Source organism: Bufo bufo, chromosome 5 (assembly GCF_905171765.1).
Source record: "Bufo bufo chromosome 5, aBufBuf1.1, whole genome shotgun sequence".
Taxonomy (NCBI): domain Eukaryota; kingdom Metazoa; phylum Chordata; class Amphibia; order Anura; family Bufonidae; genus Bufo; species Bufo bufo.
The window spans coordinates 64737604-64809692 of NC_053393.1; the positions used below are offsets into that span (position 1 = coordinate 64737604).

Sequence of the window (72089 nt, forward strand, 5' to 3'; positions counted from 1 at the left end):
TTGTCTCGCAACAATGTGGTGTATTCTATACCTATTTTAAAAAGACATAGTAAAAGTTATGTTTTAAGATACCCAGTTCACCAAATTTTCTGACAACATAGAAACATAGAATGTGTCGGCAGATAAGAACCATTTGGCCCATCTAGTCTGCCCAATATACTGAATACTATGGATAGCCCCCGGCCCTATCTTATATGAAGGATGGCCTTATGCCTATCCCATGCATGCTTAAACCCCTTCACTGTATTTGCAGCTACCACTTCTGCAGGAAGGCTATTCCATGCATCCACTACTCTCTCAGTAAAGTAATACTTCCTTATATTACTTTTAAACCTTTGCCCCTCTAATTTAAAACTGTGTCCTCTTGTGGTAGTTTTTCTTCTTTTAAATATGCTCTCTTCCTTTACCGAGTTGATTCCCTTTATGTATTTAAAAGTTTCTATCATATCCCCTCTGTCTCTTCTTTCTTCCAAGCTATACATATTAAGGTCCTTTAACCTTTCCTGGTAAGTTTTATCCTGCAATCCATGTACTAGTTTAGTAGCTCTTCTCTGAACTCTCTCTAGAGTATCTATATCCTTCTGGAGATATGGCCTCCAGTACTGCGCACAATACTCCAAGTGAGGTCTCACCAGTGTTCTGTACAGCGGCATAAGCACTTCACTCTTTCTACTGCTTATACCTCTCCCTATACATCCAAGCATTCTGCTGGCATTTCGTGCTGCTCTATTACATTGTCTTCCCACCTTTAAGTCTTCTGAAATAATTACTCCTAAATCCCTTTCCTCAGATACTGAGGTCAGGACTGTGTCAAATATTCTATATTCTGCCCTTGGGTTTTTACGCCCCAGGTGCATTATCTTGCACTTATCCACATTAAATTTGACAGGCATAGGCACCCAATGTAACGGTATCTGGAGGGGGCCCGGCCTGGCCTGATTTGTACTAGAAAAGACTCTGCTCCTGGGCCCCTTCTCAACTCGGCCACCAAAGCAGCCGCTTCCCCTGTATACGCCACTGGTGACAACTACACCATTCTGATTTCACAGGAGCTTATGAGAGAACTACACTATTGAGATCTTCAAGTAGCTTATCAGAGAACACCACTGAAGACAGGAACTCTCCACTCACTGATGGCACAAAAAAGACAGCATGCTGCACCGGAGGACTTCAGGGTAAGTAAAGCATGAGCAATCTACATCTTTTGGTGGCGGTCTGTCAACTTCATCAGGCTTTCATGATACATTGCAGTGCCGCTATATAAAGCATATCTATACCAGAAGTAATTAACAAGGGTACAATGCTAATCAGAATGAAAATTAACCTTAAAGGGGTTCTTCCATCTCAGACAATGGGGGCATATCGCTAGCTACCTCTGGGCCCCAAACCTACACAGAGAACAGAGCCGTGAAAATAGTGGAGCGCGCACTGCAAATGCGCAGTCACCCTCCATTTATTGCTATTAGGTCGCTGAAAAAAATTGAGCCCTGGCTCGGCTATTTCCGTCGGGCCCATAGAAGTGAATAGGAGTGGTGGCCGGGCAAGCGCGGTGCGCTACTATTCTATTCTATGGGGAGAGCGCTTGGTGGTGGCCGGACCGGAGTCCTCCAGCAACCACTTTTCCCACTCTATTCTCGATATAGGTGCGAGTTCCAGCAGTGGGACCGGCACCTATCAGACAGTGGGGACATATCTTAGCGATAGGCCCTCATTGTCTCAGATGGAAATACCCCTTTAAGTACATCAAAAATACATCATAAATAATAAATACTGTAGGAAATGGATATATACCAAAGTGTAATCATAACCTGGGGAGGTGGAAGAAATATTATGGGAATCGCAAAGTGCCAAGGATGAGAATAGGAAGTAATCAAAGGTTGCTAGGAGGCGTCCAAAACATTGAGCGTGCCTTGGAGGCTTTAAGAGGCGGAGGCTGAGAGACATAAGAAGATGTTACTAAGCAAAACCATACAGAAAGAGTAACGTGGGCAGTGGCGTACCAAATCAGTTCCCCCACGCAGGACAGAAGGGTTTCTGACTAAACCCTATTCAATGACCCTTGGCCCATTTTTTCCACTGCCTCATTTGCTAAAAGTTGTTCCTTTAGAGGGTAGAGTCCCAACCAAGTTTTCACCCCTAGAAGAAGAGGGGATGATCCCAACTGAGCCCCCTGTTGCCCTGGGCCCCATAGCAGTCGCATGGTCTGCCACTATGGTAGTTACGCCCCTGAGCGTGAGTGATTAGGACTTAGTAATAGAGTAGAAGCCCACATAAACAAAACAATGCTAAATTATATGAAGTAATATACCGCGTGCAGGGTGAGACCACAAGTCACGTGGATCCAAAGAGTGCAGTTGTGAAAAGACCATGTAACAATACAGCATATACAATCTAGAATTGAATAAGGGACATATCAATAAATAGCAAATCTATTAAAAAAAACCATGAGAACTTATGCCAACACCCATTGCTCATCATTTGACTGTTTCAATCATTTAAACCATCTGGAAATAAAGTATTTACTGTAATTGAAAAATCCAAAAAGATTCCCTGTTCACTAACAGGTTAAACCTTGAAGGACGCGTGACAGGAAAGTGATCAATCACCATTAATCTTAAATCACTACAACTCCTGTCTTGCACCAGGGCGAAGTGTCTAGATACACTATGGAAAAGAAGACCCTTCCTGATGTTATAGCGATCTTTGCTGAGTCTGATGCAAATAGTCTCACGTATTGAAGTTTACATCTACAAGGAAGTAGATAAATGACAAAGCTACTGGTGCATGACAGGTGACACCTAATCGTGAAAGATTCTCCCGAAGAAAGGGAAAAATATGAAGTGGTGCCATGACAGATGGTCTCACAGCAGGCACATTGGGGGCCAGTACATCTGAAGAACCCAAGAGATTGACTAGAAGGACTGGGGGCAGTATTATGACAGGATCTGAGAGCACTTGGTGCCAATAGGCCCTTTAGATTTTGTGCCCTTCTAAAGGTTACTCTGGAAAGGACGGCAGTAATTTTTTGAGGATTGGGTCCCCTATTAGTATATGCCAAAACTTCTGCAATATACCTTGGTGAGAAATCGATAGTTAAACTCTCTCGTAGCGGCGGATTGAGCGGCTGGTGTAAGACATTCTAATTGAGAAAAAGTATCCGTTTTTTGCAAAGCTGAATCGACAATATTTGTACAGTAACCCTTGGCAATGAATCGTTTTTTTATTAGATTGGATTTTATTAGTTTAAAGCAGGGGTGCACAACCTTTTTTGGTCTGGGGGCCGCATTGTCACATCGCTCTATTTCAAGGGGCCGCAAAAAAAAAATGTTGATCGGCGCTCATCTGCCTATTACACAAGCCAGTGCAAACTGACTGGGAGGAGTGATCGCTGCCACAGTCGTTCCATCTTCATTTAGATTACACAGGGAGATGTGCTGCAGATAATCGGACATCTTTCATCCTGATAAAATATGCAAATCAGCTGACGAATGAGCAATTCCTTGTTTATCGACTGATCAGCTGGACGATTATACTGGCCAGATATAAGATATGAGCGCTCCTATGAACACTTGTTCCCAGTAATTGTCCCAAATATTGTGCTGCAGCATAGCCCCTGAAACCGAAGAGTTATACTTATCTGCTCCCCGCCGCTCCGGTCCTTCAAACTGCCCCCGCTGTTTACACCTGGCAGTGCATGGACATGGTCATACACCACTCCAGCCAATGACTGGCTTACGCGGTGATGTGGCCACAAGCAACGTGTCACAACATTTCATTGTATTGTACATTGTATTACATTGTATTGTACAGTAACAATAAAGGCATCTTATCTATCTTATCTATCTTATATACTGCTGAAGCCAGTCATTGACTGGAGCCGTGCAAGTGACCATGGCCATGCACTGCCAGGTGTAAACAGAGCAGGAATCGGAAGATGGAGGCAGCGGGGGCAGCGCAGAGGACTGGAGTGGAGCAGGTAATTATGAATCTTCTATTTCAGAGGCCATGCTGCAGGAACTTGTTAAAAATCATTTTTATCAGAAAAGTGGCGACATTTCCTTCCATCCTGCCTCCTATTTATAAATCATCGTTTTCCTTCACTACAGAGGACGGAGCTCACTGGTTATTACCATTTCCTGCCAATACCAAACATTACCTTGCTGATAATTTTTGCAACAATTTTTATTTGGGGGAAACTGTACAAAACGTTTTTAAAAAGTATATTTTTTTTAAACTATAGCTCCTTATTCTTTAAATATGCAAATTGACACCAAAATAAATCATTATAATTAGTTCCCTATTTCGTGTAGGCCGTTTTGCTATATAATATGAAAAGTTTCACGTTAATGGCCGGTAATGGTGACGGTTTTGATTGGTGTGGGTGTTTTTTCTTTTATGTATTTTTTTTTTACTTAATATATTTCTGCTACATAATATGTCCCCCAAGGGGTCATATAAAGACCTTGGGGGACACTGTCACTTTTTTAAATTTTGCACTTTTTCCTTTTTATTTTTTACTTCTATTTGAAATTTATTAATATTTTATTGTATTATTTTTTATTATTTTATAATAAAAATTTTTTTTTTTAATTTTCTATAATTTTTTTAAAATATATTTTTGCCACATAATACCCCAGGGGGTCATAAAAAGACTGTTGTGGGACAGTGAACACTCTTTTATTAAGCACTTTTTCCTTTCTATTGTATTTTTTTTTTTTTTTAATTCATTTCCAATTTTTTTGTGCCACATAATATTTTATTTCTCTTTTCTTTTATTTATATTTTATTATATTTTTTATTTAGTTTTCAATTTTTTTTAAATCATTTTGTAACTTTTTTTTAAATATATTTTTACCACAATTTGTCCCAAGAGGTCACTGAAAGACCTTTGGGAGACAATAAGTGACTTTTTTTTGTAATATTTCTACTGTAATTGGAGCATCCAAAGGAGCCCCAGTTACAGGGAAACCAGCCTGCTGCGGAGGCTTTGTACCAGGGCAGCGCTCCTCTGTTCCCGAGACACCCAGCGATCACGTGATCCCCGGGTCCACACTGAGAGCGCTCATAGAGGAGAAGGCAGAAGCGCTAATAAAGCGCTTCTGTCTTCTCCTCGGCTTCCCCGCTCTCACTAATAGCCGGGGACCCTTTTCGCTCCTGCTACAGTGCAGGAGCAAAAACTGTGATCCATCTGCTGTGCGGTGCTCTGTGCAGAAACACAGCTGATTGCAGGATCAGCTATGTTTCTGCCCAGCAGGGCGGGGGCCGCAAACTATGGCTCTGGGGGCCGCATGCGGCCCGCGGGCCGCAGGTTGTGCACCCCTGGTTTAAAGGGACTGCACATGTGAAGACACTCTAAACAACAGCTTACCTGAGAACTAAACCATTGTGATGTCACGGCAGCTTACCCAAAGAATGACATCCTTATGATGTCACAATAGCTCACTTGAGAGCTATACCAATGTGATGTCACAGTAACTTACCTGAAAGTTATTTTAGCAGCTTACCTGAGAACTACACGATTGTGATGTCACAGAGGCTTATCTGTAAAAAAGAAGCAAGAGGGGACACTCCCTGGTGTAATATCTTCTAGACCACTCGTATAATTCCCGTAGGGATGGACTCCTTACCAGAGAGTGTTGTGCAAAGCCACAACAATAGTGAAAGGCGAAGTTCCTCTCAAACTGGAGGAAAACCAGGCAGCTGTGCTTGCCTGCAGGGAGCATCACAGGGGAGGCCGGAAAGAGAATCAAGGCAGGAGCGCTCAAGGAGAGAACGGGAAAAACAGTGCACTGCACCAGAGACTTTGATTCAAAGTTTATTAAAATAATAAAAATGAAAAAACATAGAATAGGCTATGCATTTTTTTATTTGTTTTTATTATTTTAATAAACATTTGTACCGAAGTCAGTCTCAGGTGCAGCTCGCTGTTTTTCCCGTTCTCTCCTTGAGCGCTCCCGTCTTGACAGCAGCTTACCTAAGTACTGCACTATTGGGATGTCAAAATTGTTATGTTACAACAGAATTACACTATTGTGATGTCATAGTAGCTAATCAGATAACTACATCATTATGAACTGACAGCAGTTTACATGAAAGCTATACCATTGTGATGTCACAGCAGCTTACCTGAGAACTAAAAGATTGTGATGTCACAGCAGCTTACCTGAGAACTACATCATTCTACCATGACAAAACTTATATAAGAATTATACACTGCTCAAAAAAATAAAGGGAACACAAAAATAACACATCCTAGATCTGAGTTAATTAAATATTCTTCTGAAATACTTTGTTCTTTACATAGTTGAATGTGCTGACAACAAAATCACACAAAAATTAAAAAATGGAAATCAAATTTTTCAACCCATGGAGGTCTGGATTTGGAGTCACAAATGACCTCCCTACAATGCCTGTGCATGCTCCTGATGAGGTGGCGGACGGTCTCCTGAGGGATCTCCTCCCAGACCTGGGCTAAAGCATCTGCCAACTCCTGGACAGTCTGTGGTGCAACGTGACGTTGGTGGATAGAGCGAGACATGATGTCCCAGATGTGCTCAATTGGATTTAGGTCTGGGGAACGGGCGGGCCAGTCCATAGCATCAATGCCTTCGTCTTGCAGGAACTGCTGACACACTCCAACCACATGAGGTCTAGCATTGTCTTGCATTAGGAGGAGCCCAGGGCCAACCGCATCAGCATATGGTCTCACAAGGGGTCTGAGGATCTCATCTCGGTACCTAATGGCAGTCAGGCTACCTCTGGCGAGCACATGGAGGGCTGTGCGGCCCTCCAAAGAAATGCCACCCCACACCATTACTGACCCAATGCCAAACCGGTCATGCTGGAGGATGTTGCAGGCAGCAGAACGTTCTCCACGGCGTCTCCAGACTCTGTCACGTCTGTCACATGTGCTCAGTGTGAACCTGCTTTCATCTGTGAAGAGCACAGGGCGCCAGTGGCGAATTTGCCAATCTTGGTGTTCTCTGGCAAATGCCAAACGTCCTGCACGGTGTTGGGCTGTAAGCACAACCGCCACCTGTGGACGTCGGGCCCTCATATCACCCTCATAGAGTCTGTTTCTGACCGTTTGAGCAGACACATGCACATTTGTGGCCTACTGGAGGTCATTTTGCAGGGCTCTGGCAGTGCTCCTCCTGTTCCTCCTTGCACAAAGGCGGAGGTAGCGGTCCTGCTGCTGGGTTGTTGCCCTCCTACGGCCTCCTCCACATCTCCTGATGTACTGGCCTGTCTCCTGGTAGCGCCTCCATGCTCTGGACACTACGCTGACAGACACAGCAAACCTTCTTGCCACAGCGCGCATTGATGTGCCATCCTGGATAAGCTGCACTACCTGAGCCACTTGTGTGGGTTGTAGTCTCCGTCTCATGCTACCACTAGAGTGAAAGCACCGCCAGCATTCAAAAGTGACCAAAACATCAGCCAGGAAGCATAGGAACTGAGAAGTGGCCTGTGGTCACCACCTGCAGAACCACTCCTTTATTGGGGGTGTCTTGCTAATTGCCTATAATTTCCACCTGTTGTCTATCCCATTTGCACAACAGCATGTGAAATTGATTGTCACTTAGTGTTGCTTCCTAAGTGGACAGTTTGATTTCACAGAAGTGTGATTGACTTGGAGTTACATTGTGTTGTTTAAGTGTTCCCTTTATTTTTTTGAGCAGTGTACCTTTGTGATTTCATAGCAGCAAACCTGAGAACTGCACCATTGTGATGTCACAACATCTTACCTAAAGGCCCGATGTAGCAGGCGATTGTCAGTGTTACTTTCTGACAATCGCTAGTTCATCAGTGGAGGTAAAAGCTGCATTTACATACAGCGATCTCTTCCCCATAATCATTATTTACCGGCAGCATAGAAATGGCAATCTGATGACTGCATGTTGTTAGGCCCTAAAAAGTAATGAAGAAAGATTTTAAAAAAGTTTAAAAAATAAAAAAATTCAAATCAACTGCCTTTTTTTAAATTTAAAATAAAAATATACTGTACAATAAAAAAAATAAATAAACATCATAGGCATTGCCATGTCTCAAAACGCCCATACTATTAAAATATCAAAATATTTATCTCATATGGTGAACGGTGTATCGGGAAAAAAATCAAAATGGCCAGTTCTAAGTTTTTTTCATTGCTTCACCAAAAATTGAGTAAAAAGTGATCAAAAAGTTATACACACTCTAAAATGTGCCTTCACAAAGCTCCTTTGCTATAACTATAAAAAAGTTATGGGGGTCAGAATATGGCAATACAAATAAAAAAAGTTTTAAAGTTTGTATTTTTTTCAAGTACTAAAACACAAAAAATAACTATATAAATATGGTATTGTTGTAATTGTACTGACCTGGAGAACAAAGGTAACTGGTTGGTTTTACTACATACTGTAGGGAAGAGTGGAAAAACAAAAGCCATAAAACTATGGTGGAAGTCATTATTTTTTCAATTTAATCCTGTTTGGATTTTTTTTTTTCAGCTTCCCACTACATTGTATGCAATATTAAATTGTGCCATTACAAAGTACAACTTCTCCTGCAAAAAATAAACCCTTATGCAGCTATGTAAACAGAAAAATAAAAGTTATGGCTCAGGAAAGGCAGGGAGTGAAAAATGAAAATCCAAAAAAAGGAATATTGCCCAGTAATGAATTGGTTAACTACTTTATTGTGATACTAAAATATATAAAACTCAAGGCACTCCATAGTACAAACCTTCCCAGAATTAAAATGCAGTATATGTATGCTTTGCAGAAATTCACTCACCAGATGGAGTTGTGAAAGCACCACACTGTACTGCTGCTGCTCTCAATTAAAACCGAGAATTTTTCCAGGCTTGTTCAGAACAAGCCTCTTTTTCTTCTGACAATGAACAATTGTATGTGTATAAATACAGGCAGGCATTATGCCCCTGTTAATACAACATTTTTGGATACCTGTGCAAAGCCACAGTTTTTTCTGATATTAACATATGGGTGTAATAAGGCATAATTTTTGGACGCTTGGTCCCAACAAGGCACTGTTTTTTACAATAACACTGTGTGTGTTTAAACACCATCTTCCCTCGATAGGGGACAATCTTTGGAAGCTTTCTAATATAATAAGAAAAAGCATAACACATATGATACCGCAGTGTGTTTTTTCATACATGCTGTTTGTTAACACTGTCAACCGTGCGTTTCTACCTATGTATGTCAGTGTCAATCCAACATTCTTTGCTATTGCTGTCATTGCGTTCAAGAGCTTAATGGAACGGGGAGAGCAAAAATTCATAAAAACAGAAAGAGATATGTTTTCATACAAAATCTGAGTTGATTTGGGTCAGATTCAAATCCTTTAAAAAATTTGCCAAATCAGACACAAAACTTTGCTCATTTCTAATTCTGATGTCACACCAACTCACCTGAAAACTACACAACTGTGATTTCACAGAAACTTACCTAAGATCTACATTGTAATGTCACAGCAGCTTACCTGAAAATTACACCATTGTGATTTCCAGGTGGCGTACCAGAGAAATAAAACATTGTTGTGCCACCCCAGCTTTGCTAAGATTTACATAATTATGATGTCACAGTAGTTTATCAGAGAACTGCACCATTGTGATGTCACAGCAGCTTATTACCTGAGGGTTGTATCATTGTGATATCATAGCTGCTTACCTGAAACTTATACTATGATGTCACAATATCTTAATTGAAAGTTAGGCCATTGTGAAATCACAGCAGCTTGTTCAAGAGCTACACCATTGTGATGTCACAGCAGCTTACCTAAGAACTACACCAGTGTGATGTCACAATACACTTTATTAAAGGGAATCTGTCACCTGGTTTGGGCATATTAAGGTGTTACTACTGCCATGTACAATAAAATACCTTATTTCTTGTTGTAGTCTTCATTTTTTTGTTTAATGGTTTCATTAGCGATAAAATACACTTTTTATGTTATGCAAATGAGTGTCCAAGGTGCCCAGAGGGGCGTTATTATCCTTCTCTGGAGCCCAGTAACTCCCTCGTACAGTGCCCAGCCCGCCTTACTTTAGAGCCCAAGCACGCCTCTTCCAGCATAAGTAACTGCCCACACCTGAACTCTTTGCCGCCACCCCCCTCCGCTATGTGAAATCTCACGCAGGCGCAGTACCGCGGACTGCCTGCGCCTGCACGATATAGAAGCTCCTGAGGGCAATAGCTTTACATTTGTCACTGGGCTCAGCGCATGTCCAGTGACACATTTGCAGCTGTTGCCCTCAGGAGCTTCAACATCGTGCAGGCAGTCCACGGTACTGCGCCTGTGTGAGATTTCACATGGGGGCGGCGGCAAAGAGTTCGCACAGCAGCACGTCATTTCTCCCGTAAGAGAGTAACTCTACTCTTCTCTAGTGTTGTGCCTAGCCTGCACAACACAATTTGGTAAGGGGCATACAGTTGTGTTCCAAATTATTCAACCCCCAATGCTGTAAAGGGTTTTAGGGAATTTAGTGTACATTTGTAATTGTGTTCAGAATGAAATCTTACAAGGACTTTTTAAAGAACCAAATGCAACTAAAATGACATCAATTGTTTTTGTAATACAGTATTAAATGTTTTTTTTTGTGATTTCTTCATTGACAATTATTCAACCCCTTAAAGACTACCACTCTTAAGAACAGAGGTTCATTCAAGTGTTTTCGATCAGGTATTGAAAACACCTGTGGATGTCAAGGAGCAGCAATCAAGCATAATAAGCACCAATTAGGCAGATTTAAAAGGACTGTGATACTCAGCTCCTTCTAGACATTTACTGGTGTGTTTACAAACATGGTGAAGTCAAGAGAATGGTCCAGGAAGACAAGAGAAGAGGTGATTTCTCTTCACAGGAAGGGCAATGGCTATAAGAAGATTGCAAAGATGTTAAACATACCAAGAGACACCATAGGAAGCATCATTCGCAAATTCAAGGCAAAGGGCACTGTTGAAACGCTACCTGGTCGTGGCAGAAAGAAGATGCTGACTTCGACTGCTGTGCGCTACCTGAAGCGCAAAGTGGAGAAAAGTCCCCGTGTGACTGCTGAGGAACTGAAAAAAGATTTGTCAGATGTGGGTACTGAAGTTTCAGCTCAGACAATAAGGCGCACACTGCGTAATGAAGGCCTCCATGCCAGAACTCCCAGGCGCACCCCCTTGCTGTCTCCAAAGAATAAGAAGAGTCGACTGCAGTATGCCAAAAGTCATGTGGACAAACCACAAAAGTTTTGGGATAGTGTTCTGTGGACTGATGAAAGAAAATTAGAACTGTTTGGGCCCATGGATCAACGCTATGTTTGGAGGAGGAAGAACAAGGCCTATGAAGAAAAGAACACCTTGCCTACTGTGAAGCATGGCGGGGGGTCAATCATGCTTTGGGGCTGTTTTGCTTCTACTGGTACAGGGAAGCTTCAGCGTGTGCAAGGTACCAAGAATTCTCTTCAGTACCAGGAGATATTGGATGAAAATGTGATGCAGTCCGTCACAAACCTGAGGCTTGGGAGACGTTGGACCTTTCAACAGGACAATGATCCCAAGCATACCTCCAAGTCCACTAGAGCATGGTTGCAGATTAAAGGCTGGAACATTTTGAAGTGGCTATCGCAGTCACCAGACTTAAATCCGATTGAGAACCTCTGGTGGGACTTAAAGAAAGCAGTTGCAGCACGCAAGCCTAAGAATGTGACTGAACTGGAGGCTTTTGCCCATGAAGAATGGGCGAAGATACCCGTAGATCGCTGCAAGACACTTGTGTCAAGCTAAGCTTCACGTTTAAAAGCTGTTATAACTGCAAAAGGATGTTGTACTAAGTAGTGTTGATCACGAATATTCGAATTGCGAATTTTAATCGCGAATATCGGCACTTCGAGAATTCGCGAATATTTAGTATATCACTAAATATATTCGTAATTGCGAATATTCGATTTTTCAGTTCATGCTAATTTTTGATGCGCATATTTTATGCGAATTTTATGCGAATTTTCGCAATCAAGAAAATAATGCCTGGAGATCATGAATTCGCGAATTCTCGAATATATGGCGAATATTCGCCCAAATATTCGCGAAATATCGCGAATTCGAATATTGCCCATGCCGCTCATCACTGGGGGTTGAATAAAACTGATAATGATGTGAGCACAGAAAAGACATTTGTGGTTATTTCATTATAAATGTTATGTTATATTTGTCTGACTTACAAGTGCCTCTTTGATTTAATTGTAAACAAGATGACTGAAATGATCAAAATCAATGTCAAACTGGCCAAAACACTCAATTTCAGTGGGGGTTGAATAATTTTGAAAACAACTGTACATCTCCGTTTCTGAGGATATCAAACCACCTCCTTTTCTTTTTCCCCTTATATATGTATGTCCTGGAAATGCAGAGAATCATGTGCAAAGAAATATTTAAAAAGTGTAGCTGTCATGGGTGTAACTATAGGAATCCCTCCTGTATGGGAGTAATTTAGTCTTAATCTAGAGTTGTGCCTATGATGCAAAACACTATCCGGTAAGGTGCTATTACCCTTATCCTCCGTATTAAGGTATTACACCAGGGAGCTCCCCTTTTATTTCTCTTCTACACCATTGTAATGTCACAGCGGCTTACTTGGAAATGAAACCATTCTGATTTCACAGGAACTTGTCTGAAAACGAATCCATTTGTGATGCCACGGCAGCTTTAATGACATTTACATCACTGTGATGTCACAGCAACTTACCTGAAAACGACATCATTATTAAGCTTACTTGAGATCTACACCATTGTGATGTCACAGCAACTTTTCTGAGAACTACTTCATTATGATTTCCCAGGAGTTTACCTGGGAGCTATACCATTGTGATGCCACAGCAGCTTATCTGAGAATTACATCATGATGATGTCACAGCAGCTTACTTAAGAACCAGACTTTTGTGATGTCACAACAACTTATCCAAGAACAACCCAATTGTTATGTCACAGTACAATACCCCAGAAAGGGTATTTGCAATTGTTATGTTTTATATGTATTGTTGTATATTTTGGTGTGTTGGCCATACATTCCAACTAGAGGGAGTTATGGTTGGCAAAGGATAGCTGGAACAGGGCTAATAACCCTGTTCTTCTCTTGATAAGAGTAGGCTGGTCCTGCTTCCTGCCAGAAGGGATTTTCAGTCTGGCTAGGAAGGAGGAGAGGGAGTTCCTGTTGAGATAGTGGTGGATTGAGGAAGCACATGTCAGGAGGAGTAGGAGCTCCTACTCCCAGGAACCATATCTAATTCCCCTGTGAGCCCAACACTGCAGAGTGATCTTCAGGAACCAGATCCAGTTTTTGGTGGACAATGAACGCTGTGTCAAATTTTGCTTTACTTGGTCATGCCTCTAGGTAAACCATCTATGCAAAAAAAGAAAGTAAAAGTGCAACAGTATCACATACCATGACAAGAATATCTCTGCAAAAGCGCCAAATAAATGCCACCATGCAGCACAAAATATGTCCCAGCATCATTCCCCCCTTGACCACCTTTCCCCCTGGCAGCAGAATTGTCCTCAGTTTACCCCTTCCTGGCTCAGTGATGTCTAATGTTTCCTTTTTTTTTCCTTTCACTCCCGGCCTTTCAGGAGCCATAACGTTTACATTTTTCCATTCACATAGCCGTATGGGGGGGTTGTTTTTTTGTGGGAAAAATTATAATTTCTAATGGCACTAATGAATATTGCACACAATGTAGTACAAATGATAGGACATAAAAAATCAAATGGAGAGGATTCGGGGGGAAAAACACAATTTCATTATAGTTTCAGAGTGACAGTTTAGGAACACTGAGGCTGGATGGAGATTCTTCTCCTGCAGTTCTCCTCCATACTGGTGAAGAACCTGTTATGATGTCATCACAGTCAGGTCCTGCACCATTCTAACCTTGTAACTACACCCTTAGGGGTCATGCACACAACTGTGATCAGCCTGGGAAACACAATCATTGTGTCTACGGTTACAGAGAACCCTTTCACTGGTCACTATAACTATAATGGGAACTGGCGGAGATCCAGCAGCAACCTGGCAAACATGCCGAGATTTGGGTGGATGAAAACTACTGTAGGCAGCAGTTTTCATATGAGCCATGGATGCGAGATTGATGACTGGACACATTTAAAAATTTGTGTGTTGACAGCTCCTTGTTGGTGTGCAGGGGTGTAACTACCATGGCGGCAGACCATGCGACTTAGTTGGGATTATCTTCTATTCTACTGGAGGTGAAAAATTGGTCAGGACTCTACCCTCTAAAGGAACAACTTTTAGCAAATGAGGCAGTGGAAAAATGGGGCCCTTACTTCTCTATGTACGCCACTGTTGGTGCGCATTTCATTTTCAGGTGCACCGACTTCCCAATGTTGCGCCAAAATTACAAAAAAGACGTATGAGTCCCTTAATTGGGCAGACTAGATGGGCCAAATGGTTCTTATCTGCCGACACATTCTATGTTTCTATGTTTAATAATTTTGGTATGTTGTTCGTCAGCTTATTTTATTTCTTTTTCATTAAGACTGGCGTAACATATTTCAGTTTTAATACATTTCCCCAACTGACTCTCCAGAGATCTTCGGTCTGAGGCTGACTCATAATTCTGGGCCCTGACAGACCAGCTCCTTGTTCTGGTTCTTCTGTCTGGGCACTGCAGAGAGTGCTTGTGGCCAATTCACACTACCATATGCTGCAAACTATGGATCTCTCTTCTGCTCTGTGTACATCTGACCCTCTCAGGGACACACAGTCCACATAGGTCTGTACAGGAACAGCTCTTTTCTCTTGCTGTGACTTGAGGACCCGTTCATGTCACCATGGGTCATTAAGCAGCCCTGCTTACATCTTTTGGTTACAGGCCAACCAGACACATAAAATCGCTATACACTAATGATCCTTCAGAAAGCAGCTATTTTTCCAGATTCACCCATTAACAAATACACTAGAACTGGCTGAGCATGCAATTGATAAGGAGAGGGAGACATTTTTGCTAGAAGTCAGAGTCCCAACGATATGATGTGGATCAACCACCCTAAGCAAAGGTCATCGATAGGTAAGTCCTAGGAAACTCCTTTAACATATAAAACGGGAGCTATTCTTGATATAAAAGTGATAAATTATAGGATTGTGTGAATTGAGCCTAAAGGTGGATTCAGACGAGCAGATAATTGTTATGATTTGAACACAAGTGATGGAAGATGAACAAGCAGGGGCGTAGCTTAGTTCAATAATTTGGCATGGTAGGGTAGTTTACATTTTTAGCTCAGGCAGCACAAAGACTATATGGTTCCCTGCCCCTGACCACAGAGCACTGAGGGAAGGGGAGCCCAAGCTGAACTCTTGCACCAGGGCCCATGAGCCTTTAGCTACGCCCCTGTGAACAAGAATTGTGGCGTGTAAATGTTTCTAATGATTGAGCGATATGACCAAAATTGCTTGTTCAACTTCTGTGAAATTTTTGATGCGAACAAGTCAATAATCATTTATGGTAAAATAGTAACATAGTACATAAGGCCGAAAAAAGACATTTGTCCATCCAGTTCGGCCTGTCATCCTGCAAGTTGATCCAGAGGAAGGCAAAAAAAAAACTGAGGTAGAAGCCAATTTTCCCCACTTTAGGGAAATAAAAAATTCCTTCCCGACTCCAATCAGGCAATCAGAATAACTCCCTGGATCAACGACCCCTCTCTAGTAGCTATAGCCTGTAATATTATTACACTCCAGAAATACATCCAGGCCCCTCTTGAATTCCTTTATTGTACTCACCATCACCACCTCCTCAGGCAGAGAGCTCCATAGTCTCACTGCTCTTACCGTAAAGAATCCTCTTCTATGTTTGTGTACAAACCTTCTTTCCTCCAGACGCAGAGGATGTCCCCTCGTCACAGTCACAGTCCTGGGGATAAATAGATGATGGGAGAGATCTCTGTACTGACCCCTGATATATTTATACATATTAATTAGATCTCCCCTCAGTCGTCTTTTTTCTAAAGTGAATAACCCTAATTTTGATAATCTTTCAGGGTACTGTAGTCCACCCATTCCAGTTATTACTTTAGTTGCCCTCCTCTGGACCCTCTCCAGCTCTGCTATGTCTGCCTTGTTCACAGGAGCCCAGAACTGTACACAGTACTCCATGTGTGATCTGACTAGCGAATAAATTGAGTTGAGTTATGTAAATGGACATTGTATACATGGTCTACACTCTGGACGATGGACAGCCCTGTGTAGGCAGGCGTGATGTATTTAAATCGCTGCTTACGTGTAGTCTTTTCTATGATTTTCAAATAAAAACGCTACAGACGTGGGGGTTGTGAAAGGACGTGTACATTTCATTTTTTATTTTGTTACAGACCATTACCACATGTGGGGGTTGGCAAAGGGTACGTACTATGAAACTTTTTTTTAGGAACATCCCATTGCCACACCTCTACAACCAATTATCTCTCTTTGGTAGTCCTGTGTGAACACTGTGAACGATAATCGCATCGAGTAGACAACCCAAAAAATATTCATTTTACACGATAATCGTTTCTTTTAAAAATGCTAGTTGTCTGCTACAACTTTCGGATGTTAAGTTGCTTGCATCGGAGATCACTTCAACGATTATCTGCTCGTATAAATTCTCCTTAAGACTCTCTCTATGTATAGTCGATATAGGGAGCTAAGTCTCTGCCAGGCATATCTCCCAGAAGAACAAAGGAACAATCAAGTTGAAATTCAACATATCAGATGCTCATCCCCCATCAAACCTGCTATTGGGGAACATTCAGGAAACCACCATACCCATTAAGCTGAAGATCAGTCCCTTTGGGATTGTGACAGCGTCATTTTGTTTTCCATTTTTGCTCTTTTCTTCTCATCTACAATTCCACTATAGCAAGTGCAAGAAGAATAAATAAGATTTAAGGTGGAAATCTCCTTCAGAGCTGTAAATGTTAATGCAGACAGATGTCAGTTGTCCTTAGCTTCATGTAGGGCGTTCTGGATTGCTGAGCAGAGATAACTTATTTGTACTTATTATCCGCAGCTTCTACCCTGCTGTTCCCTCTGCAACAACTGTACCTACCGCAGAGCCGCAGCCTGTCACCTTTTTATAGGTTGAAAACCAGTTCCTCAAAGAGAACTTCAAAAGCAGCAGATTGAGCATGACATACACAAAGCATTTGACTGCAATCTGAAAATATATGATGAAATGCCACCCTACATGATTGCCATGCTACTGAAATGTGAATGCCTCTGATTAGAAGTTGGGCTCATTATCTGCTTCATCCCCGCTCTCCGCCTCGCACGGTATGTTATTTTTCTGTTTCTTCTTCTACCGAAACTTTGCACTTGTATGAAATCACAGAAATATCATGGTTGTCAGCTGCTGCAGCACTTCGTTTTGAAAGCTGGATGAAATCGATACTCAGAGGGTGCTCTGTCCGGACCATGCGTGTTGCCTACCCTGGGGAAAGATTAAAGAAGTGTCCAGGAAAAACATGGCTTTCTTCCAAAAACTTCACCATACCTGTCCATGGGTAGTTTTAAACATCCTCTCCCCCCTCTTTCCCGAGCTTTGCAGTGGAGATAAATCAGCTTTTCCAATGCAGAATTACACAGAGCTGTCTCTGGTGATTTGCCTTCTCGAAAGCTTGGTCTTTATACCAGACACAGTACATAATTGACTACCCCACTAGTAGCACATCTAAGCAATAAGGGGTGAGAATATAATAGCAATCAGCAGAATTGTGATTGCAGCTCTAGAGCAAAATCCAGACTAGATTAGTCATGCAATTACAGTCACTCGACTTTTTGATTATGGCGATCATCAAAGTAAACAACTATTGTGCAAAAGTGGCTTTTGCTCTGGCCACGTCCATGTTTTAAATGGGTTGTCCAGGCTTTTGCTATTGATGACCTATACTCAGGATAGGTCATCAATATCAGATCGGCGGGGGGGGGGGGGCTGGGTCTTTGCCATAGACAGGAAAAGAGAAAGGACACGGCACTCGCACACTATGTGCACCGTCTCCGCATACAGCTGATCGGACCACCATCGATCTGATATTGATGACCTATCCTAAGGATAGGTCATCAATAGCAAAAGCCTGAAGAACCCCTTTAAAAGGTTGGTCATTTACTTGAATGCATACTAAGTAATTCTATATTTCCTTTCAGTGGACAATACAAGGGACATGTGTGGTCACTCGAAGCTTTTCCATTTCCAAACGAAAACTTATCCCGCGGTATTATTAAATCAAATATGTGAAGAAAATAATTCATACAATATTACTAGTGATGTAAGACCCATATTAAAATCACAAGAAACTTGTAAGGTGTCAATGGGCCATAACACATCACTGAGGCTAAGAGGAGCAGCTTTCAATTTTAATGGGGAAGAGATTGACCTTTCCTAAGGCAATACAAGAAAAGACTTTGAAGTTAGATTTTATAGTTTTTCTCCTCTATGTGTTTCCAATTATAACTAGAGTACAGGGCAAAGGGAAGACAAAGGCTGAGGAACTAAAGCATGATCAAGGAGGCCACCATGACTGCAAAAATAATCTTTTCTCAGAATCATTCATAGCTTTCTCTTTTCGGTATAAGTTAAAGGGAACCTGTCACCAGTTCTGGGGCCACTAAACCACCAGCACGGCATTAAGCAGCTGGGGTTAAAGGTTCACAAACCCACCCGCTCCTTAAAAGAATAGTAAATGTAAATCGATATTGATCGAAAATTGGACTCATTTCCAGTGTCGGGCACCATCCTCAGCACATGGACATGATACTCCTGCAGATGAATGCTGGACTCATCTACTGGTAGGTTTGGTTTTAAACTACCATTCTTTGTGGAGACGGATGAAGGGTTGGGATCTGGATCATTCTTTTCTCTTCTCCTGAACTGGTTGTTAAAACAGCAACCGGTTCGGGGAACCATGGAGAAGCGAGATGCCATCCCAGATCCCAAACTTCCGTTAAAAAGTTCTAAGAGCCCAGCACCACTTTCAGTTGTCTCAGAGTTTCGGGATGCTGATGCAGTTGATATCTATGAGCTGGGAGCCGTAGACTCTTTGTGCTGGCATTCTTTAGGCTGCTTTAGGCCTGGAGTCTAAACCACTGCAGAATATTGCACAGGACACCAGCATCCTGGTACAGGCAGTGCAGAGTAGGGTTGGGCGATATCAAAAATATTCAGACGATAACGATATTAAGAAATTTATCGCGATAACGATATATATTGCGATAAATAGCAGTTTAAAAGAAAAGAAAACACAAGGAGACGTTATACTGTATGGGGGCAGCCACAAGGAGACGTTATACTGTATGGGGGCAGCCACAAGGAGACCTTATACTGTATGGGGGCAGCCACAAGGAGACGTTATACTGTATGGGGGCAGCCACAAGGAGACGTTATACTGTATGGGGGCAGCCACAAGGAGACGTTATACTGTATGGAGGCCACAAGGAGACATTATACTGTATGGGGGCAGCCACAAGGAGACGTTATACTGTATGGGGGCAGCCACAAGGAGACGTTATACTGTATGGAGGCCACAAGGAGACATTATACTGTATGGGGGCAGCCACAAGGAGACGTTATACTGTATGGAGGCCACAAGGAGACATTATACTGTATGGGGGCCACAAGGAGACATTACACTGTATGGGGGCCACAAGGAGATGTTATACTGTATGGAGGCCACAAGGAGACATTATACTGTATGGCGGCCACAAGGAGACGTTATACTGTATGGGGGCCACAAGGAGACGTTATACTGTATGGAGGCCACAAGGAGACATTATACTGTATGGGGGCCACAAGGAGATGTTATACTGTATGGAGGCCACAAGGAGACATTATACTGTATGGGGGCCACAAGGAGACGTTATACTGTATGGGGGCCACAAGGAGACGTTATACTGTATGGGGGCCACAAGGAGATATTATACTGTATTGGGGCCACAAGGAGGTGTTATACTGTATGGTGGCAGCCACAACGAGACGTTATACTGTATGGGGGCCACAAGGAGGTGTTATACTGTATGGGGGGCAGCCACAAGGAGACGTTATACTGTATGGGGGCCTCAAGGAGATGTTATACTGTATGGGGGCCACAAGGAGATATTATACTGTATTGGGGCCACAAGGAGACGTTATACTGTATGGAGGCCACAAGGAGACGTTATACGGTATGGGGGCCACAAGGAGACATTATACTGTATGGGGACCACAAGGAGACATTATACTGTATGGCAGCCACAAGGAGACATTATACTGTATGGGGGCCACAAGGAGATGTTATACTGTATGGGGGCCACAAGGAGATATTATACTGTATGGGGGCCACAAGGAGGTGTTATACTGTATGGTGGCTGCCACAAGGAGACGTTATACGGTATGGGGCCACAAGGAGACATTATACTGTATGGGGACCACAAGGAGACATTATACTGTATGGGGGCCACAAGGAGATGTTATACTGTATGGGGGCAGCCACAAGGAGACATTATACTGTATGGGGGGCAGCCACAAGGAGACGTTATACTGTATGGGGGCAGCCACAAGGAGACATTATACTGTATGGGGGCCACAAGGAGATGTTATACTGTATGGGGGCCACAAGGAGACATTATACTGTATGGGGACCACAAGGAGACCTTATACTGTATGGGGACCACAAGGAGACATTATACTGTATGGCAGCCACAAGGAGACATTATACTGTATGGGGGCCACAAGGAGATGTTATACTGTATGGGGGCCACAAGGAGACATTATACTGTATGGGGACCACAAGGAGACATTATACTGTCCTATATACCCTTAGGCCCCTTTCACACGGGCGAGATTTCTGCGCGGGTGCAATGCTTGAGGTGAACGCATTGCACCCGCACTAAATCCGGACCCATTCACTTCTATGGGGCTGTACACATGAGCGGTGATTTTCACGCATCACTTGTGTGTTGCGTGAAAATTGCAGCATGCTCTATGTTGTGCGTTTTTCACGCAACGCAGGCCCCATAGAAGTTAATGGGGCTGCGTGAAAATCGCAAGCATCCGCAAGCAAGTGCGGATGCGGTGCGATTTTCACGCATGGTTGCTAGGATGAAAGTCTATTCACTGTGTTATTTTCCCTTATAACATGGTTATAAGGGAAAATAATAGCATTCTTTAATACAGAATGCTTAGTAGAAGGTCAATTGAGGGTTAAAAAAAATTATAATAATGAACTCACCTCCTCCAATTGATCGCGTAGCTGCCGGTCTCCTGTTCTTTCTTCAGGACCTGTCAAAGGACCTGTGGTGACATCACTGTGCTCATCACATGATACATCACATGATCCCTCACCATGGTAATGGACCATGTGATGAGCTCAGTGACATCGCCACAAGGAGGTGTTATACTGTATGGTGGCAGCCACAACGAGACGTTATACTGTATGGGGGCCACAAGGAGGTGTTATACTGTATGGGGGGCAGCCACAAGGAGACGTTATACTGTATGGGGGCCTCAAGGAGATGTTATACTGTATGGGGGCCACAAGGAGATATTATACTGTATTGGGGCCACAAGGAGACGTTATACTGTATGGAGGCCACAAGGAGACGTTATACGGTATGGGGGCCACAAGGAGACATTATACTGTATGGCAGCCACAAGGAGACATTATACTGTATGGGGGCCACAAGGAGATGTTATACTGTATGGGGGCCACAAGGAGATATTATACTGTATGGGGGCCACAAGGAGGTGTTATACTGTATGGTGGCTGCCACAAGGAGACGTTATACGGTATGGGGCCACAAGGAGACATTATACTGTATGGGGACCACAAGGAGACATTATACTGTATGGGGGCCACAAGGAGATGTTATACTGTATGGGGGCAGCCACAAGGAGACATTATACTGTATGGGGGGCAGCCACAAGGAGACGTTATACTGTATGGGGGCAGCCACAAGGAGACATTATACTGTATGGGGGCCACAAGGAGATGTTATACTGTATGGGGGCCACAAGGAGACATTATACTGTATGGGGACCACAAGGAGACCTTATACTGTATGGGGACCACAAGGAGACATTATACTGTATGGCAGCCACAAGGAGACATTATACTGTATGGGGGCCACAAGGAGATGTTATACTGTATGGGGGCCACAAGGAGACATTATACTGTATGGGGACCACAAGGAGACATTATACTGTCCTATATACCCTTAGGCCCCTTTCACACGGGCGAGATTTCTGCGCGGGTGCAATGCTTGAGGTGAACGCATTGCACCCGCACTAAATCCGGACCCATTCACTTCTATGGGGCTGTACACATGAGCGGTGATTTTCACGCATCACTTGTGTGTTGCGTGAAAATTGCAGCATGCTCTATGTTGTGCGTTTTTCACGCAACGCAGGCCCCATAGAAGTTAATGGGGCTGCGTGAAAATCGCAAGCATCCGCAAGCAAGTGCGGATGCGGTGCGATTTTCACGCATGGTTGCTAGGATGAAAGTCTATTCACTGTGTTATTTTCCCTTATAACATGGTTATAAGGGAAAATAATAGCATTCTTTAATACAGAATGCTTAGTAGAAGGTCAATTGAGGGTTAAAAAAAATTATAATAATGAACTCACCTCCTCCAATTGATCGCGTAGCTGCCGGTCTCCTGTTCTTTCTTCAGGACCTGTCAAAGGACCTGTGGTGACATCACTGTGCTCATCACATGATACATCACATGATCCCTCACCATGGTAATGGACCATGTGATGAGCTCAGTGACGTCACCACAGGTTCTTTGACAGGTCCTGAAGAAAGAACAGGAGACCGACAGCTACGCGATCAATTGGAGGAGGTGAGTTAAAAATTATTTTATTTTTTAACCCTCGTTGGCACTGCGCCACCAATGTTTATTATACTGGGGTGTTGGGGGGGGGGGGGGAGCGCACTGCGCCACCAATGTTTATTATACTGGGGTGTTGGGGGGGCGCACTGCGCCACCAATGTGTATATGTTTATTATACTGGGGAGGGGGGGCGCACTGCGCCATCAATGTGTATATGTTTATTATACTGGGGAGGGGGGGCGCACTGCGCCATCAATGAAGATAGCTGACCTGTTAATACAAATACAGGAGGCGGGTGCCGGAATCAAATAGCCAGCACCCGACCTCTATGACAGGGAGCTGCGATCCGCTGCAGTTAACCCCTTAGGTGCCGCTCCCTGTCATAGAGGTTGGGTGCCGGCTATTTGATTCCAGCACCCGCCTCCTGTATTTGTATTAACAGGTCAGTTATCTTCATTGGTGGCGCAGTGGCCACAGCCTCTCCCCTCCTCCTCCTGTCTCACTCCTTATTGGCGGCGGCAGCAGCACAGGGGGGAGGGAGAGACTCCTTCTCCTCTGCACTGCTGAGAAGAACATCGGCGGCGGGGCAGAGAACTATCAGCTCCTGTGCCCGCCGCTGTATTCAACTGCAGAACTGCGGCGGCAGGTCTAGTCGCACTTTTTAGTCTTGTCGCCATTTGTAAATTCTAAGTCGCATTGGCGACCATTTTGGTCGCCATCTGGAGCCCTGTCTATTAAGAAAAACCTTCTTAAACTAACGTATTGCTAATTGCTTTATAAAAACACTATTTTTATTTCTTACAGACTGTGGTATAGCAAATCATCAGCCCCATGCCATTGCCATCATCATCCATGTCCCTCAGCCACCGCCATCAGCCCCATGCCATTGCCATCATCATCCATGTCCCTCAGCCACCGCCATCAGCCCCATGCCATCATCATCCATGTCCCCCAGCCAGTGCCATCAGCCACATGCCATCATCGATGTCCCCCAGCCAGCGCCATCAGCCCCATGCCATCATCCATGTCCCCCAGCCAGCGCCATCAGTCCCATGCCATTTCCATCATCATTCATGTCACCCAGACAGCGTCATCAGCCCCATGCCATTGCCCATCATCCAAGTCCCCCAGCCAGCGCCTTCAGCCCTATGCCATCATTAATGTCCCCAAGGCAGCACCATCAGCCCCATGCCATTGCCATCATCTATGTCCCCCAGCCAGCACCATCAGTCCCATGCCATTGCCATCATCATCCATGTCCCCCAGCCAGCGCCATCAGCCCCATGCCATTGCTATTTGCAATCATCCATGTCCCCCAGCCAGCGCCATCAGCCCCATGCCATAGCCATCCTCCATCCCAACCGCTGCCCCCCCCCCCAACCCCTCTTCCCAGGTAGATTCGGGCCCCTGCTAATATACTTACCTTTCCTGCAGGGTGCGCGACTGGCTGATGGAGTCTGCAGGAGACGGACCGCGTCTCCTTCCCAGCATGCACTGGGAGGGACCTGACGTCACGCAGTGTCAGCCAGCGCGCTAACGATGTGTGCACCCCAGGCCCTGGCCAGTGCAGCGCAGTGCAGAGTCAGGAGGCCATGGAGCGGTCATCTATCGCGATAGGGCGATATAGTTAAAAACTATATCGTTGCCCAAATTTATTTTGTTTATATCGCCCACTCCTAATTCCCGGGGCTTTGTCATTAGGCATTCGTTTTACAGCAACCTTAAGTTCCTAAGCACTAATAGGTTTCTCTAATTAGGACCTACTGTCCTCAGACAAAGCAGGCAGGGAAACATTAGTGAAGTACTTCCCTATTTCCTCAGGAGTGACTCCCAATTTGGACGTCTACAGTTTTTCATTGTATGTTTGAAGTGTGACTAATGTATCTGATGACTCAGTGACCTCAACACAGTCCTCTCAGATTAACCGGGCAATATGGTTAGAGCCTTGTTAGGCCTGTACTACTTTCACTAATAGTCGACCAGCCCCCTCTCCTTCCTCAAAATACCTTTGTTGTAAAAAAGAATCTCTTATGTTCCGCTAAGTCTAACCAATGGTTCTTAAGGGAAAGTGGCATCTCCTTCCACAAGTTAAGGTTCAGTTCAGACGGTTCAGCAACATAATTTGCCTCAGCTATCTCTTGCCGAAGTTTAGGTGACTGGCCCTTCTCCCTACTTTTGGACTTGATTTTGGAAATCTCTTTAATGATAACACTATGGGATGTCATGAAATCCTTTCTACACGGGGTTAAGTCATGAAATTACCACTTATTAGTGGCAAAAAGTTCCTGCAAAGTAACAGTTTATTATTTTCTAATGGGGGGACTATAAAAGAAGAGAGGGCAGTATTAAAGGTGAGTAGCATTATGAACCAAGAGGGGCACTCTAAAAGGTGAGGTGCACTATTAAAGGGGTTTTCCGACTCTATAGGTCATCATTATCTGGACGGTGGAAGTCCAATTCCCGGAACCTCAGCTGTTTGAGAAGGCACTGGTACTCCTGTGAGCACTGCAGCCTTCTCTCAGCTCAGCAAGCACAGTGCCATACAATTGTATAGCGGCTGTGCTTGGTATCACGCTCAGCCCCATTCACTTCTTTGGGGCTGAGCAGCTCCTAGGCCTCATGACTGATGAACGTGCCATCACTTGGTCAAGGGAAAGCTGAGAGAAGACCGCGGTGCTATTTCGAGCACCGCTGCCTTCTCAAACAGCTGATCAGAGGGGGTCCAAGGTGTCAGAACCCCACCAATCAGATACCGATGTCCTATCCAGAGGAACCTACCCTCTGGTTCCTCGAGCACCCTCTGGTTCCTCGAGCCACGAGCAGCCGTCATCTTTAAAGTGACAAATTCTGCCATACATATACGGCAGAGGTCATCAAAGTGTTAAACCTGCCTGGGATAAACACATGTCTATCCTAACATAATACAAGAGCAGAATAGATGGACCATGTGGTCTTTCTCTGCCGTCAATGTTCTATGTTTCTAGTCACTGCTATGGGACTCCTGGAAATAGCTGAGCCAGTGCTGGAGATGAATGGAGGGTGGCAGAGCATGTGAAGCAGTTTGGCGGCCCTGTTATAGTCATAGGAGTGGGTCCCAGTTGTGGTACCTGCACCTATTTGACACTGATGGCGTATCCTGTCGACATGCCATTAATATCCCAAATGAGAATATGCTGTGACTTGTGGTACCTCATCCTCAGTCTGTGTCAGACTACAGCAATTACCTCACTTATAGCATGGCTGATACAGATAATACATTACCAGCTGAGATCTACTACTACAAGAATCTTTTCACTAATCTTCGGCAATTATCATGGTAAGGTTAAAATAAAAGTTAATAATAAATAATTAAAGATCATTAAAACCAGAGAATTTTTGGAAATCTATCGCGATAGGGCGATATAGATAAAATCTATATCGTTGCCCACATTTATTTTGTTTATATAGCCCACTCCTAATTCCCGGGGCTTTGTCATTAGGCATTCGTTTTACAGCAACCTTAAGTTCCTTAGCACTAATAGGTTTCTCTAATTAGGACCTACTGTCCTCAGACAAAGCAGGCAGGGAAACATTAGTGAAGTACTTCCCTATTTCCTCAGGAGTGACTCCCAATTTGGACGTCTACAGTTTTTCATATATACACACTTCCACCTCTAGTATCCTCTTATATACACACTTCCGCCTCCAGTATCCTCTTATATACACACTTCTGCCTCTAGCATCCTCTTATATACACACTTCCGCCTCCAGTATCCTCTTATATACACACTTCTGCCTCTAGCATCCTCTTATATACACACTTCCGCCTCCAGTATCCTCTTATATACACACTTCTGCCTCCAGCATCCTCTTACACACACACTTCCGCCTCCAGCATCCTCTTACACACACACTTCCGCCTCCAGCATCCTCTTACACACACACTTCCGCCTCCAGCATCCTCTTACACACACACTTCCGCCTCCAGTATCCTCTTACACACACACTTCCGCCTCCAGCATCCTCTTACACACACACTTCCGCCTCCAGTATCCTCTCATACACACACTTCCGCCTCCAGGCGGCATGTTGAGGCTGGAAGATGTGTTGAAAGCGCCATCTTGTGACTGTCAAAACGTAAGGGTCTACAGCCGCCATCTTGGGGAGGGCAAAACAATAATGAGTCGGAGGAAGGCGCCATGTTAGGAAGGTCACGGAGCAGTGCCGTAGCTGCGTTGTATCCGGTTACCGGCACTTCGGGCTGATTACTGCTGGTATTTTCCTGCCACCATGTCCACGCCGCCGTTATCAGGGGCCGGCATGCCCGGAGCCGCTGCAGCCCCCGGTGGGTTCCCCGGTCCTCCTGCAGCAGCCGCCGCCGCCGCCGCCGCCACCCGGGAGGTGAACACGGCGACGCTGTGCCGGATCGGGCAGGAGACTGTGCAGGACATCGTGTTCAGGACCATGGAGATCTTCCAGCTGCTGCGGAACATGCAGGTGTGTGCCTACTGGCCCCTGTAGTGTCAGTGTGCAGGGGCCCCAATTGTTAGTGCCCCCCCCCCCTCCTCTTAAAGGGGACCGCACTCTTTATACAGTTCTGCCCATCACTGGTGTTTCTACAAGGGTTTTACCAAAGATTTGGCTGGACCTTCCAATATGTAGTCAACATCCTTTAATCCAGCATCTGATAGTCCAGAATGCCTTCCCACAGTGAGCGTCTGATCGTCCAGCGCCAGTTGGACTTTTCCTGTACTCACCGTTGGTCGTGTAGACCTCCATAGCTGTGATACGTTGATAATCCCCGCTCCTCTCTTACAGCTCCCTAATGGTGTTACCTACCATATGGGAACCTACCAGGACCGGCTGGGGAAGCTCCAGGAACACCTGCGGCAGCTCTCCGTCCTCTTCCGGAAACTGAGGTTGGTGTATGACAAGTGCAATGAGAACTGTGCTGGACTGGAGCCCATGTCAGTGGAGGTAGGTGCTCGGCGTCTTCTCACATGAACTGAAAATGGTGGCCATAGAGATTAGATTAAAGGGGTTGTCTCATCTGAGACAATGGGGGCATATTACTAGGATATACCCCCATTGTCTGATAGGTACTGGACCCGTACCTATCTCCTAAATGGAGCCCTGAAAGCGATGGCCCGGTTATTTCCGTCAGGCCCATAGAAGTGAATGGGAGCGGCGGCGGGTAATGCGCGGTTCGCTCCCATTAACTTCTATGGGGAGAGTGCTTGGTGGTGGCCGGAACCGGAGTCCTCCAGCCACCACTTTGGCCCACTCCGTTCTCAGTGTAGGTGAGGGTCCCAGAGGTGGGACCCTCACCTATCAGACAATCGGGTATATCCTAGCGATATGCCCCCATTGTCTCAGATGAGAATAACCCTTTAATGTCAGCCAAACCCACCAGTTTCAACGGGACTCCCAAACATCTGATGTGTAAGAGATCCTCCAGACGCTTCCGCAAAGAAAGATGTAGATCATTTTGATCCTTTTATGCATTTTTTTTTTTTGTCTCTATGAAAAAACGCCATTGTTAGATCATGCTGTGGTTGTAAAAAATGTCACAAAAACAAAGCAGTGTAATAAAAAAAAAAAAGACTGTGTCCTGCTTCTCAAAATTCCCATAGACGGCTAACATTTGTAAATAAAAGTGGGGAACCAGCCTTAAAGGGGTTTTCCAATTATTATTATTTTTTTTTTTTACTGATTACCTAGTATTCATCAGTATTTGATTGGTGGCGGTCTGACACTTCCTGTTTGAGAAGGAAGTGATGTCACGTTCATTGGTCACATGGCCTAGGAGCGGCTCAGCCCTATAGAAGTGAATGGGGCTGAGCGTGATACCAGGCACAGCCGCTATACAATGTAGGGCGCTGTGCTTGGTAAGCTGAGAGAAGGCGCTGCCATCTCAAACAGCAGATCAGCGGGGGTCCCTGGTGTCAGACCCCCACCAATCGGATACTGATGACCTGTCCAGCATCAGTAAAATAAAACTCTTGGCAAACCCTTTTAAGAACCCATTCACGAGCTTCATCTGTGAGAGTATCTCTCCTTCTGGATAACAACCCACCAATATAAATACTTTTTGATGGAGGATGGCAAAAAAATAATAATCTAAAAAACTGCTGGTATGATTACGGCAGAACCGAATATATATATATTTTTTATGATACAGTTTTAAAATAAAAATAAAAATTTTTATTGAAAAAGAAAAATGTTTAAACATTTTTTTTTTTTATAATTATTTTATTATTATTATTATTATTATTTTTTAAGGGGTTTTCCCATCTGGGACATTGATATTCCATCAGTGTCAGATAGATGTGGGTTCCACCTCAGTGACCCGCTCCTATCCAGAGGACAGGGCCCCCGAAGTGAAGGAGAGCACGCCACCACTCTCTATTCATTGTTATTGGAGTTCTGAAAAGAGCCGAGACAGCGCTCCTGGCTGGTTTTGGGAGTCGCACAGCAGAGACTCGAGATCGCATTGTGCAAGCACGGTCCATTCATTGCTGTGGGCCAGCGCTGTGAACGGAGGGTGACCGCACATGGGGGTCCTATTCTGGAGATAGGTGCAGGTCCCAGACGTCAGTGTCCCAGACCGACTTGGATTACTTGATCTCATGCTTTGGATCATGTAGCATCCCTTTCCAGCGGCGTTTGTCTGGATGTGCCGCCCCCTCCCTGCTTTGTACTGTGTGTATAGCGTTAAGGCTGTATTACACTAGTCGTCTTCTTCAGGCAATTGTCAGGAAGGCGTTCCCTCCCAGCAATGGCCTGCTCGCTAGTGGAGGACACCGCTGCTATTACATGCACCGAGCTTCTCCACAGCATGATGAGGAGCGATCGCTATGCCATCGCTCGTCCCCATACTAACTAGTTATTTGCCACCAGCAAATCGTGATCTTCCAGCATGCTGAAAGATCACGGCTGCCCGATGAACAAGCATTTGGGTAATCAGTGGCAGTATTAGACTGCCGGTGTAATACAAGCATTAGACCCCATTATGTATTGTGTACAGGGTGTTAGACCCCATTATGTATTGTGTACAGGGTGTTAGACCCCATTATGTATTGTGTACAGGGTGTTAGACCCCATTATGTATAGTGTACAGGGTGTTGGACCCCATTATGTATAGTGTACAGGGTGTTAGACCCCATTATGTATAGTGTACAGGGTGTTGGACCCCATTATGTATTGTGTACATACATGGTGTTGGACCCCATTATGTATTGTGTACAGGGTGTTAGACCCCATTATGTATTGTGTACAGGGTGTTGGACCCCATTATGTATTGTGTACAGGGTGTTAGACCCCATTATGTATAGTGTACATGGTGTTGGACCCCGTTATGTATTGTGTACAGGGTGTTGGACCCCATTATGTATTGTGTACAGGGTGTTGGACCCCATTATGTATTGTGTACATGGTGTTGGACCCCGTTATGTATTGTGTACAGGGTGTTGGACCCCATTATGTATTGTGTACAGGGTGTTAGACCCCATTATGTATTGTGTACAGGGTGTTAGACCCCATTATGTATTGTGTACACTGGGTGTTAGACCCCATTATGTATTGTGTACAGGGTGTTGGACCCCGTTATTTATTGTGTACAGGGTGTTGGACCCCGTTATTTATTGTATACAGGGTGTTGGACCCCATTATGTATTGTGTACACTGGGTGTTAGACCCCTATTATGTATTGTGTACACTGGATGTTAGACCCCATTATGTATTGTGTACTGGGTGTTAGACCCCATTATGTATTGTGTACTGGGTGTTAGACCCCATTATGTATTGTGTACTGGGTGTTAGACCCCATTATGTATTGTGTACTGGGTGTTAGACCCCATTATGTATTGTGTACAGGGTGTTGGACCCCGTTATTTATTGTGTACAGGGTGTTGGACCCCATTATGTATTGTGTACACTGGGTGTTAGACCCCTATTATGTATTGTGTACACTGGATGTTAGACCCCCATTATGTATTGTGTACACTGGATGTTAGACCCCCATTATGTATTGTGTACACTGGGTGTTAGACCCCCATTATGTATTGTGTACACTGGGTGTTAGACCCCATTATTTATTGTGTACTGGGTGTTAGACCCCATTATGTATTGTGTACACTGGGTGTTAGACCCCATTATGTATTGTGTACTGGGTGTTAGACCCCATTATGTATTGTGTACATTACTTTAGACCTCATGCTCCATTTTATATCCTTTCTTTGTAGCAACTAATCCCCTACATAGAAGACGACTACTGGAAGAATGAGGACCGTGGCCCGGCCAGTCAGCTGCGGTATGCGAGCGAAGAAAGGAGGGAAATTTTGGAAGTCAATAAGGTAACATACAGAAGTGAGGGGAAAGAACATGTAACACGTTTATGAAAGTGACCGGTCTTGTTATTCCCTGAAAGATAAAAGGCTTCCCGTCAAAATCCATCTGCCTAAAAACAGGGATCCGGATTAACATATTTCAGATGGCGACGCTCATGGCATTTGCCCACGTGACCTTTTTCTCCGGTGCGTCAGCTTATGTGCGGCAGCAAACAGTGGCTGAATGCACCAAGTGCCTACAAATAAGAGGATGCAGATGAGAAAGCGAAGTGACCAACCCCTTTAAGAGCAGGGTATTTCTTTGCAGTCTCTGCTGCGATTACATCCCTGACTACCCCACGTGATTGGCTGTAGTGATCATGTAGGGTAGTGAAGGGTTGCTGGAACAGAGGAGGAGTGGCCGTCTTTTGGTATTCTATAACAATCCCTGCCATTTTCTTAAATTTTGGAGGCCTCCAAAACCCTTTGCTACTTTTTCTCAATTAAAAACACTTTAATTAAAAAATAATTTTTATTCCTTAATTTTCTAAACACTTTGGGGGTCATTTATTAAATAGAAATACGCCCATATTAGAAAATGGTCTAAATGTAAGACAGCTAGGAAGGCTTCGGCAGATCCACTGTCAGCGATGGGCCTTATTAAGACCGGCGCCTAAAACGCCCATCTTCAAAAATGTGCCCCTTTATTTAGGCTCTCGCACATGACAGCACTACAAGATCACCACAGAGGTGCACAAGTGGGCTTGGAGTGGCAGCAACCGCTATCTGTAAAAGCACTTGGGTGCCGCAGTCAGTGTGGACAGCAGCATATGGTGGGTTTATACAGTTGTATGTTACAGCTGTCAGCACAGTTCATGAGTCCACAAGATAGTTTGTCGGGTGTATGAATGGTTAACAGTTTGTTTCAATACAATAAATCATAGAAGTCCACTAAAGCATACATCCAGTATCCATGGAAAACATGTAAATGTAATTTTCTAATATAAAATGTAAAAAAAATTATTGATTTACATTGTCTTTTAGCTGTACTTTCCTTTAACTTCAGTATGGGGCAGAATAGGAGTAGACTTGAATTACTGCAGCCCTTTACTTTCTCCTTGCTTAGAAGCAGCTAGATAGAAAGTAAGAGAATATAGCACGTTATTATAGCATAACGTACATTATAGCATAGTTGCACAACATAAAAATAGTACCTTTATTGTGTCTGGCCCATGTCCAGAAGCTGAAAAAAAAACAAACACTTTCTAAAGCTATGCAAATTAGGTCCCGCAAGTGCCCAGGCCTCTCTCCGATGTGCCCACATAACCGCTCCCCTTGCAGTGCTGTGGCCCGCCCTCCTCTCCTACTTCGTCCTCCTCTGGCTTGGAGATCTCGCGCGAGTGTCGGGCCCGCGTATGTGCATTGCTCCTCCCCTATGGGCAGAGGCACCGATCTAAACAGTGCGCATGCACGGGCCCGGAAGTGACCTGCGCTCGTGTGAGATCTCCAAGCCAGAGGAGGAGGACTAAGTAGGAGAGAAGGGCGGGCCAGAGGGCTGCAAGGGGAGCGGTTATGTGGGCACATTGGAGACGGGCCTGGGTACTTGCGGCCAGAACGCTGCCCATGGTCACTTGCGGGACCTAATTTGCATATCTTTATAAAGTGTTGTGTGTTTTTTTTTTTGTTTTGTTTTTAGCTTCTGGACGTGGTTCTATTTTTATGTTGGCCAACTATGCTATAATGAGATGTGAGCGGTCTAAAACGCTCAAAGTAGGTGATAGACACCCTTTAAAAGGTGTCTATAGAGGGAACTGATAGCCACTGAAGTCCTGTGATTATAGCAGCCTCTGCACTGATTTAAGCAGTCTATTAGTGATTTGGAAGGAAGTAGAGCAGACACAGAAAGGCCACACATGTGGATTTATGAGCTCTGGAATTGGGGATGGCGAATCTTCAACAATAGTTATATGTTCATCTTTTAGGTAAGGCTACTTTCACACTAGCGGCAGCCTTCTCCCGCAGGCTGTTTCGGCGGGTGAGCAACCTGCCGGATCCGTGCTGCTGCTAGTGCACGCGTGCCGCCGGAGTTTCTGGTGGCAGCACGGCAAACATGTGTAGAGGTGGCCGGAATAAAACTGCGACATTCTTGTTGGATTCGTTCATATGATTATTATTTCATTATGATGTTATTATTATTATTATTATGTTCTTATCATCTTACTTTCTTTTTACTCACAGAAACTAAAACAGAAGAATCAACAACTAAAACAAATTATGGACCAACTACGGAATCTGATCTGGGATATTAACGCAATGTTAGCCATGAGAAACTAAATTGGAACAGTCTTGATTTTGTATTTAATGTTAAATTGAGGGACGTTTTTTGTGTAATAAATATTGTTTTTCATAATCATTGTGGAGGGAAGAATTTATTTTTCAGAGCTGATCTGCATCAGTCCAGAATGCTGATCTAATTTCTCATCTTGAACAATTCCTTTAAGGCCTCTTTCACACGGGCGTTGCGGAAAAATGTGCGGGTGCGTTGCGGGAACACCTGCGATTTTTCCGCGCGAGTGCAAAACATTGTAATGCGTTTTGCACTCGCATGAAAAAAATCACGCATGTTTGGTACCCAAACCCGAACTTCTTCACAGAAGTTCGGGCTTGGGTTAGGTGTTGTGTAGATTTTATTATTTTCCCTTATAACATGGTTATAAGGGAAAATAATAGCATTCTGAATACAGAATGCATAGTAGGTGATCAATTGAGGGTTGAAAAAAATAAAAAAATTAACTCACCTTCTCCAATTGTTCGCGTAGCTCCGGGTCTCTTCTTTACTTCTCAAAAGATGAACTATCGGCTAAAGGACCTTTGGTGACGTCAGATCACATGCTCCAATCACATGGTACATCACCGTGGTGATGGACCATGTGATTGGAGCATGTGATCTGACGTCACCACAGGTCCTAGCCGATAGTTCATCTTTTGAGAAGTAAAGAAGAGACCCGGAGCTACGCGAACAATTGGAGAAGGTGAGTTAATTTTTTTTATTTTTTTCAACCCTCAATTGATCACCTACTATGCATTCTGTATTCAGAATGCTATTATTTTCCCTTATAACCATGTTATAAGGGAAAATAATACAGTGAATAGACTGTCACCTAGCAACCATGCGTGAAAATCGCACCGCATCCGCACTTGCTTGCGGATGCTTGCGATTTTCACGCAACCCCATTCACTTCTATGGGGCCTGCGTTGCGTGAAAAACGCAGAATATAGAGCATGCTGCGATTTTCACGCAACGCATAAGTGATGCGTGAAAATCACCGCTCATCTGAACAGCCCCATAGAAATGAATGGGTCGGTATTCAGTGCGGGTGCAATGCGTTCACCTCACGCATCGCATCCGCGCGGAATACTCGCCCGTGTGAAAGGGCCCTAAGAGTGACAACCCATTTTGGCCATGAGCATGACTATGAGTATTACATGTATCTCATATTATATGTTATCTTGCAATATAATCTCGAACTCTGGTTACATTCTAAGAAAAGATCAGAGTAATAGGGCAAACACCAGTTTTTGCAATATTATATATATATTTTTTTTGCAAGGTTGATTTTTAACCCCTTCACCTTCCACAGAGCCTATTTTTGCTACTCTGACATGTGGTGTTTTGTGTGGTAATATCTTTGGAACGCTTTTACTTATCCAAGCGATTCTAATATTTTCTCATGAGACAATGTACTTTGTTAAAGGTAAATTTGAGTCGATATGTTTTATCTTTATTTATAAAAAAAAAACTATTTTACTGAAAATTTAGAAAAATTCCCTATTTTCAAAATTTAAATTTTTCTGCTTTTTAAGATGAAACGTGATAACTTATAAAGTAGTTATTAATTAACATTTTCCATATGTCTAAATTATGTTTTTATAGTTTTGCGAATGTCATCTTATTTTTTAAGGATGCTAGAAGGCTTAAAAAAAAATTTAAGCAAATTTTCTAAATTTTAAGGAAATTTACAAAATCCACTTTTTTAGGAACTAATTCAGTTTTGAAGTCATTTTATGGGTCTTACATAGTAGAAAGTGCCCATAAATGACCCCGTTTTAGAAACTACACCCCTCAGGTTATTCAAAACTGATTTTACAAACGTGATTAACCCTTTGTATGATTTAAAGGGAAATGGAGGCGAACTTTATAAATTGCACTTTTTTTTGCAGATTTTCCATTTTAATAATTTTTTTCCCTATAAGCAGAAAGGGTTAACAGCCAAACAAACCTTAATCTTTATTACCCAGATTCTGCAGTTTCCAAAAACACCCCATGTGTTATCTTAACCTGCTCTATGGGCACATGCCAGGGTTCAGAAGGAAAGGAGAGCTATATGGTTTTTGGAGGGCAGATTTTGCTGGAATAGTTTTTCGATGCCATGCTACATTTGAAGTCACGCTAAGGTACCCCCACAGTAGCACCCCCCCCCCCCCCCATTTTGGAAACTACACTCTTCAAGCTATTTATTGAAGGGTGTTCTGACCACTTTGACTCCACATGCTTTTAATAGAATTTAGAAAAACTTGGGTCTGAAAATTGTCATTTCTTCCAATACAATGTTGCATAAGCTCCCCATTTTCTTATTTTCACAAGGGGTAACAGGAGAAAAAGCACCACAAATTTTGTTAAGCATTTTCTCCTGAACACGGCAACACCCCACATGTAGTCATAAATTGCTGTTTGGGCACATGGCTGGGATCAGAAGAGAAGGAGCGCCATATGGTTTTTGGAGGGCAGATTTTGGTGGAACGGCTTACAGGTGCCATGTTGCTATTGATCAGCCTCTGGACACCAGTACAGCAATTTTCTGACAACCATACATTTTATTTTTCTCTCAACGAAGCATTATCATTGCTTTTATTATGGAGTTCATACAACTTTTTGATCACCTTTTTATTTAGCATTTTGGGAAGCAGGATAAGGTGGCAACTCTGCCATTGCTTTTTGGGATTTGTAATTGGGGTGAACACCGTGCGGGGAAAAATTACACATTAGTGTTTTTTTTTCTTTGTTTTTTTACTTGAAACTTTTATTTTTTATGAAAGACACTTTATTTTAATTTTTTTGTCCCACTTTAGGACTTCAACATAAATGTGTATTGTAATGCATTGACTGTCAGCGTATTACCAGTGTAATACACTGACAGCCTGCTTGCCTGTGAGACCCAGGGGGCTGGGTCTCACAGGCTTCCGTAGAAGGCAAGTCCCGATATCTATGGAAGACATCGGGCTGCCTTTCCAGCCATTGGGTCCCTGTCACCGCAGCACAAGGACCTGATGGGGACGGGGACATCCCGTACATGCCGCGGTCAGCGCTGACCGTAGCATACAGAGGGTTAAAGCGCCGGCATCAGTGAATACACTTGCTGCTGATCCTGAACCCACCCAATCAGCGCGCCAAACCTGTATGGAGGCTTTCGGGAAGTCACTTCCCGATGCGCTGTAAATGTACGGCGGATGTCGGGAAGGGGTAATGGAAACAGTTCTTAAAACAGATCCCAATGAATCCAAATTCAAATGGACCCCAGTCTTGGCAATCCCATTGACTTAAAATAGACCCCGATGAGTTTCTGTGGGATATTTCTGGAACTAATTGCACCGTCAATAATTCCAACATTAGATACAAAGGGCAAATTGGCCAAAAAAAATTGAGTTGCATTTCTAGACAATTGTGTTTGATCAAAATATGCCAATGCAAACTTCAAATATTATCCTCATGATACATCCGCTCCGCCCCCCCCCCCCCTTCCTTTCCTTCCATGGAGGAATATTTATCGAGCCCTGCACTCCAAAATTCTGGCTTCCAAACGTGTTTGGGCTTTGCAACTTTTTAGGCTTTTTTGCACAAAGTTTTTGCAACATTTAGCATTTTTACAGCTCTCCAGTGGGTGAGAAAATTACTATGATTAGTCTGTCAAGCTGACAGACCTATGTTCGCAACTGTGGCATGCCTGATTTGGCGCAAATGGCAGCTGCCGGCTAGACAAAAACTGTTGCATGCAAAGTTTTTTTTTTTGTCCATTTATGACGGAAAGAGGCTAAGGCTGGGTTCACACAGGCGTTGCAGGAAAATGTGCGGGTGCGTTGCGGGAACACCCGCGATTTTTCCTCGCGAGTGCAAAACATTGTAATGCGTTTTGCACTCGCGTGAGAAAAATCGCGCATGTTTGGTACCCAAACCCGAACTTCTTTACAGAAGTTCGGGCTTGGGATCGGTGTTCTGTAAGATTGTATTATTTCCCCTTATAACATAATTATAAGGGAAAGTAATAGCATTCTGAATACAGAATGCATAGTAAACTAGCGCTGGAGGGGTTAAAAAAATAAAATATATATTTAACTCACCTTAGTCCACTTGATCGCGGCCGGCATCTCCTTCTGTCTCCTTTGTTGAATAGGACCTGTGGTGAGCATTAATTACAGGAACAGGACCTTTGATGACGTCACTCCGGTCATCACATGATACGTCACTATGGCAAAAGATCATGTGATGACCGGAGTGACGTCATCAAAGGTCCTGTTCCTGTAATTAATGCTCACCACAGGTCCTATTCAACAAAGGAGACAGAAGGAGATGCCGGCTACGCGATCAAGTGGACTAAGGTGAGTTAAATTATTTTTTATTTATTTTTTAACCCCTCCAGCGCTGTTTTACTATGCATTCTGTATTCAGAATGCTATTATTTTCTCTTATAACCATGTTATAAGGGAAAATAATAATGATCGGGTCTCCATCCCGATCGTCTCCTAGCAACCGTGCGTGAAAATCGCACCGCATCCGCACTTGCTTGCGATTTTCACGCAACCCCATTCACTTCTATGGGGCCTGCGTTGCGTGAAAAACGCTGAATATAGAGCATGCTGCGATTTTCACGCAACGCACAAGTGATGCGTGAAAATCACCGCTCATCTGAACAGCCCCATTGAAATGAATGGGTCGGGATTCAGTGCGGGTGCAATACGTTCACCTACCGCATTGCACCCGCGCGGAAATCTCGCCCGTGTGAACTCAGCCTAAATCGTCGCCGGACGCCATTATAGTCAATGGGTATGCGAAAGCGAACTGTAGAATCTGGAATCTGCCGGAGGCTGTTTTGGAGGCGGGTGCTATGCTGCTTTGCAGAGTATCCACCTCCACAAACAGCCTCCGGCAGCGCTATAGACCACCCATCTGTGCTGGTGACATCACCGGGCTCACTGCTAGGCAGAAGTCTCCACTTGGCATAGTGATAGGAAGCCTGGTACTTCACCAGCACAAAACAAACACATCCTTGCGCTGTGTGAGTCAGAATTCCTGGCTCCCATGCTCAGCCTTGTCAATGCTCCCATACTCCACTCCTATGTAATCAAGGAATAAAGAACAGCTTATATCTAGATTCAGCCCTGAACCCGGAGAACCCCTTTAAGGGCTCATGCACACAACTGTTGTTGTTTTTCAATCTGCAAAACACAGATACCGGCCGAGTGCATTCCATATTTTGCAGAAGAGCCAACCCCTAATAGAACAGTCCTATCCTTGTCCGTAATGCGAACAACAATAGGACATGTTCTATTTTTTTTTTTTTTTGCGGAATGGACATACGGAAACAGAATTTTTTTTTTTTTGTGGCCCTATTGAAGTGAATACATACGCATATGGGCCGCAAGAAAAACGGGACACTGAAAAATACAGTGGTGTGCACCAGCCCTAACTCCAACTTTAAAAAGTCTCAAAAATTGTTGCAAACTTACTCGACTGGTATACACAGTGGAGTAACATCTCAAGACAGAAGTGTTAGACTTAAAAGCATCTTAAATGAATCAAATGTATCAAACACCGTGCAACATTTGATAAATTTGGCCCAAATTGCGTCAGAGTGAACTCATAAGGCTAGGGCTACACGACGACATTTGTCACACCAATGTCGCGCGACAATTTTTATAATGATAGTCTATGGTGTCTCACTGCGACACGACAGTAGCAAAAAATCCATCCAAGATGGATTTTTCTACGACAGTCGCAGCATGTCACATGTCGCAGTGCAACACCATAGACTATCATTATAAAAATTGTCGCGCAACATCAATGTCGCGCGACACATGTTGCAGTGCAGTTGTGCCCTATGTTGCCGTGTAGCCCTAGCCTAACTGTGACACTGGATCCATCACAATGTACTTTCACAGATTGGAATGACATTCGAAGCCTTCACAGCTGGCACCTGTTAGAAAAGAACCATTTTAAAAATCATCTTTGCTGTTACGTGTTCGGCGTTCCCACAGGGAACCATGTGTCAGACACACACGCGTCGACGAGAGGGAACATTTCTTTTCTTCAGGGACTTCCTTGTGTTTGTCTTGCCAAGAGAATGTAGATTTATACAGAAACCCCAGTCTGTTCTGCCTGGAAATGATGCGCTCAACCTTCTAAAGGCTGCGTACAGCTCGTTACTCGTCCTGTTCCAGAATCTCATCTCTTTACTTGTCATAACCAAAAGACGGGGAGTTTTGTTTTATTGATTTGCATTATGTAGAAAATATTTTTTTCTTCAAGGGGTTTGGTTGGGGTCTAATCTCTGGCACCCTTCCAGTTCCTAAGGCCGCTTGCAGACGAGCATGTCCGGACGCGTTCAGTGAAAACTGCGTGATTTCGCAAACCAAGCCATTCAGCTTTGTTTGTGATCGCATTCAGTTGTTCAGTTTTTATCGCGCGGAGTGCAACGCGATTTAGCAACCATCCGTGAAAATCGCATCGCATCCGCACTTGCTTGCGGATGCGATGCGATTTTTTACGCACCCCTATTGACTTCTATAGGGCCAGCGTTTTGTGAAAAAAATTGCTGAATATAGAACATGCTGCGATTTTCACGCAACGTAAAAGTGATGTGTGAAAACCACCGCTCATGTACAAAGACCCATTTAAATGAATGGGTCCGTATTCCGTGCGGGCGTAATGCGTTCGCATCTCGCATTGCACTCGCGCGGAATTCTCGCTCGTGTGAAAGGGGCCTAAGAATGAGGGGTCTGCAGTACTGATTCAATGCTGTGATCCCTGTAGCTGGCCAGCTAAGACCTGTCCTAGGTTGGTAATACAGCTTATATGTTTATACAGCTAGACCTGCCAGTAACCTTAATACAGTTCCTATGTTTGTGTGTTAAAGACATAAGCTGAGTTATTTACAGTGAAAATGTCCTATTCTTGTCCATTTTTGGCATTGTTACAATGGATCCGCAAAAAACAAACGGCTTCCATTTTATTTTGCGGAACCGCAATTTGCGGACCACAAAACACATACAGTCGTGTGCATGTAGCCTAACTGTTATATATATATATATATATATATATATATTGTGTTCACAGATGCAGAAAAGATAATATGCCTTTAAAATTCATTATATGGATGTGAGGTAAGCTCAATGACACAGCAGAAACAGGAAGCATAGAGTTAAACTGTTGTTGCTGGGCAGAAGTATAGACCAATCACAGCCAGCCTCACACACAGCAGGAGTCTTGGCCAATAACAGCCAGCCTCACACACAGCCTGTGTGGGAAATTCCCTAGCAGGAGCTGCTAGAAATTATTATTCACCAGAGAGAGAAGCTGAACAGTCATTTACTCCACCAAGAGCTGTGTGTTGTGGAAGCAGAGAGGCCAAAATAGGTATTTAAAACAGTTATATAATATTCCTAATGTTAATATAGTGATCAGAACTGTATACTGAACCAGTTATATGTGTGTTGTTTACTTACAGTTCCACCAATTGCATACAAACGAACTACTGAGTCATAGAATTGCAAACCACAAAGTTCACAATCCAAATTCAAATTCCATATTGCAATCCAAATTGCATACAACCAGATCATACTCAACCAATCTGCAAATAGTTACTGCTAACTGCATATTGAAAATTGCGACCAAATTCAGCAAGTGAATTATTATTTAGACCTCAGATATGCCTCTCAGAGAGATCATAAAGTGCTTAAATAACTTAAAGTGAGAGTACAGATACTCAAGAGAGAAATATATCCACCATTTTATGTTGAATGACAAGATTGAACAGTTGAACCACCATCTTATGCATTCCGCCATTTTGTGATATCTTTTAAACACATGTTTTGTACATGGACTATCTGCTGCGGAGGCGGCAGTGTTATATGAAGAAAAGTTTGTTAATAAAGAAGTTATTTCAAGCATTTGGTGTGCTCTTTAAACCTACTGTTTCAATGGGCTCTGGAGGAATTACAGAGTAAGGCTACATGCACACGACCATATGTGTTTTGCAGTCCGCAAAGTGCGGATCCGCAAAAAAACTGATAACGTTCCATATGGCATCCGTTTTTTTTTGCGGATCTATTGTAATAATGCCTATCCTTGTCCGCAAACTAGAAAAAAATAGGACATGCACAATTTTTTTTGCGGAGCAACGGAACAGACATACTGATGCGGACAGCACACGGTGTGCTGTCCATGTTTTTTGCGGACCGATTGAAATGAATGGGTCCGCATCCTATCCGCAAAAAAAAAAAAACAGACACGGAAACAAACAGCGTTCGTGTGCATGTAGCCTAATAGACAGTCTGGTTAGACTATAAAAGTCAGAAGGCACTTCATAGTGCTGCGCCTGCCACAGTCCCTCCACAATCTTGGCTTGCACAGTGGCACCATGGCCACCCGGCTGTGCAGCAGGCCCCATTTACTTGAATGGAGGTGTGCAGCAGATGACCGGGGGCCATTGTGCAGGAAAACACTGAAGGGTCTGCAGGGCTAAATCAGTACTATAGCCCCTTCATTCTCAGGATCAGTAGCGGTCTCAGTAGTCTGACCATTCTAGCGATACTTCATCACTTTGGGCCAATTGGTCACCAGACAGGCCTTATCTAGGGCATCTATAATCCTTTACATAGCTTTTAATGGAGGATTGTCTGGGCCTAGGGTCGTGTGCCTCATACCCATAACTATACAGGTAGTTTCTTTTATATATCCTTTTTACAACAACCAAACTAATTTCCAAGAATGTAATATTAGATTTAAAGGGGTATTCCCTTCTCGGGCATTGGGGGCATATTGCTAGGATGAATTCATTGATTACTAGTAATATGTGCTTTGATGGTGATCTAAGGCCTTATGCACACGACCGTATATTTGAGTCCGCTTCTGTTCCGCAATTTTGCGGAATGGATGCGGACCCATTCATTTCAATGGGACCGCAAAAGATCAGTACTTCCGTTCCGTGGCCCCGCATAAAAGGTAGAATTTGTCCTATTCTTGTCGGCCATTGCAGACAAGAAAAAACATTTCTATCATAGGGCTGGCCGTTCAGTCCCGCAAAATGCGGAATGCACATGGCCGGTATCTGTGTTTATTTGCGGACCCCAAAACACATACAGTCGAATGCGCTCTAAGTCACAACTACTATTCATGTATTTTATTGAGCACATCCACTGTGCAGGGAGAAAAAGTAAGTGAACCCTTGAATCTAAACTTGTAGATCCTGCTTTAGCAGCTGCAAATATCATTTACACAACGTTGAGGAGGAACTTTGGACATTTCCTCCCTGCAAATGTTTAAATTGATCCATATATTTAGGATGCCTCGCGTGCATAGCCCTCATCGAATCATTCCACAACATCTCGATAGGGTTAGGGTTCATGCACACGAACGTATTTTTTTTTTCTCTGTCAGTTACTTTTTTTTGCGGACCGTATGCGGAACCATTCATTTCAACGGGTCCGCCAAAAAAAGAAAGTTACTCCGTGTGCATTCCGTTTCCATATGTCCGTAGTTCTGCAAAAAAAAAAATAGAACATGTCCTGTTATTGTCCACATTATGTACAAGGATAGTACTGTTCTATTAGGGGCCAGCTGTTCTGTTCCACAAAATACGGAATGCACATGGACGGCATGCGTATTTTTTGCGGATCCGTTTTTTGCAGACTGCAAAATACATATGGTCGTGTGCATGAGCCCTTAAGGTCAGGACTCTTTTTGACCATTTCAAAACACCAATCATCTTCTTTTTCCTCTATTCTTTTGTCTTGTTACATCATTCAACAGATCTTCAGCTTGAAGTCGTGAACGGCGCTCATATATTCTCCTGTAAATTGTTTTCATACACCTTTGGCCTCTTTCACACGTCCATGAATCACGGATGTTTGTTTTCTGTTGTCTCCACAGACAGCACACTTTCCCATTGACTTTAATGTGTGTATTCATACATCAGTGGTTTCCCACAGTCCGTGGTGGCACCACAGAAGCATGCGCTATTCTTGTCAGTGATTACGGATCCCTCACTTTATGAGTCTATGAAAACCACAGACACAACAGGAATGGCATCTGTGTTCTATCAGTGATTTTAACAGACCATTGGTAGGAGATGCTCTGGAAATGCATTTTCAGCCTAGCAGTGTATGTTGAATAGGTATGACAGGGAGGGCAAAAAACGGACACGTAGACTTAACACAGATTCTTCACGGCCAGATTCTTCACGACCATCCTGTCACAGATGTCATCACGGACGTGTGAAAGTGGCCTCAGAATTCATTGTTCTCTCAAGGTGTCCAGGACCTGGGACAGTAAAGAAGCCCAAACCATGATGGTTCCTTCCACCATGGTTGGAATGAGGTTTTGATGTTATAATGAAGGATTCTTTTTTCTCTAAGCATAGCATTGTGCTAAAGTGTCCTACTTTTGTCTCGTTAGTCTATAGGACATATTCCCAGTATCTCTGTGGAACATTCAGGTGGTCTTAAGCAAACTTAAGATGGGATGTAATGTTTTTTGGAAGGCAGTGGCTTTCTTTGTAGTGTCCTTCCATGACGCTATGTTTGGCGGTAAAAGAACAATGAGGGAGATTTATCAAACTGGTGTAAAGTAGAATTGCCTTAGTTGCCCATAGCAACCAATCAGATTCCACCTTTCATTTTTCACAGCTCCTTTGGAAAATGAAAGGTGGAATTTGATTGGTTGCTATGGGCAACTAAGCCATTTCTATTTTACACCAGTTTAATACATCTCCCCCAATACCTATAAATCCATAAAAAGGGATACCATAAAAAAAAGTACACCGCATGGTATTCGCTTTATTTTTGGCCTGTTAGCGGCATATCCCATTGTATGCCTAAAAAATTAAATATGTTGAAGAAATATGTCTGGAGATCCAGTTAACATAGGCTCTAAACCCAGTGTGAATAGAACCTTATGCTATGAGATTTAGGCCTCATGCACACAACTGTAGCAGATCCGTGCTCTTATAGCTGCTCGCAAACAGCAAGTCGACAATATACGGGCACTGGCCATGTGCACACTGTCGGATGCGGATCACGGTCCCAATTAGAGTGAATGGGTCCACGTCCACAGACGGTAGGCACGTGGTCGGTGCCCGTGCATGGCGGACCGCAATTTGTGGTCTGCTGCACAGGCACAGCCAACACAGAGTCGAGAGCATGAGGCGTTAATGAAGGGAGAGCTTCCGCAGAGATGTGCTATCTCTGAAGCTCCCAGTTGATTCATTTTAATGGCAGCTCATCTGCAGCTTCTCATCTACTCTGGGAGGTCGGCTAATTGTGGGAGACGTCTTAGGGCCCTTGCACACGACCGTATGCCCTCGCCCTCCGAGACATACGGTCTGTTAGCGGGCCATATGTCCCGGAGCGGCATTGATCGTGCGCACGGGAGTACACAGCATCATAGATTACAATGATGCTGTGTTCGTTGGGCCGCCCGCGGGACTATTGTCCCACACACATATGATCTTATGAGTGCAGGACAATAGCCCTGTAGGTGGCCCGACATACACAGCATCATTGTAATCTATGATGCTGTGTACTCCCGTGCGCACAATCTATGCCGCTCCGGAATATATGGCCCGCTTACTGACAGTATGTCTCGGAGGGCATACGGTCGTGTGCAAGGGCCCTTAGGTGGTAAGTGGATGCCTCTCTAGTCTCGTAAACACATGAAAACATAAAAGCAACTCACCCCATAGCAGCAACATGTCTTACTGCCTGTCGTATTCACCTTCATAACCTACCATAGGCTGCATTCGAGCAATTTCACTCCACACAGAAGTCATTTGGCAGCCGCGAATTAACCAGCGTAACTCATGATGTATGTGACGGGAATCCAGAATCCAGCGCATGATGAATCACTCAGAACCGACATAGTGAACTGTCCATGCTTTGCTGATTTCACCAGTTAACAAACCGTTCCCTCCTATACAGTAGCAGACAGATTCCCATTTAGCAGCCATATGAAAAATATCACTCCAGAGTCAAAGAGTACATAAAATATATAAAATACGCCGGCGATGCCGGGTTACAGCAATGCGATCGCGGAGCAGATGATAGACGTTCGCCGCGCTGCCAGTTTATGCTTAACCATAAATTAATTGAGAATTATACGGTGGAACGAGCTGTGAGGCTTCAGCGCCGAGAATCTCAGCAGACATGGGGACGTTCTGGAATATAATAAGGTCAGATCTGAGCAACCAACCTGGGCTGGAGGCTTCGACGGCTTATATGCGTGTTTAGTTATGCACACAAATTTCTTTTTTTGTGGATTTGGGCAGAAAAAATCGTAGATATTTCAGTTTCCTATCATTTTACAAATCTGATTTTCTATCCATCGAAATAAGAGATGAGCGAATCAATGTGCCAATCTACTGGTCCGAAAATTGCCACCAGCCCGTAGAATAGTCGATTCACCAATTATTTCTATCAATTTACAGAAAGAAAACCTCAAATAAATCAACCTGATGGAGCAAAGATTCAGTTTTCTGCACCAGCCATGCATCTAAATTAGTGTTGAGCGAATCGAAGTATTTGGAAGTAAGTGGAAAATTCGATTTGCTGCAAAACCGAATTTCCTCATGCTTCGTGGTAACGAATCAATTTTCCCTGAAATGGCTGTAAAAAAAAAATGTCATACTCACCTCATCTTTTTGAGCGCGAAGAAGCGGCCATCTTGCTTGAAGATCCCGGCCAGTGTGATGACGTCATCACGCACCGCACAAGATTTCGCGTTGGATCTTCAAGCAAGATGTCTGCGGCGGCCTCTTCGTTCTCAAGTGGATATGGTAAGTACATAAATTTTTTTTTTTTTTACTGATTAACCCTTGAAAGGCCTTAACATTCATCTCGGATGCCGCAATCAGCGATGAACACGGCATCTGAGGGTTTCAATGACGGGGGAGGGGAGGGGGCAGCACAATCGCAGTTCCCCGTCATTACACCTACTACTTACAAAGAAGTAATTTGTCACAAAGCTAATTTTTGGGTAAAATTCAACGAAGCAGCCAAATCAATTTTAAAGAACTTTGCTCATCTCTAATCTAAATAACCAGGCCAAAGCACAGAGGCTTGTTGGCACTCTTTATGATACCCAGATCTCGCCAGCACCCCTTCCTCCCCAGCCCAGGCAACAATAGGTCACCTGCATCGTTTCCTGCTGTGTAATGGAACTTATTATCCGGTGGCACACATCCTGCTGCAAAGCCAGTCTACTGTAGGAGATAACTACGACTGTGACCATTTAACCCCTTAGCTACGGTGAATAGCATCCACAACAATACTTGATCAGGGCGCCACTCATCAAAGGCCCCCAAGCCTTCCATAACTTTATGTCTATTATGCCTGATTTTTGTGGAACCCCGACTGATATATTATATTGCAATACAGGAGTATTGCAATGTATTTTGTAAGCGATTAATGTATTGCAGGTTCAGGTCCCCTAATAGGATTATAGGGGTTGTCCAGAACTTTAAAGTGTCACTGAAGTAAAAAAAAAAACTTGTGGTATGTCATAGGGACATATGAAAGATTTTGGCTGCGTCTACAAAAAGTTGCGTAAATAATATTGCTATACGGTGCCGCTACCACCATAAACGGCAAAAATATAATACACCGAGCAGAAGTCAATACTGCCATACGGTATTCCATTAATAAAAATAAATAACAGCTCCTTAGAGGAACAGTTACATTGATCAATGCAGTATGCAACATTATGGAACTCCTGTTCCCGCGCAGGTTCTGGGCTCCAGTCATTTACTTACACAATATGCTAATTATGGTGCCTCTTCTGTAGGTCCTGCATGTTGTCAGTAAACTGCTCCACTGAGGTCAGCTATTTATATATTGTATGGACAGAGGTATAGCCTGATACTCTTGGGCAAAAGCTGTTGCCCTTACAACCCCTAAAGCTGCTCCTTCAGTCGTGAGTAAAGATTCTTGTCTCTGGATCATAGCTATCACCAAGGTTGGCAGCTCCAGACTGTCATCTGGGCAGGGTACCGTATATCTCGTTATTAGATGAAATACAGATTAGAAAATAAAACTGAGATCTGATTGGGTGTTATAAGTGCCAAGCTGTTTCTTACTGTTCTGTGTATACAGCTCCTATGCAAACCGACGTGCCTACATTGTTACAGACTACCAACAAATCAGGGGCGTAGCTAGAAATGACTGGGCCCCATAGCAAAAAAAATTTATGGCCCCCCCCTCCTCCCGGATCTTCCACCCCCACATACCTCTCGGACCTCGCCGCCACATCCGCAGCTCCTCATGCACTTGCGACGGTTACGCGTAGGACTGAGCACAGACAGTTGGTCACTGGAAACGCATTTGTGCCAGTGTAGCAAATGTATGAATCTAAATGTCTGTGTATTAAAGAAGATTGTTAAATTGTACAGGGGTCTGTAACACAAGAAGGTGAAAGTACATATCGTGGGGTGTGTATGTGTATTAGACAGAAGGTAGGGATATGTATCTTGTGTAGTTTGGGTATTAGGGAGAGTAAGGGGTATATATCTAGTGCTGATACACGTGTAGGTGAAGAGCTGCTCTGACATAATTCGTCTCTTTCATATTATAAGCTCCTCTTATATATAATTTACTTACAGTTCTGAAGACTCAGGGGTGCTGGCTGGCTTGGCCTCAGGGGTGCTGGCTGGCTTGGCCTCAGGGGTGCTGACAGGCTTGGCCTCAGCGGTGCTGGCTGACTTGGCCTCAGGGGTGCTGACTGGCTTGGCCTCAGGGGTGCTGACTGGCTTGGCCTCAGGGGTGCTGACTGGCTTGGCCTCAGCGGTGCTGGCTGGCTTGGCCTCAGGGGTGCTGGCTGGCTTTGCCTCAGGGGTGCTGGCAGGCTTGGCCTCAGGGGTGCTGACAGACTTGGCCTACGGGGAGCTGCCTCGCTTGGCCAGGCAGAAGGAGTGTGGGAGACTGAGACCTTTTTTTTCTCCAAGCTGCTCCGGAAAAAAAGAATTTTTCATTACACCTCAGGTCAGACCGCCAATCAGACCCCCAATGTTAATCAGACCTCAGTTAACAGCCCCAATAAGACCCCAATAAGCATTACACTGCTGGGACTCCGATCGGAACTGCCGCTGCCACCAATGATGGGCGGGCCATGATGGGGGTGCCCGCGGGGGCCCTATCGCACTGCCACTTGAATTCTTTTTTTTTAAATCCTCAGCCGGCAGCCCGGGCCCCCAGTGGCGTAGGGCCCCATAGCCATTGCTATGGCTGCTATGGCGATCCCTACGCCACTGCAACAAACCCTGCGTGACACACAGATTTTCATAAGAACTGTATACATAAAATGGTAGGTATTTGTAAGCAAAACTATTCGCAAAGGCCCTTCATTTTTTCAGTTAAGATGTATTGGAACACTAAAATAAAATTGTCTGCTAAAGCGTATACGCCTTTAAAGAGCATTTATTAGAAGGATCAACTCTATTGATCCACACATGCCGAATGGTAGAGTTAATCCTGCTGAATACACTGTGGTTGGCTGCTGACTCAATGGGGTCAGAGGCACCAGTACTAAGCACCAAGGGATCGGGCAATACACATAGTCAGGAAACAGCCAGAGGTCAGGGCAGGAAGAGTACTTGGAATCCGTGAAACCGTCCAGAACAGGCAAGGGTCAGGTCAGAAAACAGGCAGAAATCAGTACACAGACAGACAGATTATAATTCTATTCCATGGCCTAGCAAGCAAGTGAAAACAAAAGGAATCTATTGTTAAGGCAAGGGATGGACCAAACAGCCCAGCATATATAGGAGGGCTGATGAGCTCATTAGTCAAACAGCTGGACACAAAGCAAAAATGGGAATTAACCCTTGTAGTGCTGCAGGGAGAGGTTTAATGAATAGATAGTAATATACGCACAGAATGAGACCTAGCAGGAAGGAACAAGCCAGGTGAATGTGATGCCCGTGCTTGCCCTGGATAGCAGGAAGTTGGTGGGCATGGAGTGCTGCCATGACAGTGGCGTTCCCGTGAAAAAAATGACTTTTATTCTTTATGCAAATTATAGATTCGGTGCACTCTGGGGCGTATCCAGCCTGGAAAGCTGAGTAGCTGAAGTGCACAGACGGGCTAGGCCCCACCCCTCGGTGCAATCAAGCCCTCACTTGCATACAGCATGAACTTTTTCTTCAAAGGCACGCTGCAACCAATTTTCACAAGACATATATCACTTTAATCAGCAGGATCAGCCCTACCAGTCTGCCTAGTTTCATCAGGTTGATCCTATTGACGGGTGCCCTTTAAATATGCAGCAAAAAGAAAGCTTTTGGGTTAGAATTCGGTAATCTAAAGCAACCATTAAGAAAAATCTGCCCAGAAGACTCTGGGGCCTCTTTATCCTGTCTCCATGCAGCAAATTTCCCAGGTTCAATCACCTTTCTCACCAGGCTTTAAACTGGTGGAGACTGATAACCTCATTTCACTCTCCACTTAATTACAACTGTAAAACTTTCTCCAAGCACTTGACCTAGACGAAGGATTAAGAACGAGGGATCCGCTACGAAAATCCCGAATGAAAATCACATACGGAAATGAAAAAACTCCGAGATTCCCCGCATGACCTTAAACAAGGGAAATTGACTGCAGCATAACCATTCGTTAATTACCTCAAGAGCTGAACTTTCCTAGGGTTCCGTCAAGGCTTCCATTCGTTCTCAGTCCTAAGGGGGGCGCTCTGCGCAGGACGCTATGAGTAGAATCCGGTCCCCAGTTTATTTATTGTAAGTAGCCGTATAATGAAGAAGCCTTCGTGCCTATATCTGACGGCTTAAGATCATATCTACACAAATTATAATTGCTCTCTAGGCAACAAAGCAGCCGTAACGTAGCCTTAATGAGCACTAGAATGAATTTATACGATACCCTTAGGTGGCAGCATAAAGCAGGGAAGAGGCCTGGAAATAGGTTAGAGCGGAAAAAGCGAAAACTCATCTGTAATAGGAATCAGTGAGTTTGCAATGTACTAATTGGTTTTTTGAGGTGCACCCATTGTTTGATTGCCTCCATTTATTAAATCAAAGTCGGGCGCTCATTTACAACACATGATATATTAGACATTATCTGAACACAGGAAGCTATTTTTACATTTACGCCGAATGTTAATCGACTGCCATGTACAGAAAAGCTTAATACAATGCTGGGGAGGGGAGGGCGCGTTCAACTGTCTTTAGGCATTGTGGGCTACATGTGTTTTAAGATTATGCAGCGCTCTAGTCTATAGATCACGCCGCTGCTCCCCGCTGTATAATGAAGTCTGGAATTAGCATTTTAGTTATAAAAATGTTAAGGATTCTTGGCAGAGCGTCTCGCTCAGAACTTCATCGCCAATATGAAAGGGCTGGCATGTTCTGTCTGCGTTAGGGGGTCGTGCATGCGGCCGTAGTTTTTGTCCGAATCCTATCCTTTCCTAAAACCCATTTATTTCAATAGGGCTGCAAAAGATGCGAGAAGCACACGGTCCATTCCGAGGCCACACAAAAAAAAAAAAAACATTAAAAATAGAACATGCCCTATTCTTGTCCGTTTTGCAGACAAGGATTGGAGATTTCTACAGAAGTTAAAAAAATAAATCATGGCATGCACTTGGCTGGGATCCCATTTTTGCAGATCCGCGATTTACGGACAGCAAAACACTTATGGCTGTGTGCATGAGCCCTTAGAAGGATGTGTATGTCTACTGGAGGTTTGTTGCTGACAGGAACACATTTGATGTCTTGTCATTCAAGGGGTTGTCCAAGATATTGATATTGATGGCTAGTCCAAGATGTATCCGAGAGCTCCTAGAAGGTGGGCCTAAACAGAAGCCTGGTCCAGGGCACCTTCATCCCTGAGACTGAAAACTGCCAGAGAAAAGCTAAACTGAAAGACTAACCTTGAGCGAAAGAGAACAGACTTTTATGGAAGACAGATAACCATCAAGGCCATGATGGAAAGACAGTAAGGTAATCGCTAGTTGATGGCAATAAGACATTGCTGCTTTTGGAAAGGGTATATTGCTTCAGCACCCACCACACTTTGGAGATGGACTGGCCATCCGATCTAAGATCCCACAGACTAGGAACTGCAGAAAGTATAAATGAGGAAATTAAATGTACATCAGTAAAGAAAGAGACTTTATTGCACCCAAACTGGCCTGGTCATTGACTCCACTATCATCCATCATCCTGTATGTCTGCCCTCCTGCCTTGCACCCATCCATCTAACATAAAGGGTACCCCAGCCACCACCAGGCAAGATCCTCAAAAAGTCCAGGGTGTGCCCCGAGGGAAGAAAGCATGCGCCCTCCACTCACTGCACTGTGAGAACTACAACCAACCTCATTGCCACCACTCTCCTATTGTCACGCCGGTGACAGGTTTGAGAAGGTCTGAAAGAATATCTGCACATTAGTTATCTGACAGCCTCTTTTGGTTTCACTTTGTCTGAGTGTTGCTTGTATGTCCACACCCCCTGTTCAGGTGTGGATCATGTGACCTTCACCTCCCCCTATTTAGTCTGACTTTACCCATCACTCCTTGCTCTGGATAGCTTCATTTGGTTTTTGGAAGAGCTGGAGTGTGGTTCGTGGTGAAGTCCTGTTCGTCCATCATCCATCAGCCTCAGAAGTTAAGTGTTCCGCTTGTTGTGTTTTGTATTCCCCCCCACCTTTGTTGTTGTTCCTTCACCAGGGAAGGAGCGGGTTGTCTCTGCCCGGTCATTACTATTAGGGCAACTGAGGGCCACCAGGATTTTCTAGGTTCCTGTGTATGGGCATTTCGACCATCGAGAGGTGCCCATACGGATAGGAGTTAGGGCAAGGAGCAGGGTTTTATAGGTGGTGACCCTTTTCCTTCCCTAGCGGTGAGGCCTAGTGTCTTTTCCCTTCCTTCTTGTTGCCCTTTGGTGTTCTCCCCTACAACATCTGTGACACTTATGCTCTCCAGCTCATGCCTTCCCTCTAGTCATTTGACTTTGAGTGCATTCTGGGACTTGTGGTTCCACAGTCTTATTGTTGTATGCAGTGCTGTTTGCGATGGGTTCAGCTTTCTGTTTGCTGTCTGGGTTTGGGGTTTTTCTTACAGTCTAGTTGGATTCATCAGATTCATCAGCCCCCACCTGTACGTCATTGCGATCTGTTCCGTTGCTGGACTCCATCTCTTTCATCCATCACCATTCTCGTCCAGTTCGCTTTCATCTATTGATGAGTTTATGATGTAATTCTTTTCTACACAAGTCCTAGGAGTATCTGGGTATCAAAAGCCATTGATTAGGACTTGAGAAAAACGACTACTGTAGGTGAAGTCAAGTTCTGAAGTCTTGTAAAGAACTGGCGTAGTTTCAGATGGTAGGGCTGTGACAACCACTCCTTTACTAAATGGCATACAAATGTATCCACCATTACCTTAGCTTGAATGTGACAGGCTGCAATTCACAACTCAACCAATGGATGGCCGACAATAGATACAAGATAGACATCTTGTGCCAAAATATCAGGAAATCATGTTTTTTTTTAACCTGGTTATCTTGGACCAAACAGGTTGGGATGTATTGAACCAAGAGGAAATGTAAGAACGCATGCATCTGTAAGGAGTGAATGGAGATGGTGGATCACTAATTGTGTTGTTAATAGATGTTTCTCAGATTGTGTCAGTATCATCACTCTTTACATATCATAACTACAAAATTAAAGATGACTGCAGAGTACCTTAACAAGTCTTCTTCTTGATGCTAGAAGTTTGGAAGTTGTTCACATCTATAGAAAAATAATTAAAGCTTTTAGCCACCATAACTTCCTGGAAGCCTGTCTACCCTGATGAGCCTCGCTGCTCCTCTCCAAGAGGTTACAGAGCAGAACTGTCTGGCGGAGATAAATTGCTGCTGTGTTCCCAGACTTCATTAGCATTAGGGGCCCATGTTCCTTCAGCTGTTATATCTCAGCATTACAAAGATATATTTCCCCTATGTAAACAAAATAAGCAACTGTGATAAGAGACATATGTAGATGGTGTTCTTATTTATTACCGTACAATAGACCGAAAATTGCTTAAAGGGACACTTTCATCCAAATGTTTTTCTTTTTTACATATTAGCATATATATGAATATATTTTTTTAATGAAAACAGGTAGACAACTTTCTGGATACACTTTTTTAAGTCACCCCATGTATTCTACTTCCAGTTCTGGCTCTTCTATACTATTACTACTACTATTATCATGAGGATTACTTTGCAGATGAAATCTCACAGCAGCAGTAAATTGACAATAAATTAGCTAACGCTACAGGATATGCATTGTCTGATACGGAAGAACATATTTGGTACTTGATTTTCAATGTCATATACAGTACTGCTAAAATAAAAAGTTGAAACAAACATACTAAAAAAATTGTTTTATATGAATATTGAATTTAAATAGATACCCTTTTCTGTCCCTGAGTGTGCCTACTTACAAACATATTTACATTTTATGCTCAGGATGGCGCCCCCTGCATTTCTAGTTTTGCCCACTGAGTCTGTCCTTGTATGCAACTCCTTTCTGGTGGCTGAGCATGCGTGGTAAACCCTGTATGCTGTCCTCTATCTACGCAGCAGCATTCACCCTGCGCATGCGCTGTTGCAAAATTAGTTCTTTTTGTCTCGACTGGCTCTGTTCAAGTGCAGTGAAAGCTGGGATGCACAAGGAGCAACTCAATATCCGCTTCAGAGATAAATTGCAATATCAGGTTTGATGTAGATCACGTGGCTGCTGCAGCCAATGACCCAGTGACATGACGCTTGGAAGACATGCCCAAAGGTGATCGATGGAGCCAGAACCCAGCGGCATTGATTAGGTAAGTTAGATTCCCACTGTCAGTGCAGCCACGTGGAGGTCTGCAGAAAATGGCTCCAGGGGTGAACAACCCTTTTAAAGTTTCTATGTTTTTTCGGCAAAAAGAACAATCAAAAAAGTAAATACGGCACATGTGTAGCCCCTTTACTTCTTGACTTTATGAGCCAGAAGAGTGCCACGTAGGACCACCATAGATACCAGGTATAATTTGTGATAGTTGGCTGTTCAACATTTAGAAGCTGAGATAGTAGTACAACAAGAATACATGTAAGGCGGGGAAGAGACTCCTCCTGGAGTGTTTGCTTTATGTGCGCTTTTCTCGACCATCACAGGTCGACACTGAGGACAAGTGTTGCTATATTATATAGGTGCCTTTAGCTACCGAGTTCCACTTTACAGTATATGGTTTATTATGTATATGTTTCCATTGCTATGGTGCCAGCTGATGGACCAACTGCATTATTGTAAAGGCTATGGTGGCACTCTTTTGTCGATATAACTGGCGGCATTTTCCGGTATGGAGATGAGGACGTTCAGCCCCAGATGCCATGATTTTTGGGGAATGAATTCAGTCTTTATATTCTTAAAGGAACAAAGATGGTTAGAGGGAGCCAGTCCATACCTTGTGTTGGTAAGACATTGCGCTTCTATTACACTTTTGGTAGTGGACTATACAGTTCGAAATGCTAGGTTACGATGTGATAACATTTACTAAAGGTACATTCCCATCTCTGACATTTATGGCATAGGCCATAAATGTCCAGTAAATTTAGGTCCTACTTCTGGGATCCACATCTACCAAAAGTGCCACGTCTCGCTACCGCTGTGGCTGGTGTGGTGGGTGCTCATGTGTAGCTTTCTCCTTTCACTTCTCCTATGGGAGTTTTATGGAGTAAGCATGGCATGTGTAAATAAAGACACATTTTGCTTAGTAAGTCTCCCCAGCGTGTTGACTTATAGTGGTTTCAGTAATGATTCCTCCATGGTTTAGAGTTGTATTCCTATTTGGACATATATGACACATCCATATGTGCCATAAATGTCCAATAGATGTTGGTGCCACCTCAGGGACTTCCTGCTATTTAGAGAATGAGGCTATATCCTGTGTGTACTGTGAATAGAGAGGTGGCCCCTCATGCTCTGCTCTCTCCATTCTCTCGTATAGGAGTTTTGAACTAGTCAAACATGCTTAATCAGCTATTTTCCAACTGCTCATAATCAAGTAGAGAGATCCGAGCACACGCTGCCACCTCCCCAGTCACAGCAGACATGATGAAGCCTAAGCCCTGACCACCAGTTGGCTGGGAAACAGAGGAGCGGGCCAGCCCTCTGCTGTTTCAGTAGCTCCCATTGTAGTGCATGGGAGCTACAGAAGAAGTATAGCACAGCAACCTATGCTGTTTCCCTATCATGCATCGCAATGGGAGCTACTGAAATAGAGGCGCACAGACCGGCTTTGCTGTTTTCCGGCCTCTTGGTGGTCGAGGCTTAGTCCCCGCTTGCCTTGGTAATGGCAAGATGAGACAACCCCTAAAGGATCGGTATGGGTTCCAGAGGTTGGAACTGCATCTATCAGGCATCTATGGCCTATCCTGTCATGAAACCCATAGGACTGGAGCACAGGACCATAATACAGGGGTGGGGATGGGCCTCTACTGTACCTTAGATGTCTCTTATTTCACTATGAATCTTAAGATGTCCCATTGTGCTTCTTATGTAACACTCTGGTTGTAGGAGAGATTGTGAAGTTCAACACGGTCTGTATGGCAATGCATGGAAATATGGAGCCATACAGGCTCTGTGTATAAGATTCTGCCATGTGCATGGACCCCAAGAATTTTTACCATCTCGACATTGATGATTTTTGCTCATTAATCCCATGCATCACATGAACTGACTGACCGCAGAAAGGACGCAACAATCAGCCTCTCCTCATCATGTGTTATTGACTACATATCCCATCTGCAAATGATTAAATTCTCATTCATTCCAGACACAGATTAGACAAACCCCATAAATGTCACCAAATGTCACCGTGGAGTTTTTACACCTCAGTTATGATAAATGCTCAATACCTCGTTACGGGCAAAGGCCACTAAAGGTCTTTAATGTGGTTTGTTTATTTCGCCTTTTGTTATATATGGCTTTCCCCTCCGATACAGATCTACGTTTACCGCCATATAGGTTTTAACGTCAAAACGGAAATACCATTAGCAATTCAAAGCAGGGTGACGACTTGGCGGGGAGGCACACTGGCTGCATTCGAAATGTGGATTATTAGATTTACAATCTGGAACTATGAATGTGTTCAGCTAAAGAGCAGCTAATATCGGGGAATGGAAAAGGTCATCTAATTTTAAAGAGACAGTGGAAACAAAGGGAAATTTATCAGTAGCCGTGTTTGATGCCTTCATTTACAAGCCAGCAACAATGGTGCAAATTGTATCAAATGCACAAAAACGCCACACAGCATAATAAATCTGGTGCAACATCTCTTCCTTCTGGCATCTACGGGCTGCCATGTAGGTGCACCAGTTTTTCACTCCAAAATCGAGTACGTCTAATCAATTTGGTGCATTTTTGGACTTTAATATTTTTTTGTGCAATATTAGAGAAATTAAAGCAGGAGAATGCAGAGGGGTCAGATGGATGAGCCAAGATCCTTTACTTTCCAGGGAACCAAATCTAAATGTGTATAATAGAGACATGGCTGTCCCCATTGTTAATATTTACAGAGCACCTGTCTGCATGGTCAACCCTATTAAACCAATAGGGTTGATCATGCTGATTAAAACAATACCTTTCCTTTGTCTGTATGTTGAATCACTGCCGAGATAACTGTCTTTTACTTTATATGAAAATGAGAAAGTTGGAGCAACAAGGGACTGGCCGAAGCCACTGGAGCACCGCTTTTGTAACACCCCTGTGCCCTGCACACTCCCCCCTCCCCCTTGATTGACAGCTCTAGACCTCTCATGTAGCCCTGTATTTTCACACCTGCGACCAGTCAGCTCCGTGACTTGGCGTTTGTGAAGTGGATCTGAAGCTGCTTCCTGAGCACCGAGTCCTGAGTCCAATAGATCTGGTGAGCTCAGAAAGCAACATCAGTATCTGATCAATGGGAGTCCAGCACCCAGGACCCCTGCTGATCAAATTTTGGGAAGGCACCAGCACTCTTGTGAGCACCACAGAAAACAAATCCCCCAAAAATAAAAATAAAATATGCCTGATGCCCTTTTCTTCACAAAAATAGAAAAGTAACTCAATAATCTGTATGTTATCCGGGAAGCCATCTCCACTGCTGGTAGCACTGTTCCTTGTGATATCCTTTTGTGTCACAATCCATCCTGCCGGAGGCCGTCGGCGGTATGTAAAATCATATGGCGCTGTTTGCATTGAAATGCGGCCTGGTAGCGGCTCGTTCTTTGAAGCCCCTATTCCCTTTTGGTCGGTGGATTATCACAGCTACAATAATTCCAGCTTCATGTCATTTGTTTTTATTTGAGGAAGCAGCACTTGGGACATACATTGAAAGCCAATATTTTGTTTGCATTTCTGTGAGACACATCATATTGACAGCGCAGTCACATTTGGAATGGCCGTAACAAACCACCAGAGGAATACAACAAGCAAGATCAACAGTATCCGGAATTTTCATTTCATTGTGTTTATTCTCCACGCAGCAGGGGCGCCAGCTTGTCGTGTTTGCGTTTGAACAGTTAAAGACTTCTATTTGAGTTTCAATCTTGTTATTGATGATAAAACAAAAATACCCCTTCTAGGGGCTAATAAGGGGTCATATACACTTTTGGATAAATCTCTATGTCAAAAGTCATCTTGTCAGCATTGCTAAAACAAACTGGAGAAGAGATAACCCCCTCTTTATAATTGAAAGGCAAGTATAATCTGCAGATAGCAAACATAATACTTTACTACCTGCAGTCACCACCAGAGGGAGCTCACTGCATACTGTTAATATTCAGTTCAGTGTGTAAACAGTATGTAGTAGGCTCCCTCTAGTGGTGACTGGGGTTTGGTTAAATTTTATCATTTATGTCTGCAAGGTTGGAGAGATGAGTCTTTTTTAAAGGGGTCTTTTGAGAATCAGATTTTATGACCTATCCTCAGTATAGGTAAACAGTATCAGATTGTCAGGATCTGATCTGACACCCAGAATCCCCACCTATCAGCTGTTTGAGGAGGACATGTGCGGTACTCCAGAGCAGGGGTATCTGCAAATGGTTTGATAATTTATATCACACCCAGTATAGCTATCTTTGGCTTGGCATTTGTGGGATTTTAGGTGGTGACTGGCTTCACCCCTAACTCTATTCAGTCTCGACTAGCGTTCAGAGAGGAAGGAATCAGTGACTTATGCTCTCTTTCCTTAGGCCCCAGTTCAGAGACAGATCTCTGCAAGATATACAGAAAGAGAAGAGAAAGATAAAGGAGAACTTAGAATCTGCATAACCAAGCATATGAGTCAGCAAGGTAACCTGCTACTACAGCCATTCAGACTTTACTGCAGTGAGAGACACTGTTAAGACACCCCTTACACCTGGACACGTCCTGGCTGGACCTGCCTTCAAGACCCTGTATCCTGCAGTGGAGATTACAGCCGCCATTGCCAGAGTACTATTTCCCACCATAGATTCCACTGAGAGAGACGTTATCAAGATAGGGAGGAAAGATGGCCATAACTTCCATCTTTGCCTGACTCCTCATGGGCTCGCTGCACATGGCATTCATCAAGCACTGCATTGGATAGCGGCTTAGTATGTCAACTCATCCCCATTTACTTGAATGGGACTGAGCTGCATCTTTGCCACGTGACTGATGAATGCTATGAAACGCTCACAGGAGAGCTGATTGTCGGGGGTCCCAGTTGTTAGACCCCCACCAATCTGGTATTGATGACCTATCCTGAGGATAGCCCATGAATATCAAAATCTCTGAGAACCCATTTAAGAAAAGCACTGCTCATCTGATGCCTGATAAAAGCGCAGCCCCTTTAATTGCTGGATGGCGCTGTCACTGATGTGATTAGCACCTCAACCTGTCAAGGAGAATAGTAGGTACAGCTGGGTGGGCGCTGCAGCAGGAGAAGTCCAAAAAACAGATCCTGCAGAACGAGAGGGAGTTATCCTTCTGTATGTATGTTGTGAAAGTGGTGCAGTAGCACTGAATGCAGCATGCACCCTTTTGGCTGAGGGCAGTGTCGGACTGGGGTACTTAGGGCCCACCAGTGTAAATGATTCTAGGGGCGCACCTTAGGGCTCCTGTACACTAACTTATTTTTTTTCCATGTCTGTACTGTTCACTTCACTTCAATGGGGCTGCAAAAAAAAATAATTAAAAAATAACTCCCTGTGTGTGCATTCCGTGGGGAATGGGGACGGATCTGCAGCGTCCCACTAGCTTATGTGGGAACTGCAAAAGCTTTTTGTTATCATCTGTATATCATGCTGTATTGTATCATCCTGTGACATTCCTATTTACCAGGCTGTGAGGCGCACAACATACATCTGCAGTACGCAGCCCTGCAGGGTGAGGCGAATGTGAGGTCACAGGGGTAGTTAAATAACCAAGGGTTTCTCTTGGTACTCACAGTTTTTGTATACCCTGGGCAGACGTACAGCCGTGATGGAGAGGCTGGCACATGGATCCTCTGGGGCACTCTCTGTATATAGGGACCAGGCCAGGTGGTAGGTGAGGTGCCCTGGGTGTTGCAGGTTTAATGTGCCGGTGGCAAGATCCCTTTAAGTTTGTGATGCCAGTGCCGGTAATGGTGGCACACCGATTTCTTGTAGTAATAATTGAGGAACACACGTACCAGTGAACCAAAACTTCCTTTTACTGAACAGTTTAACTATTTACAGTCTTTGGTCAGTTCCACAAGTAAAAGGTGGTGACAGGCAGGCTTCATACATCAAATGGCAGGCAATGTTCTTGCAAGATACTCAGAGGGTTAAACACTTACAGATCAGGATGCACTTTTCCTCAGAATCCTCAAGGCCCGTATGCCCTATTGCTGGCTTTATCCTTGGTTAGGGAAAACTTCCTCTCGTATATATGTCTCCTTGCTTTAAATATATCCTTCTGCCCTTCAGCTCTCTCTCTTTAGCTGGAATAAACTTGGCTCTGCACTGTACTTTTGTAGGAACTTAGTTTCTCAGGAGGCAGACTCTTCTCCTGGTGGAAAGCTAGGAGTCTGGGCTATCTAGCTGCATGTCAGAAGCTGCTTCTCAGCTACTCCCTGGCTGAGGTGACTCTTGGCTTCTGCACACACCCTCTCTGACTGACTCTTTCCTGTCTGGGCCTAACTATTTATATAAGGGGTTCCCTACTGTCTAGGAGGAGGAACTACACCCTTAACAGGCCTGGTACACAGAAGATAACATAAATAACATGACAATATACATTAAAATGCAATATAAAATACAATGGCCATGTTCCACAGGAGGTGGAGAACAACGTGACCCAATTGACCCTTGTGTAGTGCCCACCCTTACGTAGTGTGACACTACACATCCACCACTAGATGGGGGTAGCACCACAGTAAAAATAGTGTAGTTCAGGCCTAGTTAGGGAGTTGGTTGTGTGGGAGCTCTCAAGAGGAGATGGAGTGAGGAGCAACAGGGGGAAGGAGAGGTTCCCTCTCCTCCCAGCTCTCAGGAGCTTCACGGCCCAGAGAAGCCATCATAGACCATAGGATTCAAGCCAGGAAGACAGGCGGAGGGAAGTCTACCTTTATTCTTCAGGAGCAACAAGTGGATTTATGATATTTAGTGGATCAAGACAAAGGAAGGACAAAGCCATTGTTGTAGGCTCTAGGCACCTTTGTAATTTGGTGAAGGACTTATTAGCTTCAGGCAGCCTCACCGTTATTCTGAAGACAGGAAAGGATTCTGTCATATCACTTCTGTAGAAGCTCAGGATTGGGACTACCTCAACTGAGACTGAAGCAAGGTCAAGAGCTGTTTTCCCAGTGAGTACATAACTTAGCACGCTAGCCTGACACAGTATCACCAGCACAGCCTGTTACTAGGATTTATCACATCCTATCTGCATGTGCATCAGAGACTGTTTTATTGCTGGATGTAAACTGTTCAAGAACCTGGTTATAGTAAAGTTTACTGTTGGATTTAAACCTGCCTCATTCCAACTCCAAACCCAGTGGCGTAGCTATAGAGGGGCCCCCAGGAGATATGGAGTAAAGCGGGCCCCACAAGTGTTTTTTTATTAAGTGCGGCAGGCCCTCCCTATATTTTGTGTGGCTGCGCTGCGCTTACTTGTCAGAGCGAGACCTGTTACGTCCGCGGCAGGTCTCGCGGGATCACAGCAGCCAGGAATGACAAGCCTGCTGGCCGCCTCAGCCCTCAAGTGAGGAGAGCGGAACAAACAAGAATAGGTAGTTTTTGGGGGTTTTTTATGTAAAAAAATGGCACACATCGGCGTCCGGCTTCATACGGAGGGGGGACATGAATGATGATCAATGGTGCCGTGAGGCAGTGTGTCTGAATTCATAACAGGGCAGCCAGGGGCAGCAAATAATGAGGGGCCCGGGGGCAAATGAAAATGAAATACTCTGTGTGCCAAAAATTTCAGGTATAGAGGGAGTGGAGCGGGGGCAAAATGAAATATTGAGAGTATTTCATTTTCATTTTTCCCCCTCATTATTTGCTGCCCCTGGCTGCCCTCATATGGCCGGCGCGGGCCCCCTCTTTCTGAATTCAGACACACTGCCGCACGGCACCACTGATCATCATTCATCTCCACCCCATCCCTCATATGAAGCCAGTATGTGCCATACATAAAAAAATATATAAAATAAATACTCTAGTGACTAGAGTTTGCCCTGGGGCCCATAGAACTCTAGTTACGCCCCTGTCCACACCACTACTACCCTCAACCTCTTGCACCATAAAGGTGCTGGCATCACAACATTATTCAAACCAGGGGCCCAGCCACCCAGGCACTCAAGAACCATTCACCAACAAGGGCACCTCAACCACCACCTGGCCGGTGTCCCCTGCAACCGAGTGTGCCCCGGAGAATCCAGTGCTGTTCTCCCCTTCACACACTGCTGGCCCAGGGAGGCGACTGCTAAACCGTGAGTAACCGATGAACTGTGTATACATTCCGGCCCACCGTGCACCTCACGTGTTCTACCCCTGCGGACCGGCACGTTGCAGATCCGTTTTCTCTGACACAATCTGCCACAATAGAAAACGGATCCGTCCTCTATTGACTTTCAATGGAGTTCATGACGGATCCGTCTTGGCTATGTTAAAGATAATACAACCGGATCCGTTCATAACGGATGCAGACGGTTGTATTATCAGTAGCGGGAGTGTTTTTGCTGAACCCTGCCGGATCCAGTAAAAACGCTAGTGTGAAAGTAGCCTAACCCTATTAAGTGTAGCACGGTTAAAGGGGTTTTCTCACTTCAGCAATTGGCATTTATCATGTAGAGAAAGTTAATAAAAGACACTTACTAATGTACAGGGTGGGCCATTTATATGGATACACCTTAATAAAATGGGAATGGTTGGTGATATAAACTTCCTGTTTGTGGCACATTAGTATATGTGAGGGGGGAAACTTTTCAAGATGGGTGGTGACCATGGCGGCCATTTTGAAGTCAGCCATTTTGAATCCAACTTTTGTTTTTTCAATAGGAAGAGGGTCATGTGACACATCAAACTTATTGGGAATTTCACAAGAAAAACAATGGTGCGCTTGGTTTTAACGTAACTTTATTCTTTCATGAGTTATTTACAAGTTTCTGACCACTTATAAAATGTGTTCAATGTGCTGCCCATTGTGTTGGATTGTCAATGCAACCCTCTTCTCCCACTCTTCACACACTGATAGCAACACCGCAGGAGAAATGCTAGCTTCCAGTATCCGTAGTTTCAGGTGCTGCACATCTTGTATCTTCACAGCATAGACAATTGCCTTCAGATGACCCCAAAGATAAAAGTCTAAGGGGGTCAGATTGGGAGACCTTGGGGGCCATTCAACTGGCCCACGACGACCAATCCACTTTCCAGGAAACTGTTCATCTAGGAATGCTCGGACCTGACACCCATAATGTGGTGGTGCACCATCTTGCTGGAAAAACTTAGGGAACGTGCCAGCTTCAGTGCATAAAGAGGGAAACACATCATCATGTAGCAATTTCGCATATCCAGTGGCCTTGAGGTTTCCATTGATGAAGAATCGCCCCACTATCTTTGTATCTTCACTATCTGTGAAGATACAAGATGTGCAGCACCTGAAACTACGGATACTGGAATCCTGTGCTAGCATTTCTCCTGTGGTGTTGCTATCAGTGTGTGAAGAGTGGGAGAAGAGGGTTGCATTGACAATCCAACACAATGGGCAGCACATTGAACACATTTTATAAGTGGTCAGAAACTTGTAAATAACTCATGAAAGAATAAAGTTACGTTAAAACCAATAAGTTTGATGTGTCACATGACCCTCTTCCTATTGAAAAAACAAAAGTTGGATTCAAAATGGCCGACTTCAAAATGGCCGCCATGGTCACCACCCATCTTGAAAAGTTTCCCCCCTCACATATACTAATGTGCCACAAACAGGAAGTTAATATCACCAACCATTCCCATTTTATTAAGGTGTATCCATATAAATGGCCTACCCTGTATTGTGATTGTCCATATTGCCTCCTTTCCATCACATTATACACAGCACGTATCCATGTTTTTGACCACTCTGCAATCCAGCAGCGGTGGCCGTGCTTGCACACTATAGGTAGAGGTGTTGGCCTATGCGCACTTCCAGCCTTTCCCTATAGTGTGTAGGCACGGCCACCACTGCTGGATTACACGGTGGTAATAACCACGGAAACGTGCTGTGTATAATGTGATGGAAAGGAGGCAATATGGACAATCACAACACATTAGTAAGTGCCTTGTATTAACTGCATGATAAATGCCATTTACTGAAGTGAGACAAACCCTTTAACCCCATAAATGTCTGGCATGAAATTTACCAAATCTTAACCTCCTCATATTGTACATAATCTTCATTATAATTAAAAGGGGTGTCCTACCATAATGACCTATTGCCTAGCTACAGGATTGGTGATAAATATCAGATTGCTGGTGTCTGATTGCTGGAATACCCACTGATCATGAAAAAGGGGGTCCTGAGACATTCAATTACATTGCCACCAATCTATGTACACAAGGGTCTTAAGACCATGTTCCCTTGATCATGGGGGTCCCAGCAGTCAGACCCCCATCAATCAGACACTTATCACCTTTCGTGTCATAGCTATTGGACCTTTTCACATTCCCTATCCTTAAAGTATAACTGTCGTATTTTTTTTTTTTTGGAGTATTGGATTGTGGGGATTAATATCACCTTGGTGGCCCTATTTAAATTTTTCACTGTGTATTCAATTACCCCTTAATTCCACATTTTTGTTGCCTGTACTGCCTACTTTTACCTGTGCTTAAAATTGAGTTGCTAGGCATGGTCCGTCCTTCATAGAAGGACAGAGGACGCTGCATAGGGTTGCCACCCGTCCGGGATTGACCCGGACAGTCCGGGTTTGTAATCCTGTGCCCGGGTACAAGCCTTTCTTAGACCTGGGCACAGGATTATTCATTCAAACTGCAGTGTGGACGGATGATCGGATCGCATATTTAAGCTGTCACTCACTGCAGCGGCCGGGTGATCAGCTGAGCGCAGCGCTCCCGAGCCTCCCCCCTCCTCTAGTCTACACTACAGTGATGCCAGGCAGCGCAGCTGTTCACTCACTGTTCAGTCTCCTCGCTCCTCCCCTGCCTGCCTCTTCTGCCTCTCAGTCCCTCCCTCCCTCTGATAAGGAAGTCAGGTCCTCAGGAAGTGACATCAGAGAGAGAGAGAGGCAGGGAGCTCCGTGGGAGAATTGAAATCATTCTTCTTCTCCTCTCCAGTCCAGCTCCAGCAGCCTGCCCATGTAGTGCCCAGCCCAGTGCCCACTGTGCCCTGCCTGCAGACAACCTGACCAAGACAGTCCTGACTCTGAGTCCTGACACCTGTCCTAGATAGTCACTCACTTACTTCTAAAAAGGTATAAATATAAAACATTTGAATTGTGTAATTGTATGTAACAGTGTGGGCTTCTGTCACCCCACTAAACTCTTTTTTTTTGGCTTCTTATAATGCCTATACTGTGATATATGAATACATAATGTTATTAGTCATTTTTGTTCAGTAGATAATGAATAAAACAGACTTTTATAATATTTAAATTACCTGTCTACCAGCAAGTAGGGCGGCTACTTGCAGGTAGCAGCCGCATCCTCCTTTCATAATGACGCCCCCTCCGCATGTTTATTGACAAGGCCAGCAAACGCGCTCGTCCTCTGGCTGGCCCTGTCTGCTATCAAGATCTCGCGCCTGCGCCGTAACAGTATTCAGTCGGCGCAGGCGCACTGAGAGGAGGACGCTCGCTTGGCCGCTCCTTCCTCAGTGCGCCTGCGCCAGGTGTAGATGTGACGTCATCAGCGTAGGCGCACTGAGGAAGGAGCGTCCTCCTCTCAGCGCGCCTGCGCCGACTGAATACTGTTACGGCGCAGGCGCGAGATCTTGATAGCAGACAGGGCCAGCCAGAGGACGATCGCGTTCGTTGGCCCTGTCAATCAACATGCGGAGGGGGCGTCATTATGAAAGGAGGATGCGGCTGCTACCAGCAAGTAGCCGCCCTACTTGCTGGTAACAAGGTAATTTACATATTATAAAAGTCAGTTTTATTCATTATCTACTGAACAAAAATGACTAATAACATTATGTATTCATAGATCACAGTATAGGGATTATAAGAAGCCAAAAAAAAGAAAAAGAGTTTAGTGGGGTGACAGAAGCCCTTTAAACAGGTTTCTGAATCTGTCAATCATCAGAAAAAACGTTACGTTATGTAGCTGACTGACATGAGCGATGGGCTGATGTCAGCAGTACATAACAGTGTGTTTTATAACTCCCTGCCTGCCGCTGCCGCCGTTCTCTTAAAATAAAGACTTATAATATGCTAATGAGCCTCTAGGTGCTATGAGGGCGTTCCTGCAGCACCTAGAGGCTCCGTCTATTCACCCTTTGGCAGTGGCACGCCCATGTCCAGTTGATTGACGTCCGAGTTCTCCTCTTCGTCCCGTAAATCCCACGCCTGCGCCGAATACTAAACGGGGTGCGACAGCGACCAGGGGTGGAGACGGGAGATGGTTGGAGGCGGAACATGGGCGTGACTGGAGGCGGGGCTTGGAAGGGGGCCCGCCCTCCCTTCTGTTCGGGTTTGGCTTGAAGAAAAGGTGGCAACCCTAACGCTGCATGCAAGGTCAGATTACTGACAGCCAGGGACTGTAAGTAAATGATTAAAGCCAGGTCCTCCCCAGCAGCTGATAAGTGCCTGGGCTGTGTGCACTTCTCCCTGTCCCTGCGCTTGGCAGACGCTCCCTCACTCAGCAGAGCTGGAGAATGCAGAGTTGGAGCAGCGCAGACCAGGGAAGGGAGATCTGCCGTCTGCTCAGTGTATAAATGAAAGCAACCTGTGGTAAGAGGACCCCTTGGTGCTGCAGGAGATTAACCCTTTAGGGGGGAGGGCTCTGGTTACTGACACTTTTGGGGGGCTATCGTTACTGGCTAGTGAGGGCAGGTGGGATTAGCCTCAGGGTGAGGGCAGTGGCGGCCATCTTAACTGAATAGTGAGATTGCAGTTTTATGCAGAATGGTTGCTAAGGGCTGAATCTTATTAAATATGGGGTAAGTCAGTCTAATAGTAACTGATTCTGGAATATCATGTTATTAGTAACTACATATATGAAAATTTTAATTAGGGTCTAAGTGTGACAGTTATCCTTTAAAGGTTTTCTTTGGGTGTAAAAAAATTAAAAATAAATTACAAATCTGGCCCAAAATATGTGTCAAACTAAAATAGAAATGCTCACCTGTTAAAGGACCTGTGTCCACTTTTCTAGTTATCCTCTATCCACAGGATCGGGGATAACTAAGTGATCTGTGGGGGTCTGAACGCTGGAGCCCCCACTGATCCCACTTCTTGATTGAATGGCAGGTCGAGCATATGCCCTGCCTCTCCATCCATTCTCTATGGCAAGCATGCTCAACTTGCAGCCCTCCAGCTATTGAAAAACTACAACTCCCAGCATGCCTGAACAGCCTACAGCAGGGCATTGTGGGAGTTGTAGTTTTACAACAGCTGGAGGGCCGCAGGTTGAGCATGCCTCCTCTATGGGGTCGCTGGAGATGGCAGAGTACAGCGCTGGCTATTTCCAGTGGTCCCAAAGAGAATAAATGGAGCAGCAGGGCATATGTGTGGCCTGCCACACCATCAATAAAGGGGAACAGGACCCGTTCCTGGGATAAGTGGGGGGTCGCAGAATTGGACATAAAAATCCTTTAACATGTGCCGATAATTGGTCAAATGAGTATTCATACGAATCGATCATTGCCCGGTCTAACCAAGGCAGCAATCAGCCTAGAAACAAATGCTGGCTTGTCATCTGACTGAATCGTTTATGAGGGTAGAAACATGATAATGTTCTTCCGACATAATGTAAAGTGTATAGATGATAAATGATCATAGCAATGGTCTCTCGTCCCGCATACAGTTTTCATTGGTCCACGTAAAGGCTTTTTAAATGATTGCTAATCGATTTGTTATATCGTTGATTGGTGCTCATTATGGCCACATATTGGCCCATGTGAGAGAACCTAAGACCATTCCTCCCAATCGTTCCCGATGCCGATGCTCCGCAGTAGCAGACATTATGTGGTAAGATATATATTATATATATATAATCTAATAGACTGTCTGAAGTACTGGTACGGTCTTCTATAAAGATGGCGGTGCGCCCTTGTGGATACAGAGTCCCTGGTAATAGTCTTTGACCACACGGGGCAACACAGGACCCCCACACCTTACCACAGAGACAACACAGGACCCCCACACCTTTCCGCAGAGACAACACAGGACCCCCACACCTTACCACAGAGACAACACAGGACCCCCACACCTTTCCGCAGAGACAACACAGGACCCCCACACCTTACCACAGAGACAACACAGGACCCCCACACCTTTCCGCAGAGACAACACAGGACCCCCACACCTTACCGCAGACTGACACACAACACCCTGCTGCAGGCGCTCACACACACGCAGGCTCCCGAGGCACAAAGAGAGAGACAGGCAGTGATGGCCCCGTCAGGCTGTCAGTGACAGTGTGAGCAGAAGAAATGCTCTGTCTATAACTAAGGAGTATCAGGATATATTATACAGGGGGTAAAATAACTGAGGAGGGATATCAGGGTACATTATACAGGGGTAATATAACTGCTGAGGAGGGGTATCAGGGTACATTATACAGGGGTAATATAACTGCTGAGCAGGGGTATCAGGGTACATTATACAGGGGTAATATAACTGAGGAGGTGTATCAGGGTACATTATACAGGGGTAATATAACTGCTGAGGAGGGGTATCAGGGTACATTATACAGGGGTAATATAACTGAGGAGGTGTATCAGGGTACATTATACAGGGGTAATATAACTGAGGAGGTGTATCAGGGTACATTATACAGGGGTAATATAACTGCTGAGGAGGTGTATCAGAGTACATTATACAGGGGTAATATAACTGCTGAGGAGGGGTATCAGGGTACATTATACAGGGGTAATATAACTGCTGAGGAGGGGTATCAGAGTACATTATACAGGGGTAATATAACTGCTGAGGAGGTGTATCAGGGTACATTATACAGGGGTAATATAACTGAGGAGGGGTATCAGGGTACATTATACAGGGGTAATATAACTGCTGAGGAGGTGTATCAGAGTACATTATAAAGGGGTAATATAACTGCTGAGGAGGTGTATCAGGGTACATTATACAGGGGTAATATAACTGAGGAGGGGTATCCAGGTACATTATACAGGAGTAATATAACTCTGGTGATGAGGAGCAGAGGGTGGGGATCATCATCTCGCTGCTCAGGGATAACGCTCAGTCTTGGGCCTTTTCGCTGCCGGTGGGGGCACGGCCCCTCTGTTCAGTGGATGATTTTTTTTTAGCCCTGGGTCAGATATATGATGATCCGGATCGTATTGCTCTGGCTGAGTCTAGACTACGTCTTTTATGCCAGGGTAAACAGTCCGCAGAGATATACTGTTCAGAATTTCGGAGATGGGCAGCTGATACTGGTTGGCATGATGCTGCACTCCGAAGTCAATTTTGCCATGGTCTTTCAGAGGGATTGAAAGATGCATTTTCCTTTTATGAGAGACCTACCTCCTTGGACTCTGCCATGTCTCGGGCCGTTCGTATTGACAGGCTTCTTAGAGAGAGAGAGGAGAGATCACTCCTTCCTGTCATACTCACTCCAAGGACAGTGCGGCGGTCTCTTTCAGTGCGCAGGGGTCTCAGTCTCTCTCAATCCCCTTCTGAGCAGGAGCCCATGCAGCTGGGTTTGCTTGCCTCTGACAATTGAAGATTCAGCTCTCAGAGGAGGGTTTGTTTCTGTTGTGGAGGTATAAATCATTTAGCAAATGTTTGTCCCTCTAGGAGATTCAGGCAGTTTTTGAAGAGTAATAAAGAAACAAAAAGAAAAAAATCCTCTAAAGACGTTCCATCTGTTACTATTGGCAAGGTTGATGCGGAAATTGAAGGTTTTCCGTTTGCTTGTAGTTCCCGTTTTGTCCTACCTGCCAGGGTGGCGCTAGAGAGCAAGAACATTTTTTTGTGAGATTTTTGTAGATAGTGGAGCAGCTGTCAATCTCATTGATAATCAATTTGCTATAACACATGGTTTCCAGGTGTGCACTTTGGGAAAGGATATACCTGTTTTTTCTATTGATTCCACTCCACTTTCTCAGAAATCGTTAAAGGGCATAGTTCACAATATCCGTTTGATTGTGAGTGATACTCATGTTGAGGATGTGTCATGTTTCGTCCTAAGCGGGTTGCCAACTCCTCTAGTGTTGGGGCTACCCTGGCTCACTAAACATAACCCCACCATTGATTGGCAAGCAAGGCAAATAAATGGTTGGAGTGACTTTTGCAGAGAGAATTGCCTCACGACATCTGTTTCAGAGGTTTCTACTAAGACTGTACCATCTTTTCTCTCTGAATTTTAGGATGTGTTTTCTGAGAGTGGGGTCCAGGAGCTGCCCCCTCACAGGGAGTACGATTGCCCTATTAATCTCATCCCAGGCGCCAAGCTGCCTAAATCTCGTTTATACAATCTCTCCCAACCTGAAAGGGTCGCTATGCGTACTTATATCTCTAAGAGCCTGAGAAAGGGACACATCCGACCCTCGAAGTCACCTGTTGCCGCTGGTTTTTTCTTTGTTAAGAAAAAAGATGGTTCTTTAAGACCATGTCTGGATTTCAGGGAGCTGAACAGTATCACAATTCGTGACCCTTATCCGCTTCCTCTGATCCCGGACCTGTTTAACCAGATTGTTGGGGCTAAAGTTTTTTCCAAGTTGGATCTAAGAGGGGCATACAACCTGGTCAGGGTCAGAGAAGGAGACGAATGGAAGACGGCCTTCTTCAATACCCCTGAGGGCCATTTTGAGAATTTGGTTATGCCTTTTGGTTTGATGAATGCTCCAGCCGTCTTCCAACATTTTGTGAACAGCATTTTATATCATTTAATGGGGAAATTTGTACTAGTGTATCTAGATGACATTTTGATTTTTTTCTCCTGATTTCAAAACTCATAAGGACCACCTACGTCAGGTCTTGCTCATCCTGCGGGAGAATAAATTATACGCTAAACTGGAAAAATGTGTGTTTGCGGTTCCAGAAATTAAATTTCTGGGGTTTCTTCTCTCCGCTTCTGGTTTTCGCATGGACCCCGAGAAGGTCCGCGCTGTGCTTGAGTGGGAGCTTCCTGAGAATCAGAAGGCGCTGATGCGTTTTTTGGGTTTTGACAATTATTACAGGAAGTTTATTTTGAATTATTCCTCTGTTGTTAAACCACTCACTGATATGACTAGAAAGGGGGTAAATTTTTCCTCCTGGTCGGTAGAGGCGCGTAAGGCCTTTTCTAGTATCAAGGAGAGTTTTGCTTCCGCTCCCATCTTGGTACAACCTGATATCTCTCTGCCCTTCATTGTTGAGGTGGACGCTTCTGAGGTGGGTGTGGGTGCAGTCTTGTCTCAGGGTCCCTCTCCTGCCAAATGGCGACCGTGTGCCTTTTTCTCTAAGAAACTCTCCTCCGCAGAGAGAAATTACGATGTGGGAGATAGGGAGTTGTTGGCCATCAAGTTATATTTTGAGGAATGGCGCCATTGGCTAGAGGGAGCCAGACACCCTATTACCGTGTTTACCGACCATAAGAATCTGGCCTACTTGGAGTCAGCCAAGTGTCTGAACCCGAGACAGGCCAGATGGTCTTTGTTCTTTTCAAGGTTTAATTTTGTTGTCACCTTCCGCCCTGGGGTTAAGAATGTGAAGGCGGATGCCCTGTCACGTTGTTTTCCGGTAGGTGGGAATTTTGAAGACCCGGGTCACATTTTGGCTGAAGGTGTGGTGGTCTCTGCTCTTTATCCTGAATTGGAGGCAGAGGTTCAGGCAGCCCAGGCAGACGCTCCTGATCTTTGTCCTCCTGGGAGGTTGTTTGTGCCTCTCGCTTTAAGACACAAGGTTTTTAAGGAGCACCACGATACTGTCCGTGTTGGGCACCCGGGGGGTAGAGCCACAGTGGATCTCATCGCTCGGAGATTCTGGTGGCCGGCGCTTCGTAAGTCGGTTGAGGGTTTTG

At 44.4% G+C, this 72089-nt stretch overlaps 1 protein-coding gene and 1 long non-coding RNA gene across 2 annotated transcripts; both read left to right on the forward strand.

Annotated features, from left to right (window-relative positions):
- Positions 1-15257: 15257 nt before the first annotated feature.
- LOC121001346 lies at positions 15258-19171 on the forward strand. The gene is made up of 3 exons (XR_005779034.1): positions 15258-15390; positions 16335-16337; positions 19160-19171. It is a non-coding gene; the product is annotated as an uncharacterized LOC121001346 (long non-coding RNA).
- Positions 19172-26983: 7812 nt separating this feature from the next.
- MED30 (mediator complex subunit 30) lies at positions 26984-33558 on the forward strand. Its single transcript, XM_040432378.1, has 4 exons — positions 26984-27318; positions 27640-27798; positions 31065-31175; positions 33387-33558. The coding sequence occupies exons 1-4, from the start codon at positions 27112-27114 to the stop codon at positions 33480-33482; spliced, it is 573 nt and encodes a 190-aa protein (XP_040288312.1). The 5' UTR covers positions 26984-27111; the 3' UTR covers positions 33483-33558.
- Positions 33559-72089: the final 38531 nt, after the last annotated feature.

Excerpts from the sequence above, each read along its gene's own strand:
- MED30 (XM_040432378.1), top strand. The coding sequence starts at position 27,112 with ATGTCCACGCCGCCGTTATCAGGGGCCGGCATGCCCGGAGCCGCTGCA. Across the intron at positions 27,799-31,064 it reads TGGAGCCCATGTCAGTGGAG|CAACTAATCCCCTACATAGA; the intron begins GTAGGTGCTCGG and ends CTTTCTTTGTAG. Across the intron at positions 31,176-33,386 it reads AAATTTTGGAAGTCAATAAG|AAACTAAAACAGAAGAATCA; the intron begins GTAACATACAGA and ends TTTTACTCACAG.